Below are 72,089 nucleotides of genomic sequence, written 5' to 3' on the forward strand. Positions count from 1 at the left end.
AACAAATAATCCGTTTTAGTATATGATTTATTAGAAAAAAAAATTGTTATAAGGTTGTCAATCAAAGAGCAAATGAAAAAGAAAAAATAAGTAAAAGTGAGTTACATTATAACAGAATTCGAAACAGTTACCACAATAATTGTGCATTACAACTCAAAAAAATAACCCTGTTATCAAAGATTAGAATCCAATAAAACTTGACGTGAAGGTTAGAATACACTAGGATTGTCACAAATAAATAACATCTTTTGCTTATATATATAATGTAATATTATGCACAGGCTGCTAATATAAGTAAAATGTACAAACAGGTCAATTTGCTATTTTTAGATACAAATTTTGAAAAAATAGAACAAAATGTCGTACTTTTTATACAATATCGACGAATGTAAAATTATATGAACAAAACAGCACAATTGAAAAGAATTCAAGTATCAGTCCTTTTTTTTTTAAATGTACGTTTTAAAAAATCAAGACGTACATAAGATGATAGCAAAATCTTGAAACACATTAATGTTGATCGAAAAACCTCGTTTCTGTGCCGAGTGCCCTTATAAGAATCAAAAACTGTTAGCCCTCTTGCTTCTGGAGGGCCACTTGTATCTATTCTGTATTTTCATTTATACCAAGATTTTCACAAATAATATATTTTGCTTATATATAATATAATATTATACACAAGCTGCTAAAATTAAGAAAATGAACAAGCTTGTCAATTTTTTATTTGTAGATACAAATTTTGAAAGACAACAATATCCATAAATGCTAAATTATTAGAACAATACAACAGACTTTACAAGAATTCAACTACATGTATCAGTCTTATTTTTTTTCATGTACTTTTTAAAAACATCAAGAAGTACAAATGAGATGAAATCAAAACCTTGTAGTACATTAATGTCAGGAGGATACATGTATGTCTTGTTTTAACATCGACAGACATCGTTTCTACGTCGAGTGCCCTTATAACATTCAAAAACTGTTAGCCCTTTTGCTGCTTGAGGGCCACATTTGTCCATATTTTGATTTTAACCAAGCGCATGTGTATTAATGTATTATATATTTCCAATATAACACCGATTGCTTGATTGATGGTTGCTCAATGTCTAGTGGCAAATATTTCAGGTATGTTCAAGACGATATAACACCAATGATTCTGAAATGTTTCCTTTTTGTCAAAAGTTCTCCTGTGTAACTTCTTCAAGACGTCAAACTTCATTACTTACTGGTTGTAAAAACGTAGAGTAAGCAGATCCGGGTTAATCAAATTGATAGGACAATTGCAAGCAAGTGGTTTTTATTTAATATCCAAAGTGTTTTACATTTTAGAAAAAGTTATTACTATTATATGTTTCATATTAAAGAAAAAAGAGGTAACTTTTTTAATTGTCAGTGATGGAAAAATTGAAAATGACAAAATGATTGGTTATCAGCTCACTGATCATCACTGGCTTACTATAACGGAACTTATGCATACCGTAGAAGTGAGTTATGCAAGGCCCGAATATTACAAATTTTTAAACAAACGGTATACCAAATCTTATGAATAAACCATGTTTAACTTATCAAAGACATAAATGTTAGTCATTAAAAGGTTATTATACGTATATCTTGTGTCCACAGTCCAAATTACAGCATTTTCACAAATAACATATATTCTAATAATATGCACCAATACACCAGCTGCTAAAATTATAAATATACAAACAGGTCAGTTTCCTGGGGTAAATGTACAAGGTTCTGCCTTTTTTATTCTCTCTGTCGTAGTATTTGCCTAAATTTATTTTAAAATGTTTTCACCCTTCACTGAGACGCTTGGTGTTTAGTTAAGTATACACTATGTACCTTGTAAACGTTTTGTCGGTTCTCTGTATGTCTGCAGTGAAGGATCGATGCAATTGAATGGGGACATATGGTTGGAACCCCTCCCCTTTTTATCCTAAGTTGGGAACTCCCTTTTAAAACGGCTGGATCCGCCCTTGTCTGTAGGTCAAATAACTTGACCTTGTTAAAACGGGACACTGAGTGGAAATGTAAATAGTTTTTTTTTCTGCTTTTTGTTTTGATAAACAACAATATTAATAACAACGCATTATGTTTATTATTGAATATAACAATAAAAACATAGGTTTACATACAAAATAACTATGATCTCTTGCTTTCAGTTCTCTAGCAACCAACGTCATTCCAAAAGTTTCCTGAAATTATAAGAAAAAATGCGTTCGACTGATATTTTTTTCTACTGAAAATATAAATTTATGTTTAGTAATCATAAGCGTTCTTTATACAGAATCAGAATTATAAAAATATTGTTTTACTTATGTATAATATGTGTATTTGTATTCTTTTGTTAATTTAAGTTGACTGATGTTCGCCATGCGTGTTTTTCCTTTCACAATTCGTAATATTAAAAATCTTAATTCTTTTATTAGTCTATTGAATTTAACTTTCAGTTGGACCTCGGGATTGTATATAGCGGTCAAATGTATAAAAAAAAGATGTGGTATGATTGCCAATGAGACAACTGACCACAAAAGACCAAAATGACATAGACATTATAACAACTATAGGTTACCGTACGGCCTTCAACAATGAGCAAAGCCCATACCGCACAGTCAGTTATAAAAGGCACCGATATGATACTGTAAAAGAATTCAAACGAGAAAACTAACGGCCTTATTTATATAAAATAAACTGTTATAAACAGAGATATGTCTCGCTTTTTTGTAATTTCGATAATGCAAATGTTGAAATAAAAAACAGCAACACTTTAACATATAATTAGTTTAGCAAATATTCAAATGGTAATGAGATGTGCCAATGTTAATACAACTGCCTACCAAGTATCATTGACCTACCACTACGGGCTCCCCATAAACTGACCTAATCACAAACTAATACATGAAAACTAAGCAAAAGTTTCAAAGTCAATAGACCATGACTGAGGGGGCGGGGCCAAATAATTTCCATGGAAATGAGGTATGCAAATGTTTATACAACTGCATACCAATTATCATTAACCTTCGACTAGTGGTTCCCTGTAAAATGACCTAATCACAAACTAATACATTAAAACTAAGCAAAAATTTCAAAGTCAATAGACCATGAATGAGGGGGCGGGGCCAAATAATCTCCATGGAAATGAGATATGCTGATGCTTATACAACTGCAGACCAGTTATCATTACTTTACCGCTAGTGGTTCCCCATACACTGACCTTTTCACAAACTAATACATGAAAACTAAGCAAAAGTTTCAAAGTCAATAGACCATAACTGAGGGGGCGGGGTCAAATAATCTCCATGGTAATGAGATGTGCCAATACTTATACAACTGTATACAATATATCTTTGACTTACCACTAGTGGTTCACCATAAACTAGACATAGTCACAAACTAATTCATTGTTGATGCCGCCGTCGCCGCCGACGCCGGAAAGAACATACCTATGTCTCGCTTTTTGACTCCGTCAAGCGAGACAAAAATGAAGTTTAGATTTGATTAGAACAGTAATGGATGTGCAATGAATCATACATATATAAATATTCTTGTTGTATTTAATGTTAGTTTATACATGTTCATGTGTTGTCCGATTAACCAACTAACTAAATAGGCAGGGTGACAAGTTCCTGATTCAGCGGCCTAATTTATATGTCAGTAAATTCTAAAAAATGTGTCTAATCCTTAAAATTCTCTACCCAAATATTCTTATTCACATGTCTCGCGAATGAATAAATACAAAATGTATCACAAATAATTCGACATATTTTTTTTACATAGGTTGCCAAATTAGTTTCGCGAATATTGTCAAACGAAGAGTAAACCAAGGAAAACAATTCTAATGAACCAATCACATTCAAGTACCCATTTATATGGAAATTGTTTAAAAGAATTATAAAGATGGGATGGATAATATCTAGAAAATAAAATTACTCAAATATACTAAAATATAATTCTTATATGATTTGCATATTAGGGAATACGTTGATATGATTGGTCGAGAGGACTTCCGGTCGTTGATCTTGACGTTGGTTATTTTTCGATAGACGACGTTGACAGAACTTCTTTTCGTAACCAATGTTAACAAGCATGGTGGATAATGTGAGACCATTTTTTAACCTGAAATGTTGCTGTTTTTTTTTTATTCCAGTATGTTTTTCAACAAATGATTTGAGGGTTGATAGTGATATAGTTTTATTGAATGTATTAAATGTTAGAGATTTGCCAAAGGCTTGGATATAAAGACTTGTTCTTTTATTATTTCTATTATGAAGTCTGTGATTAGTTGGAATTATCTTTCTCTTTTCATGAGGAATTTCTCCAGGTTCATACATTTCATCATCATTACACTTTTCTTTCTTGTCAGTCTTAGAGATGGATAGTAAATCAAAGGAATTTTTTGTAGAAACTGTGTAAAACTCAGACACACTAGTGCAATTATTCTGGTTGGCTTTGGGAACATATTTAAAGCTGCTACCAATATTAGAAACTGCACACAACTTGACAGTAGTACAATGTTTAGCCTTTGGTCTCAAAATTTGTTTGGACTTTCTGTAAGGTTCTGTTTTAGCAATTGGATTATTTACTGCTTCAGTTAGTTTAGTATCAATAATTTTGTTTGTTGACTTATTGGATGAGAATTTAAAATTACTAAGAGATTCCTGGATGCCCATTTTGTCAACTGGGTTTATGAGGGGTGGAAAATCCTCCACGTTGAACTGAAATTGCATTTTAAATAGAGTCAATAGGTATTTTTTTGTATTTTTTTTAAATTAAAAAAAATACTATTTCAGAAGTATTAAATTTTACATTTAATATAAAATAGAATTATATCATTATATCATAACAGAAACATATCAGAGCCAAAACAAAATTAAAATATTAAACCACACACATAATGATGTTGAAAAACAGTATCAAAACTGTTCTTCTTTACTTGAGTTAAAGGAACTTTCTTTAAAACCACCAATACTACATTATATATACGATAAGATTTTCGTAAATGAAGTATTTCAAAACTGAATTACATTTGTAAGTGTAAACGTGTTCAATTATTAAAAAAAGAACAAAGTTAAAGAGAAAATTTTACAAGTCTAAGAGCAACCAACACTCGGCAGCAGATTATGCCAGATAAAATGTACGTCAGAAAAGAACGCTGATGACAAATTACGTGTAGCGTTCTGTTTACTGAGGAAGTTCAGGTGTTAGTGCGATCGATTGGGTTTTATGAGGAGGTTCAGGATAGTACTATCGATTAATGATAATCAATGATTTGATTATAAAAACATCGAGCCACCAACTTTTATTTACCGGAAACGAAGTATATAAATATAAAATATAATGCAGTTCTCTTGCGGTACGAATACCAAATAATTCCGGTTTATTTAAAGCAGTACGATTTATTATGGTTTGGAAACTTCAAAAGGAAAGCTAATTTAATATTTTTGAACATTTGTAACAGAAGAAAAATAGATGCAGCTGGAATGTAATAGCAGTGTGCGTCTTCTATCAGGTCCGACCGCCGCCCCTTTTTTACGTTACGTGTGTGACTGCTCGGAATCCTAATTTCATGTTGTCATTACATTTTTTCTACTCAGTAGAATTAGACAAATTTTAAACCAGATAATCTTTCTATATTCAGAAACATGAAAATAAAATTTGGAAAAATTGAGGCAAAGAATTTAATTTAAAGGGAAATTCCGCGATTTTTTACTTATCATCTAATTATGTTCATCTTAATATAAAAAACACATTTGCAAAGTTTTAAATTTATATTCCTTCTAATAACGGAGAAAATCAAGTATTTGAAACTTTTTTGGTTGAATTCTCGAGTGGGTCGTGACGTATTAGCCCGATTTAATGAATTCTGGGAAAAAATAAAATCTGTTTAACTCTTATAGCTTATCGACAATATACGTAATTAAAAGCGCACAGCTGACGAATGGTCGTAGTCATTAACCACAATACAAGAATGAACGAAAATGAATATGCATATACCGTTTTGTTTTGATGAATTAAACTCCTATTAAATTATCTAGTAAATGTTTTCGAATAAATTTCATTAATTATTGTTGAGAATTTTTTCATAAAATATTTATTGAACATTTTTACTGATATTGAACTGAAATTATTTCAGTTCTATTTACCGTTATTGTTTTGATAATCATTTCAATGCAACTAAAGTGTGAGCAGAGTGTGTATATTATTTTGTAAAGGTCACTGTATATTTCTCGGCTTGAGGTCAATTTGTTTACCTTGTAGCTATTTAGCCGCAGGTGTGAGTTCAACCGTACACAGGTATAAATGTTGTTATTTGGAAAGGATAAACAGAAAGGGTTAGAAAGAGTATGCTGTCACGATTTTAATACACGATGAGAATAAAGATACAATAATTAAATTGTGTAAATTAATTGAAAATAAAATTTCAGATTCGTAATTCCGAAAGTGTATAAAAATAAAAGGAAACAATTTTTGATTACTTTCTTGGCGGTAATTGGCGTAAATGAAGTAAAAAATGGTAGTTTTAATCTTTAATAAAAACTAAATGCAATATTACCCAATTTGTTATACCATTGCCAATCTGTTTGATATCATTGACTACCGGAATTTTTTAACTTGTATTCAAATCTGGCTGTGTTTAAATTCTTATAAAACTATAGCAATTTTAAAGTTTTTAATTGAAAAAAAAATACAACATACAAAATGCATGATTTTTTTGTTTTAGTTTCTTTTTAACATTTTATTCTTGCATAATTAAATTCATTTGACAATCATTTACACGAACTTTTTATGAAAAGAATACCAATTATCTAAGCTAAGGCATTATTTTTTTTGACAATTTTTTTTTTTAAATTCTATGATAATATTTTGTGCAATGTTGAACATGATAGCCGTCATTAATCCAAATAAGTAATACAGTAGTTGTAATAAAACTTATATCTTAGTCATGCATAACTGATATTGACGAATTTAGAATAGTTTGTCCATACATCGTTGTTCTTGCAACAATCATTATTAGTATACATACATGTAAGTTTCCTGACGTATAAGCGCCACTGAGGATGAGCTCCAGAGAAAGCAAAATAGTAGCGTTTCGTTCGTTTGTTTGTTGGGAAAGGAGAGGAAATGCAACCACTTGTACAGATAAACGACAGAATTACCATACAAGCATTTATAGTCAATACAAACAGAAAGAGTTCCCATCGTTGGACAGGGAATATGAAGGCTTCCAAGAATGAACTAGTGACATGTCTAACTCTGAACAGTTAGAAAACGGACTATCGACATCGACCGCTTGTTCTTGATATTTGAAACTGCATGCATATATACGTATACGTTTATGATTGTGATGAGTTCTTGCGACTGACAAAAACTAAATTCCTTCATGGTTATATCTTGCCATACTTTTATATTGGTTTGTAAGGTGATTACTCAAAATCATTATTTGAAAATCCTGTTTGTGAGATGTAGATTCATTTCAATACAGAAATTTCGTCTATGAATTAAGTTCCACAAGTGTATAACACGGAGAAGCTCTGAGGGTCCATTACTCCCATTTTGTTTGGGTGTGAACCATCGATGTTTACAGCAATATCAAAGAATAAGATGATGATGGTAGAAAGATCTATGGGCGTTATGTGGCAAATAGTACATGCATATCGGACCATGAGTTGTCAATTTGTATGAAAAGATTTCCGATACAACCATATTATTGAGAAGCAAGGTTTAAATGCTATACTCTCGTACTAGTATTACAGGGTTCTTGTCTTGTGGCGTTCACCTTAGACACACATCTTTTTAACGATGTTTAAAAAAACGACAGAACCAATTTAATGTCATATTTCCATATTTTTTTTAAATGTAACTAAAAGTCTTTTATCTGACAAGAATACCCCTATTTAGCGGACAAGTAATTTATTCTTTTTTCTGTTATTGAATACCAAGAGAGAAAATAAATCCCGAAATTAATTTGAAACTTTGATACTCAAAAGTTTGCCAGCAAAATATTCACATCCCTTGGGGATAATTAGTGTTCGTCCAGTGGCATATATTACAATTGTGATGACGAATTCCTTCCTTTGTTCGAGAACAATCTTATTGAAATATAAATCTGTGATTTTACTATTTCCCGTGACAACTTCAATGAACCAAAGCAAAAGTTATACATCGACCTGTATTTAAATCAAATTGGTTCTCTTCTTCTTCTGGTATACAATAGTCTATCGACATTCGATGATTACCTACTGTTGGCATACGTGGACTAGTCTATTTACAAACTTTTACCCCAATTTATTCAAAATATATGTTTTTTTTTTCTTATGTTAATGTATACATGTATATATTTTAAATTGCGCTTTAGTTCCATAACTTTCAACCCAGTCGTATAAACGAATCATCGGCAAGTGCGTACATTTTATAAATCAATATTTCTGGTATGTTCCAATCTGTCCTTCACCATTGACAATGAGTATATATTACATTTTCCCAAATTCACCCTTGGAAAAAATATTTAAATAGATTTTAATTCCATCAAATCTTATTTTTTGGGTATTATTTATATTTTTATGAATAATATTCTTTACACCAGAAATGTTATTTATAAACAAGCGTATGAGTTTAGTAATGACAAGTAAGACAGAGTTGTATATTATACATCTTATAGTTCAAAATGGAAAGTTATAAGTTATCAGCCGTGTACACTGATCAATACATGCAGAAGTGAAACGATGCATGAACTTGCAAGCCCGACAGGAAATCGCTTGAATACCTGGACGTGTCACCTCACACCCCTCCCAATACCTTTGAAAGTAATACCTGTAGCCATGTTGGTGATCAGATGAGGGAAGATTAAAAGTTATTTGAAAAAAGTTTATTACTTTAAAGAATTATGAACAAATTAGATTTTCGAAAACAATTTTCACGGATCACTTATTTATGATTTCAACTTTGACTTTTTACCTAATTCCAATATCAACAGTTTAAAAACAAAAGACCGTGGTAATTTAAAAAAAATAAGAATATTTTCCGTATCAACTTGAAGTTAGTAAGTCGGATAAAACAACCGTACGATTGCCAAGATATCGACATGCAATTACGACTACATCGGTTACTGTAGTTTTGTTCCTTTTGGGTTTATAGACATATCGATTTTATTAACCGGGAACGAAGACAAAATGGCTGAACGGATGGAAATGATTCTCTAAATTTAAAATCGATGGTGATCGCTTATCTAGCGGAATAAAACTATAATATCTATGAATTTGAGCATTTTTATGCCTAATGAACATAATATCAATTTTTGATTTTTTTGCGAAGTTTCCCTTTAAAGGGAAATTCCGCGATTTTTTACTTATCATCTAATTATGTTCATCTTAATATAAAAAACACATTTGCAAAGTTTTAAATTTATATTCCTTCTAATAACGGAGAAAATCAAGTATTTGAAACTTTTTTGGTTGAATTCTCGAGTGGGTCGTGACGTATTAGCCCGATTTAATGAATTCTGGGAAAAAATAAAATCTGTTTAACTCTTATAGCTTATCGACAATATACGTAATTAAAAGCGCACAGCTGACGAATGGTCGTAGTCATTAACCACAATACAAGAATGAACGAAAATGAATATGCATATACCGTTTTGTTTTGATGAATTAAACTCCTATTAAATTATCTAGTAAATGTTTTCGAATAAATTTCATTAATTATTGTTGAGAATTTTTTCATAAAATATTTATTGAACATTTTTACTGATATTGAACTGAAATTATTTCAGTTCTATTTACCGTTATAGTTTTGATAATCATTTCAATGCAACTAAAGTGTGAGCAGAGTGTGTATATTATTTTGTAAAGGTCACTGTATATTTCTCGGCTTGAGGTCAATTTGTTTACCTTGTAGCTATTTAGCCGCAGGTGTGAGTTCAACCGTACACAGGTATAAATGTTGTTATTTGGAAAGGATAAACAGAAAGGGTTAGAAAGAGTATGCTGTCACGATTTTAATACACGATGAGAATAAAGATACAATAATTAAATTGTGTAAATTAATTGAAAATAAAATTTCAGATTCGTAATTCCGAAAGTGTATAAAAATAAAAGGAAACAATTTTTGATTACTTTCTTGGCGGTAATTGGCGTAAATGAAGTAAAAAATGGTAGTTTTAATCTTTAATAAAAACAAGGATTTGTATAGTAAGAAGGATTGGAATCTCGTGGGCTTTTGCATAGACTGTAGTATAATATCTTCTGCGGCGAGAGATTTTGTGAGATTACCCGTGATGCATCTGGAAAATGCTAAACAAGCTCTGATTAATGGCTGACATTTGCATCACCTAAACAAACAGACATCGATATGTAAGTATCTACAATCTATATTTATCAAATATTATGCTTGAAATAAGAAGTTTAAAATGGTTCTGGTGTTATGAATAACTTTTACGATCGCAGTAAGAATACACGGCTCCATAGAATGAATTTGCATATTGACCGAAGTGACCTCACCCTATTACGCCTATTGGGCGGTCCTAACATCATTTTCTATTTTTATACTCCTTCCTCAAAAACCGGAGATGAGTGAAAATATTTATATTTTCTGATAGATATATGATTTCTTCGTGTATTGCATAAATTTCGTAGTGATTGGTGCAGTAGTTTTCGTAATTTTTCCCTTTTTTTGAGTTGATTACAACAAAAATGGCGTTCTGGAGCAAAAATGGGGGTGGCTTCGGAAAAATGATTAAAGTTTTTCAATTGGCCTAGAGTAACGTTCAAACATGTTTACAAACGTAAAACATTGGTGATAAAATGTATTGATGAAAGCTCAAACCGCTAAATAAGGGAATTGTGATACTTTTCTGTCTTGAAAAATCAATGTGGTTCTCAGATGAATCGCAATTTTTAACAGGCCGAAATTGGGAGGGGATCCAGTTGTCATTATCATCTGTTACTTCCTTCCTGTTTCTTCCGAAATGAAACAGTTAAACCATGTGTTTTGAGGTAGTTTAACATCAATTTTAACAAGCCATGGCCATGTTCCATAGAAAACACCATAGATTTGTCTTTGTCGATGTGGAAATGGACAATGCATTGATGGTAATCTTTTCAAATGTTTAGCCAGTTCAGCCCGTATGATCAAACGTTCAGCCCAATGTCAAGTTTATTTGTGAAAGTACTCACAGGCACTTTTTTCTATCCATATGAAGGTCGACTATATCCATCTTCTACTTTATAGTCGACCTTCATAGGGATAGATACATGTAGAAAGAAGTGGCACCACCTCAACACAACTCATCACAATACATTCTCTATTACTCTAATGAAAGCTTGAAGGTACTTCATTATATAAAATATAAAGCATTGCCTCCCGTTATGTACTCCCATCTGCATGTATATCTGACATCTGTTTAAACACATACATGTATCACATATTAAAAAAGAAGATGTGGTATGATTGCCAATGAGACAACTATCCACAAAAGACCAAAATGACACAATGCATGATATGAGCAGTTTTGATTCTTCCCTCGGCCCAACTTCTAGTCATTACATTGCCATGTTTACTTTGTATATATACATTTGTACATCTAAATAAAAAATAAGAAGATGCATAATATGAGCAGTCTTGAGACTTCTCACAACCCAACTGCTAGTAATTACATTGCCATGTTTACTATGTATATATATATATATATATATATTCATCTCATAAATAAAAAAAAACAAGATGCGGTATGATTTCAATTGAGACTTTTATTTCCCCAAAAAGAGACTAAATAACATCCAAGTTAACAATGTACAGAAGGAGATGATTGTTCAATTAGGACGTCATTTACAACAGCTTAATAACCCACATTTGTATGGTCAACAGACGTAACTAATTCATAGATAAGAAATTTAGATTGGTCTATATATATATATATATATGTATATATGCTTTGGTAGATTGTTATTAGGTTGTTAAGGTAAGCTTCTTCATTTAAATTTACATATATAAGAAAGAAGATGTGGTATATATGATTGCCAACGAGAGTTTACATGTTATGGAAATGAACAAAGTACATGTACATGTGAACAGACAGACAAGCATTGTTCGAAGATACACATGTGACATAATAACCAATTAATCTTTCTTAGTGCTATTCAAAAGCAAAATATATCTGATGTTCAAATGTGAATTAAAAAGAAAAATCTTACCATTGCACACCGATTATAATTTGGCAGAATTGAAAGTGCCCCTTTTTTAAGTCTAGATAAAACACTATAGATGTATAAGAAAAGGAAGATGTGGTATGATTGCCAATGAGACAACTCTCCACAAGAGACCAAAATGACAACTATATGTCACTGTAAGCCCTTTAACAATGAGCAAAGCCCATACCGCATAATCAGCTATAAAAGGCCCTAAAATGACCATGTAAAACAATTTACACTGGAAAACTAACAGCCTTATTTATATACAAAAAATGAATGAATGAATAACAAATATATATGTAACACATAAACACACGACAACCACTGAATTACAGGCTCCTGACTTGGGACAGGCATATACACACATAATATATCAATGTTATTACATTTAGGTTCTGGATTACCTTTTTTTATATGTACATATATATGTACACAGTTTACACAGTTAAGAGTAGTCCCACGATAACATGTTTAACCCTGTCACATTCTGTATGTATGTGCTTGCCCCAAGTCTGGAGAATGTTATTCAGTGGTTGCAGTCGTTTGTTGATGTGTTACTTATTTGTTTGTTCATACTTTGTACATAAATTAGGCCGTTAGTTTTCTCATATGAATTATTTTTGAATTTCATACCACATCTTTTTTTATATTGACTATGTAACATCCAGCAGGAAATTTATTTGCATATTTAGGATGAGAACATGTATATTAACCATGCATTGCACTAATCTTACACTCTGAGCTGGACTTTTAAAGTGCTAAATGAAACATAAATTGACAACTACATGTATATGTCCCTGTATAGCTTTCAACAATGATCAAAGCTCATACCACATGGTCAGCTATAAAAGACCCTGAAATGACAAATGTTAAACAATTTAAACAAGAAAACTAACAGCATAATTTATGTCGTCTATTCACAAAAAATAAACGAATAACTAATTTATATGTGACACATCAACAAACGACAACTACTGAATTACAGGCTCCTTACTTGGGACAGACACAGGCATCCAGGATGTGTTGTGATACATGATCATTGTGTTGAAAAAGCCATATTATAACATCTTTTTATTGCGAATATAAAAAAGAAGATGTGGTATGATTGCCAATGAGACAACTGTCCACAAGAGACCAGAATGACACATACATTAACAACTATACAATGTAGGTCACTGTACCGCCTTCAACAATGAGCAAATTATATACCGCATAGTCAGCTATAAAAAGGCCACAATGTAAAGCAATTCAAACGAGAAAAGTAACGGCCTTATTTATAAAAAAAACAACTTAATATTACATTTTTTTTTTTTTGCAGTATTCACCAAAATGCCAAAACTTAAGAAAAGAAGAAATGTCCCATCACAAAGAAAGGTCCCAAAAAAACCTAAGCAGTCGTCTGCCAACAGCAGTTTCAATCTTGACCATTCATACACCAGTCATGATCATGTAGACTTAACGACAGCATGCCTTGAAGAAGAAATAGAAATAGGATTGATAAATTCTGCGGAAATTGAAGACATCGAACCTAAGCAGTCGTCTGTCAACAGCAGTTTCAATCTTGACCATTCATACACCAGTCATGATCATGTAGACTTAACAACAGCATGCTTTGAAGAAGAAATGGAAATAGGATTGGTAAATCCTGCAGAAATTGAAGACATTGAACCTATACAGACACAGCTAGATCATGTAGATGTTGAAGATATACAACTAGAAGAGAGCCTTTATTCTGACCCTGTTAGTTCAACAATGCCTTATGAAGATTTGAAAAGTAATCTACAGAAATACCTAAGTACTTCATATACACTTGATCAAAACAGTGACTACATTCAAATTATGCAGTTGTACCCACCTACAGGCACTGCATCAGTAAAACTAAATGTTACCATTGACCAGAAGTTTGCAGCCAAAGTATTTGTTCACCGGATAGAACTTTGCTCTGATCACCAATTATGGAAAGATTTGCCAACAACATTTGATTCAATTATTAACATTCAGTCTTTACTATCTAAACTTGAGAGCTTCTCTGTGTGTGTTGGGAACTATGAAAATGACCTTATCGATGTAATACCAATTGGCAGCGCAGTGCAACATGCTAAACCTGCTTCAACAAACTGTCATGGTTATAGAGAAGGTGATTTCGGTGCAGTCAAGGGAACTATATCATATTCATCAACAGTCCGCAATGTTCAATGTGCACTCCTTGTGCAAGGTCACAGATGTTACCAGTGCAGTCAACTGAGACGTATTTTAGTAGGCAGGAAGTACAGACAAGAAGAAAAGCAACGCAAAACTCAGGAAACCTCAGGCCCAACTGACTATCTTCACAGTAAGATGCAGCACAGCAATATGTCAAAGCTACAGCTGATAGAAAAAATTCACCAACAGAAAGACAAAATTACAGATCTGCAGAATGAGATTCTACGCACTAAAAACCAGTTTCAACGAGAGATGGCAAGCAAAGGAGTTACACTAGACTTTAGCCAATCACTTGAAATTAAAGATACCATGGCAACATGCAATGCTGAGATGGAAAAAGCATGTCCTGATGAAAATTCATATCAAAGGTTGTTCTGGACTGAACAAATGAAGTGTATGAATCTACAGTCAACAAAGGGTATGCGATGGCATCCTATGATTTTGAGATGGTGTCTCTATCTCCGTCAAAAGTCGTCGTCAGCATATGATGCCCTGAGAGATTCCGGATTCATCACACTACCAAGTTCCAGAACCCTGTTTGATTACTCTCATTATACCCGGAGTGACAACGGATTTTTACCTGATGTCATTAAAGTCCTGAAGGAAGAAGCTACCAAAAGAGATATGTATAGCACAGAGGATGTTTGGAAAAATTATGTAGGAATTCTCTTTAATGAGATAAAAATCAAGTCTGACCTAGTTTATGACAAGCATACAGGGGAACTAATCGGTTATTGCAATCTCGACAAAGTTGGCAACCAAATTATGGACATGGAAAGGAGTTTTAAAGACAGTCCATCTAATGACATTGCAAAATACATGCTGGTCTTAATGGTAAGAGGTGTGGCTACAGATCTGAAGTTTCCTTTGGCTGGGTTTGCAACACTAAGCATTACAGCAGACTTTCTGTATCCCATAATCTGGAAAGCGATACGCATATTAGAGACAAGTGCTGCTCAACTTAAAGTTTTATTCCTAACCTGTGATGGTGCATCAGCAAACCGTAAATTTTTCAATCTTCACGGACAAGTTAATGACTTTGTTTACTTCACAGACAATCCGTTTTCAGAAGATGGCAGGAAAATTTACTTTGTGTCAGATGTTCCCCATTTAATTAAGACTACACGTAACTGCTACAGCAATTCATTTTCACACCTGAACACTCGCAAATTGTGGAATAATGGAAAAGACATATCCTGGATTCATTTGTTGACCATGTTTGAGCAACATTGTGAGATGTCACTTTACACTCCATGTCCAAAACTGACAAGAAGCCACCTTGACCTAACACCATTTGGACGCATGAAAGTGAATTTAGCTGCACAGGTAAGAATTATAATCATGTATGGATTAAGTTTACAAATTTATACATGTATATGAGCCTTAGTTTATATGGTACGAAATCAAAATAATTTAGTCTTTCTGATTTTATAATGCATTTTGAATATTGATATTTTAGCCCAACATTAATCATGTAAATGTGTGTTACATGCATATACATTTGTACACAAATATTTGTTTCTAAAATAGCAGGGGTCATATATCATATTGTACGATCCTTTCATTCAGATATACACATTATAAACAAGGCTCATACATTGTATGTTAGACACTTAACCAGCCATCTTTTGTTGGTGGGTCCCACTGCAGGCTTTAGAAACAATTTCTGGGGATTTCAAAATCAATCTCCCACATGATGACTGGTTTGTGTCTTGCGATTTTCATCTGATATGTTCATAAAAAAAGACTATTGGGCAGCAAAAACATCATATACATGTATCTCAAACTTTGATAGCATATTATATACTGTCGTACAGCATGTACAGAGTAAATTATTATTTGCACTATTGACATCTTGTTTCATTGTTGCAAAATAAATGTACAGTATAACTTGTACAATGTATAATAAATGAACATGTACCATATATATGCATTTGTACATGCTTGTATTAACTATACATGTAAATTCACAAATAGTACTTTTTGAAGAAGGAACAGGAATGTCCGTTTGATAATCATGAAAATTGCTACTTTAGGGAAACCGTCTTATATCATAAATCATAACTGCATAATAATGCGAGTTCTGGTTATTGTTATTCAATAGGAGTCCAATTAAAAAAAGTTGCATTAATCATGTTAATTTCTGAATTTACAGTTATTTATCATCATTATCATGTATATGTATGATTTGTTACAATTCTTTTAAAATGGATAATCAATTTCAGGTGCTGAGTTCTACTGTGGCAAATGCTTTGGAGATGATGTACGGTGATAATGTTAGTGAAACAGTTAATTTTCTCCGGATAATTGACAAATTTTTTGACTGTCTAAATGTCAGAAACCTCTATGAGGGACGAAATAAGCGGAATCCGAATTTGAATCCATACACCAATATAAATGACGAAAGGCTTCAGTGGCTTACTGGTGACTTTTTAAGTTATTTTGATTTGTGGGAGCAATCTGTTATGCAGAGACCAGGTGAATTTACAAACAAGCAGAGGAAAGGTATGCTTTTAAGTAGACAAACATTAACTGGTTTGAAGATAAGTGTGCTTTCCATTGTGGCATGTGTCAAATTTCTTCTTGAGATTGGAGCTAAGTTTGTTTTAACCCACAACTTCAACCAAGACCCACTCGAACAACATTTTGGGCATTATAGACATAGAGCTGGTGACAACTCAAATCCAACTGTGTATGATGTACGACACATGATGACGACAATGCGAGCCGTAGGAGCCCAGGCCTTGGCACCACGACACTCTAACATTAACAACAAGGAAAACAGAAATATGGTCATTGACAACAGCAAGTTACCAAAACGTGGAAATTACTTTTGATTAAATGTATAAATGTATGTTATATTTCTGTTCTTTTCCCTAACCATGCATTGCATTTGTGTATACATGTATGGTGTGTGATTAACATGTACAATCAACAATGATGTTAAGATAAATGTATTAAAAAAGCAGATATACAAAAAAGGTATGCAGTATCTTAATTTAAATGTATCGCAAATTTTTTGGTTCAATGAATTATATTACAGTTATATTTCTTCATGCAAAATAACTCGAGCTGTACTCGTTTTAGTTTATATGAATCTTCCACTTTAAGAATTGTCCCTTCGTCCTGAAATATCTGCCACTGGACATAAAACAAACTTTGTTAATGTGTAGGGGATCTTGCTTGTATTAATGATGTTTTCTGTCACATGGTTATTGTGATGTCAAATAGATTAAATTGTCTTTCTGGTCCTGAAATAGTTGCCACTGGACATAAAACAAACTTTCTGTTAATAATTTGTAAATAATTAGGTACTAGTTACTAGTAGTTTTGTTTGTTAATTTGTTGTGTACAATGTATTATATAATTAATTTAACATTTTGTAATATAAAATATATTTGTGTTATTTAAGGATGTACTTAGGTGAGGTTTTGGAATTTGTGTCAACTGTTGGGACTCCTTGGTGTTTTTCCATACAATACAATGTAAAATATTATGCCCCATAACACTCATGTATTTTTTCATATCAGACTTAATAGCTCATGAAAGGTCATTTACCAAAATTTTAGAAGATTCTTGATTTTCTTTCTTATGTTTTGAGACCCAAATAATACCCATGCAAATTAGATATAAGGTAAAAGTATGCCATATTTTAAATCTCAATTATCTGGAAAGAGAGGTCCATGACCTATCAATATTTTAGCTAATCTTTACTCTTAATTATATATATTAATGCTCTATAAGCTTATAATATCAATTTTAATTTCTTAATTTTTACCTATCCTCACCAAATTACATCCTTAACATAATCCGTTAAATGTCAGTTGTTGATGATTTTTTTTTTAACATTGTCTCACTTGTTTGAACATGTATATATATCTGACCCTAATTTATTTGTTAAATTGGATGTCTTTATTTTGATGTAAAAATAAATTATTGAACATCATCTATCAATTTCCTTTACATGCCAGATTTTTTATGTAAATATGTACGAGTAATGTCTTTGAGTAGTGAAATAAGGAGATGTGGTATAAGGTCGCCAATGAGACAACTATCCACCCAATAACAAATGAACATCTTATTAGTAACTGTATGTATGTTTCTTTACAGCCTTCATCAATGAGCAAACCTATCCGACATGTACAGAGATCAATTATAAAGACAAACTCAAAATAAAATATTTTTATTTCATACATTTTTTTGCACATCACAAAAGTCATTATGCTTTACAAGTACATATACATATGCTATAAAGTCAATACAAGCAAAGAATATTTAATGTGTACTATTTCTAGACTTTTCGACAGTAAACATATACTGGTAATGGTTATTCTCGCTCATTATTGTTCCTTACATCTACATTAAGCATTATGAAAGTTACAACACACAGAAAAGTCAGATTAATTAGAAACTATTTCCTTTAATGCTTTGCGTAAACCAGATGAAGCTTTGCTGCTGTTACTTATCTTATTTCTTTCAATACGGGTGAAAGCATACCCACGGACAGTCAGAAAGAGATGAATAATGTCTTCTGTCATGGATGACATGGTATCACAAGTCTCACCTTTGAACATAATGTCTGTATAGTACTTTACCATGAAGGATTCCATAAATGATTCTTTGAGGGGTTGTAATGACAGAGAGCTTGCACTATAAGGTGGACTTATAGATTTACGAACAATCGTTTCAAGTTCTCTTACTAGAAAGAAAAATGTATCACATGGTTTCTGAAGACCACCTCTGTATGTTTGGTAAACCACTTCCCATATGTAGTAACAAATGTAGTGTTATTAGTACTGTTCAACAATTTGCTTACTATGGACGATTTATTAGTGGAAACACAAGAGTAGCGTTTCTTCAATGCCTTTATGATGAAACCGGCTATATAATATAGGATAGACTGGTCATTTGTACTAAGATTGGACTGTTGTGTGTCGGATGCTTGCTTGACGACCTTAATTTGCTGCACAAAAAGCTCACCAATAATGTCCTCAATAAATAGTTGGATAAACAAATTCACAACAGTTGGGGTGATTGTTAGACACAATTCAGTTAGCTCTTCTTGAAGTGTGTGGTCACTTCTCAAACAATGTAACTGCCTAAACAGTTGCTCACGATCACTACATGTGGTCAGATTAGTAGAACTTGTTACAAATATGGTTTTAAATCTATTTCCCAATATTGAACGAATAGTTTCAGAAGAAGAAGCAAATTTGCACATAACACTAATGTCATCATTCAGAAGAAACGGATCATTTTCTATGTTGCTTAGGGTTGAAGAAAAGGCTGTTGGAAAGATTGTGTCAAAATCATTTCCACTAAACTGAAGATGTTTCTTCTCACTCTTAGGGTCAGATGTTTTAAATGTTTTGTTCTCACTAGCTTTAGCATCAATGTTGTGTTGTTTTTTTACATGGCCACGAAATCCGGCAATAGTTTTTAATTGTTTTTTACACTCAGGACATGTGTAATAAGTCTGGTCACCTGGACCTGAAGATGTCTTTGGTTTTTTAGGCTTAGAGCAGGTGTCATCACCACTTCCATCGCTGTTACTATTGTCGGTGTCATACTCTGTGTATTCACCTAATAAAAAATCAAGATCAATATCGTGATCCCAGGATAAAAAATCTGACATTTTCGATTAACTGATTCATTAATAATAATTATTGTAAGGATGTGTTAACTATTTATCATAAATCATTTTACTCAAAATAAGGACTAGCTTTCGAATTGATCTTTGATCTTGATTAAAAATAGATTTTTATGTAAACAAGTATTATCTTTTATTATTGACTAATTTGTTTATTTAGTTAATCGGGACAATTGATTGAAATGAAACTTAACAGAACAAAGCTTGTAAAAACACTGCCTCTTACACATTTCAATAATTAGTTAAACACTTTAATTACGCTTGTCAACAAAAGAAAGTGGGAATAAAAAAGAATTAATTAACGTTTGATTTAAAAACTGAACAATTTATTTCATTTGAAACAAAAGAAAAATATCCTTACCACCGCAACACTGTTTAGAAGGAACAAAAACATGAAAACAATTGAATACGTTTTCACAAAATTTACCGGAAAAAAATTGTTCCGATATCGTAAGTGACGAGTAGTAGTAGTGGGCTAGTGGCGAGTAGCGAAGTCTCGCCGAAGTATCGCCGCGGAAGAGATTACGATAAACCGCGAGATTCCAATCCTTCTTACTATACAAATCCTTGATAAAAACTAAATGCAATATTACCCAATTTGTTATACCATTGCCAATCTGTTTGATATCATTGACTACCGGAATTTTTTAACTTGTATTCAAATCTGGCTGTGTTTAAATTCTTATAAAACTATAGCAATTTTAAAGTTTTTAATTGAAAAAAAAATACAACATACAAAATGCATGATTTTTTTGTTTTAGTTTCTTTTTAACATTTTATTCTTGCATAATTAAATTCATTTGACAATCATTTACACGAACTTTTTATGAAAAGAATACCAATTATCTAAGCTAAGGCATTATTTTTTTTGACAATTTTTTTTTTTAAATTCTATGATAATATTTTGTGCAATGTTGAACATGATAGCCGTCATTAATCCAAATAAGTAATACAGTAGTTGTAATAAAACTTATATCTTAGTCATGCATAACTGATATTGACGAATTTAGAATAGTTTGTCCATACATCGTTGTTCTTGCAACAATCATTATTAGTATACATACATGTAAGTTTCCTGACGTATAAGCGCCACTGAGGATGAGCTCCAGAGAAAGCAAAATAGTAGCGTTTCGTTCGTTTGTTTGTTGGGAAAGGAGAGGAAATGCAACCACTTGTACAGATAAACGACAGAATTACCATACAAGCATTTATAGTCAATACAAACAGAAAGAGTTCCCATCGTTGGACAGGGAATATGAAGGCTTCCAAGAATGAACTAGTGACATGTCTAACTCTGAACAGTTAGAAAACGGACTATCGACATCGACCGCTTGTTCTTGATATTTGAAACTGCATGCATATATACGTATACGTTTATGATTGTGATGAGTTCTTGCGACTGACAAAAACTAAATTCCTTCATGGTTATATCTTGCCATACTTTTATATTGGTTTGTAAGGTGATTACTCAAAATCATTATTTGAAAATCCTGTTTGTGAGATGTAGATTCATTTCAATACAGAAATTTCGTCTATGAATTAAGTTCCACAAGTGTATAACACGGAGAAGCTCTGAGGGTCCATTACTCCCATTTTGTTTGGGTGTGAACCATCGATGTTTACAGCAATATCAAAGAATAAGATGATGATGGTAGAAAGATCTATGGGCGTTATGTGGCAAATAGTACATGCATATCGGACCATGAGTTGTCAATTTGTATGAAAAGATTTCCGATACAACCATATTATTGAGAAGCAAGGTTTAAATGCTATACTCTCGTACTAGTATTACAGGGTTCTTGTCTTGTGGCGTTCACCTTAGACACACATCTTTTTAACGATGTTTAAAAAAACGACAGAACCAATTTAATGTCATATTTCCATATTTTTTTTAAATGTAACTAAAAGTCTTTTATCTGACAAGAATACCCCTATTTAGCGGACAAGTAATTTATTCTTTTTTCTGTTATTGAATACCAAGAGAGAAAATAAATCCCGAAATTAATTTGAAACTTTGATACTCAAAAGTTTGCCAGCAAAATATTCACATCCCTTGGGGATAATTAGTGTTCGTCCAGTGGCATATATTACAATTGTGATGACGAATTCCTTCCTTTGTTCGAGAACAATCTTATTGAAATATAAATCTGTGATTTTACTATTTCCCGTGACAACTTCAATGAACCAAAGCAAAAGTTATACATCGACCTGTATTTAAATCAAATTGGTTCTCTTCTTCTTCTGGTATACAATAGTCTATCGACATTCGATGATTACCTACTGTTGGCATACGTGGACTAGTCTATTTACAAACTTTTACCCCAATTTATTCAAAATATATGTTTTTTTTTTCTTATGTTAATGTATACATGTATATATTTTAAATTGCGCTTTAGTTTCATAACTTTCAACCCAGTCGTATAAACGAATCATCGGCAAGTGCGTACATTTTATAAATCAATATTTCTGGTATGTTCCAATCTGTCCTTCACCATTGACAATGAGTATATATTACATTTTCCCAAATTCACCCTTGGAAAAAATATTTAAATAGATTTTAATTCCATCAAATCTTATTTTTTGGGTATTATTTATATTTTTATGAATAATATTCTTTACACCAGAAATGTTATTTATAAACAAGCGTATGAGTTTAGTAATGACAAGTAAGACAGAGTTGTATATTATACATCTGATAGTTCAAAATGGAAAGTTATAAGTTATCAGCCGTGTACACTGATCAATACATGCAGAAGTGAAACGATGCATGAACTTGCAAGCCCGACAGGAAATCGCTTGAATACCTGGACGTGTCACCTCACACCCCTCCCAATACCTTTGAAAGTAATACCTGTAGCCATGTTGGTGATCAGATGAGGGAAGATTAAAAGTTATTTGAAAAAAGTTTATTACTTTAAAGAATTATGAACAAATTAGATTTTCGAAAACAATTTTCACGGATCACTTATTTATGATTTCAACTTTGACTTTTTACCTAATTCCAATATCAACAGTTTAAAAACAAAAGACCGTGGTAATTTAAAAAAAATAAGAATATTTTCCGTATCAACTTGAAGTTAGTAAGTCGGATAAAACAACCGTACGATTGCCAAGATATCGACATGCAATTACGACTACATCGGTTACTGTAGTTTTGTTCCTTTTGGGTTTATAGACATATCGATTTTATTAACCGGGAACGAAGACAAAATGGCTGAACGGATGGAAATGATTCTCTAAATTTAAAATCGATGGTGATCGCTTATCTAGCGGAATAAAACTATAATATCTATGAATTTGAGCATTTTTATGCCTAATGAACATAATATCAATTTTTGATTTTTTTGCGAAGTTTCCCTTTAATTTTTTTTTATTTTAAATGAAAAGATGAAAAACAGTGTCATCCCTCCGTGAACTTTACACTATAAATCAATCTTGTTTTTCTCTATATCTAATCGATAGAATTGTCTTAAATTTTAAAAAAGCATACAATATATACTCAAGATAATTACCGAAATGTATGAAAAAATTTGAGGCGACCATTTTTTTGAATTTGCTAATTAATGAGGCCGAGCCGAAACTCTAGCGAAAAAAGTGGGGGAAAAATTTCGAAAACTATTTCCAGAAATATTTTTTTTTAATTTTTTTTTTTAATACATATGGTTTTTTTCAAGGACACTAGTTACTAAGGATTCCTCATTTCACTTCCGTGCAGCAAATAACTCATATTTACACTAAAACGCTAACAATTTCTAAAATATACCGCTCTTGCTATGAAAAACATTGAAAAATGAGACCCCGGCATTAAAATGGGAACAAATTTTTGCCCTGGCTTGAACACCCGTGTTCTTTACAAATTTCGATGCCAAAAACTCACAAGAATAGGATGTAAAAAAAATTAGCAAATCAAAGGATAGGTATTTTTTTGTTCCCATTTTTGATTTAGCCATTTAATCCTACATGGCCGAAAATCAAAATCCGAAATTCTATGTTCAGATAGGAAAAAATAATATTTCCTTATATTTCAATGTTCAAAAATGAAAATAATATGTAAACTCATATATTTTTCTCATACAAATATGCTTATAAACGACAGTATGTATCGTCGGTACTTTGCCGCAAACGTATAAAAAAAATATACAAAAGCGCGCCATTTTACAGTTGACGTCGGCCGACGCAAAATAGTCCAATTTTCGGCGTAGGACTACTGAGCGCCGCCGAATCACATTTAGGCCAAAAAGGCACATCCGGTTGTCCTACTGCAAAGATGGCGGCGATGATAACAACGACGTAAACAAAATTTGTTTTCATTGCGCGTTAATCGTTAACAAAATTATTACATTGGTTGCAATAAATTACATTGATTTTCCAGTTAGATAAAAACCGATAATTTCACATGTGAAATAAATAGAGATTAATACATGGCCTTTTTCATATCAGCCTGGGTATCATCCCGAGACCCCCATATCAGCCCGAGACGGAGTCGAGGTGCTGATATGGGTCGAGGGATGACACCCAGGCTGATATGGAAAAGGCCATGTATTAATCGCTTTATCATATACTTCCGACAATAGTTTTATGTAAGGCAAATAAACTAATGCAATAACTAAAACAGTCAAACATTTTATAAAGAAAATTAAAATTATGAATCAAATATACTATAGTTGTCCAACAACAGCATCATTAACTCCTTATATATTTATGGTAACATTTCCTATAGAGGCATTTTGAAACATTGAAAATTTGGAAGAGTTTTACGATCATTACTACTCCATGTTTGTTGTACTATAAAATGATTCATAATTGTCAATGGCATTTGTTAGCAAGTATTAAACTATCCCCACAAAAGTTCCCGTAAATTTTGACGTTGTCATAAAAAAACATCTGACGTCACAATGGAAAAGTAAACAACCGATACCGGAAACACCGGAAGTAACTTGCACGAGAGGCACTATTATGGGTTTTGTGCACGAGATGCACCTGATATGGGTTATCAGCCCGGGTTGGAAATTATGGCTTGTGTACTTCCGCTCATTACACATATGCAAAAGCTATCATATCATTGCTAAGTATATGATAAACGTGGTTATTTCACTCTCTGACGTCATACAACAATAGGCGTTGTCAAGACGTCGATAACGTCGGATCAAAACAAATTGTAAATGCGTAGGAAAAACATATAGTCTGTTAGTCCCTTACATTTTCTACATTAATTTCATAAAAAAAAGCCATTTGACAATGTAATAAAAAGTATATACTTTTTAAAAAGTATATGCTGCGCACTCGTTTAATCCATGCGTCGTTCGGTCACGCGTTGTCTTATTTTTTGATATTCAAATATGGCGATTAGTTATACTAGATAAATAATAAACACAAAAACATTCGTTTGAATGATAATAGGAGTTTTTGAAGTTTATTTTTTTATCAGATATATAATTTCATTGAGTACATATTTCTGTGTTAACTAAAAATATATTCATGCGCAAGGCCCATTCAATGACATAAATATACAATTGACGTGTGATAGAGGTAACGAGTGTGGAGAAATATATTCCCTATCTCCTATTTTAATGAATACTGTAGGATAAAACGATCCTATTTTATTCATCAGAAGTTACGAATCTCATCAGTTGTTATTTTTTTGTCGTTGGATTTCTGTCTCAAAGACGTTTATAATAAGTTTTTATTCATATTACAACCAATTTTTAATTATTATTTTATTCTTTTCCTGGAGTATTGACCCTTTATTCGAATTCGAAATTCTTTTTACACCAAACCCGCGTATTTTGGCAGTACTCAGTCAATTGCCGAGCATCAATTTAGGCCTATACAAAACAGTTACATTTTCTTTCTTCCATGTAACATTAGCATGGCGCTTTTTCAATAAAATTAATAACAAATTGAAATATTCCGAAATAGGACGTGTGGTTGTAGAAAATAAAAGACAACCCTCACCATTATTTTGACTCTCTTGGGCATTTACATCTTTCTTCTGGTGGAACATCCTTCAAAGCCTGTTCAATATGTTTTCCACAACCTGAAAAAATATCCCATTTGATTAAAAACAAAAACAAAAAACAAACCAGGGAAAAATGTCATAAAACTTGGGTATCACATGGGTATCACATGCAGTAATACATAAAACTTGGGTATCACATGGGTATCACATGCATTAATACATAAAACTTGGGTATCACATGGGTATCACATGCAGTAATACATAAAACTTGGGTATCACATGCAGTAATACATAAAACTTGGGTATCACATGCAGTAATACATAAATCTTGGGTATCACATGCAGTAAAACATTGTAACCAAACTTTGGTATCACATGCAGTAATACATTGTAACCATGATGAATGTTGATTGATATTAAGAAAAATAAAAATAAATTTTAAAATGCCTTCTGATTGTTGTCAGCTCATCAAAAGTACGGTTTCTACAGAAAAATACATATAATATAATGAGTAAGGCCTTTCAACTGATTTTTTATAGTTCAACTTTGTTCTTATATTGTGGTATTGTTACACCACTACATGTATCCTAGGTTATGCTGAGTTTTCGCGTACCCGCAAAATGGTTTAACCCTGTATCTATCCCAAATCATGAGCCTGTATTTTAATGATTTTCGTTTACCGATGTAAATCATATTTGTTTTGCGTTTATTGATGCGTACATAAACTAGGCCGTGACTTTTCTTGTCTTAAATGTCGTACATTTGACATTTTGGACCTCTTATAGCTGACTATACAGTTTGGGTTTTGAACTATAAAATACGTTTGTCTTTTAAAAACATGGATTTTTGCAAAATGTAGAAAATCGGAATAAAATGCATACTCAATACAGGCCAATGTATTTGGAAATAAGAGTCATATAAAAAATTCTAAATAATATCTAGAAAATAAAATTACTCCGATATACTAAAAGTATTCATCAGAAGTTATGAACCTCATCAGTTGTTATTTTTTTTTTTTTTTTTGTCGTTGGATTTCTGTCTCAGAGACGTCGTTAAAAAAAAATAACGAAGATTGCATACGACATTGTTTCAAATTCCTCTAGAACAGAACCCAAGTGTAAAGTCTTCAATCAGTATTGGTAGTTTATTACATTACTTACCTGACCAGGTTGGCTTGTTGCATTTTTCACAGGTTACTTTGGAACACATTTTTTCCTTCGCGCTCAGCAATAACTATTGACGTTGTCAATGGTTGTAATTGTGGATAGGTGTTGATAACGTCCGGTTGTCAAGGATGCGCTGTGCAACTTCCATCTAAACAAAAGCAGCCGTCATGCATGACATAGGCACTTGCATGTATGGCTGCTTGTACTGGTCGAAATTTTAATATTTGAAAAAAAATACACAAAACAGAACTAAATATTAATATATTGCTGATTATGAACAGTTAAGGGACGACATCAAAAGATCAATGTAAGATAAAAAACTTAATTCAAATAGTTTGGGGGTGGGGGGTTGAACTGCTGCAAGATTTGGTTATCCGACATTGATTTTTACATATATCCATATGGGTCAATCAATTTTTCCCAAATTAAGTTAATAGGGGGGTAGGGGGGGGGTCAGTGAAAAAACTATTTGAATTAAGTTTTTTATCCTTCATTGAACTTTTGATGTCGTCCCTAAGATAACTCATTAACCTTTACATCCTTTCGATCCTATTTACTTATATTTTTTGTAATTCAAAACGTTCTCAGAAAGTTTGTGACGGATTTACACTAATCAGTTAAGAGTGATATGTGTACTGATTGATACTTTCTTTTGTCGCTTGATCGGGGAGAATATTAGTCATCTTGCCTTTAATCAGTGGTGAACTAAATTTAACGCAGATATTTTCTAAACCGGTGTTTAATTTTGCGTAGGCATTTTCTAAACCGATATAAAATTCCGTACACCCCTGATCGTACCAAAATAACGAATTTATTTCGTATGAAGCGTTACTCTGTTTATGTCATTAATAGTTATCCCATAAGGACGCGGTGTGTCAGTGTAAGATCATCCCGATGGCCGGAGGCCAGAGGGTGATCTTACACTGACACACCAAGTCCGAATGGGATAACTATTTTACATCCCAGCTGTTTTAGATTAGACGAAAAACCATTTATAATTCATAAAATCTAGTTTAGAACGCCACACAACCATTATTATATACTTTATATATTACTTTATGATGTATACCCTATATGACCCCCTAACACGATGAGTAGATATCAAACAATGTCAACTCGCCCCACTGGCCATTCGACCCACACTATATCGCCACTTTATGAAAAAATCGCCCCACTCTTGTAACCGACTCGCCCAACTTTAAAAAAGTGTAAAATCGAATTGAACAATCAGTCTGACATCTCATTCATTTAACGAAAAGGGTTTAAACCCCACTGAGTAAAGGTCTGCCAACTCGCCCCAGTTATAAAAGTATCTTGCTTCCTTTAAGTACGTAAATTTCTGATAGTTCGTATCCAGTCGTCCTGGTGAAGTGGTATGTGTCGTGGCTTGATATGCTAAAGGTCTTGAGTTCGAATCCCAGCATATACACTGGATTTTTTCTGCGTGAATTTTGATAGATAGTCTTCTCCGTATAATTAATTATAAGTTTTATACTGGATTTGACATTCCCGCCAAAATGTTACAGAACAAAGGAAAGCATGCATAACAAAGAAACTTAAACTGGGGTGATCTGGTAGGGGTGATCCGGCTCAGATCACCCCTGTTAGAACAAAGCAGCTGGGATGTAACATCTGAGAATACAATTAAGAAATAATTATAAAGTACTTCCACTATAAAAAATGTACGATGTTTATATTCAAATGTTGCTATTTTAATTGGGGGTGCGAAAGTTTATTATTTTTGTAATTTTGCATTTGTTTCTCTCGATTTTTACAAGAAGCAATATTAAAAATTGGGTTGATTTATTTTGACATTTTTTGTTTGTTTGGGGTATTTTGGCCATATTTTATCCAAGGGTGAAGTATGTAGGATCTTATTTACTCAAGGAAATTAACCAATCTGTTTGCAAGATTCTTGATCAATCATAGGAAATAATCAGCCTATAACTGCTTACATCCACTTCATTTGAACTCAGGTGGAATTTAACTCATTGTCAATTTTTTTTTTAAAGCCGTAAATTGTGTTATATATTAGATATGTATTATTAAGGTAACTACCCCCCCCCCCCCCAAAAAAAAATAGAAAAAAACCAACAGCTTACAAAATACATTTAATTGTTTTGTTGTAAACTATATTTCATTTTGAATAAAAACATCTTATACAATTTAAATTAAAATTTTCAGAGACAAGAATAAAGGGCATAGGATACAGCTATGATCCCAAGATGATTTTTTAAAGACAATTTGCATGCAAGCTATGTTTTACATAGTAAATACAAGTATGTTATAAAAAAAAATACGTTGATGTGCTGTACATGTACATGAGGTCGAAATTTAGGACATTTACTCAAAAGTTCGGTGTTTTGGACATAATTATTCTTGGGATAGACATCCCAAACTTTTTTATGACGTTGTCAAACAGATAACGTTTGTTTATTTGTTTTTCTCTGCGAATAACAACATTATAACCTTTTATTTACCGACTGAAGCACAGACGAACCCTTCTCCTTAGCGCTTCGTTATCTCGCGTTATTTGTTCCCTTCTAGCGAGAGTCAGTGGAGCTAATTTATGTAAATAACGAGTCTGTCCTTATGACATTATGTTTCTATTTTCTTAAAAGCCTTTTAATGAACAAGATATTCAAAGCATGACAAATGTAGTTATATTAATTTCAAGCTTCATGCAAAACGTGATGGTCACTTGTTTTTAGTACGTAGCATAAAGTCCTTTATAGACTTTAGATAACACAAACATATTTGTTGTTCTCATTTTGATCCTGAAACTAAAACGTCTGCATAAGTCTATTTAAAAAAATGAGTGTTTCTTTTTGTAACTTAATTGCAGTGTACAAGTGTTGACAGAATCAAATGTTGTATGAAGCGCGGAAGCGCTGAAGCGGTCCACTCTAAAATTGTGTGCATGATAATTTATAAATAATTATAGTTAATTTTTGGAGATTTTCACTAAGTTGATAAATACAAAATTAGATTTTCCTTTTGTCCGTTATTTCATCTCAAAGTTACAAGAAGTCGTCTTTTCAGATAAGACAAAATTAACCTTCTATTCGATAGAAACTTATAAATAGCAATCGTACTTGTTGACCAATGTTAAAGATTACAAAAATATAGTGCCGAACTATAATAATATAATCATAATAGATAAGAGGAATAAATGGTGATTGGGACTGCGATGTCGGCATATTTATTCACAGCTTTTTATTTATGCACAGCAATTATTTTATTGGGTAAGATTTTAGATCTACATGCAAACACTACAAATAAACATTATTCACTCAATATTGAAAGATAATAAAAACAATAAGGAGGTAAAAACAAATAAGAGTGTCAATGCATACTTATTTGGCAATAGTAGTTTAACTTTTAATGTTACAATTGATTGATTGATTTTTGGTGTTTTAAAGCCCCTTTTAACGATGTTTTAATGTTAACGAAGTACATTTTGTATGAAGTGCGTACGAAAATGTTGCAACTGTACATTATAGTCGAAATATTTATTTGAAATTGATTCGCATTTGTTTAATTACGAGACATTATTTTAGGAAATGTATATGCTGAATGTCCGTATGGATGGCACCATTATGACATATCCTGTTATTTCTTTAGCACTGACAATTATAGTTGGCTAAATGCGCAAGTAAGTAGTCCTATTCTATTTGCAATCATTTACACTAACTTTTATCTCTACTCAATCAATATCAATTATATGTTATACATTCAGTCAATACTTTGATTTATAACACTTTTCTTAAAATGTCCGTATATTGAATTAGAAATGAGTTAGACATTTAAACGTTTTTATACTCCCTCTTAGATGGACATGACTTTCATTTTTAGTGGGGTTTTTTTCAGGTTATATACATACAGATATAGCTCTTCAATTGGTCCTGTTCTTTTACATCGTTGGCTTTCAAATATTCGACTTTGAGACTTTTTGATGAAGTAAACAGAATAGTGTTGTTTCATGTATTTTTAATATTATTTTTTTAACATGGAAGTAAATAACGACACGTTCATAATTTGGAAACCGAGTGATGTCAAGTGTGGCTGTGCTCGCAACCACAGGAAGCTAGCTCCTCCTTAGCAACAACACATTACTGCTGGTTTGAATACGACAGCTTAAAAATAACACATATTAACGAATTTCCTGGAGTCTCTTAATAAATTAAACCTAATCGACATTATAATAGAAAAACAAAGGCTGTAGAATATCTATCCAGCAGTACATACACAGCAAAAACACACAAAAAGCAAACGAACGGCGCTTGTATTGCTGATTTTAATCTCAAACTAACAGTGAGGCCTTCAACACTGAGACAAACATGCATCTACTTCAAGTTTAATAGAGTCCTTAGCACCGGCTTCAGCGGAATTCTTTCAAAAATATTTCGAATACTCTTTATAAGATGTACCTCAATGAATTGTTTACCCGAAGAGTAAGCGACAGTCTGGTTTTATTTAATGTCCTGTAAGACGATTCTAATTCATTAATGATCGTTACATTAATTTGCAATATACATTTTTATAAGAAATGGTTTTTTTTTCGCAGAACAGCTGTCGCGGACATGATGCGAGACTTGCTGAAGTTGATAATAAAGCACAGTCGGACTATCTAATGCTGATGGCCAGAACATTAGGAAAAGGTAGATATTCCCAATCGAGTATTGACCCTTATTGGTTAATTTGTAAAATAAAAAGATTTGTATTGCCAAAAAAGTCATACATCTCATTAAAGGTCGTATTTATTTGAGAGTTATCGAATCAAATTAACTGTGATGAAGTATACACTGAACGATTGGTTGTTCTCACGTGCTTACCGTTTAGTAGCAAATAGTTCATGTATAATTAAAAAAGAAAGAGAAGAAATGCAAGTTAACAAAAAAAAAAAATAAAGGAAGATTGTTTGGTGGACACGGATAAAGAGCGGGACTTAAGACTGGTATCGGAAAATTTGTTCTCGTTGGATAGCGACAGTTTTGCCTTGCAACTACGAACCCATTCAAAAATTGTTGCAATGAGTCTCTTGCAGAGAACCTTGCACTCTCTCTACAAGAGGCATTGAATTAAATGTTTTTCTTCTGATCGGACGTGTTGTGTAATTGGCAGAATGGAGAAGTCCAGTGATGAATTCAGTAAACCATTGGTGTTAAGGGATTATGAAATATAGAGAAAGAAAGAAACTAAGAACGAATACTCTTAACTACTGTCTTAGCGATGGTTTTTGGTCTTTCACATTAGCGATTTTGTTGAGTATTTTTTTCTGGTACAATCCTTTGGTTTGAGGTATCATAAATTATACTAACAGTATAATAACATGAAACCACTTTTGATAGGCATCCCCAAAAGCGAAAAAAGCAACCTCAACGTGAATTTATTTATGTATGTTTTTTTTTTTTTTTTTTTTCCAACAAACATGTCGACAATTCGTTAAAACTATTCAACAGCTGATAAAAAAAGGTCGAAAGAAAGTATGGTTGTCCTATTGGCAATCTTTAGATAGAAATTTATGAATGATAAATTCAGCAATCCTTCCTTCTAAAATATATGTTTAAATGCTTCAATGTTAATCAGAACACATTCACCCAACCAACAGGACAACATTATTTTAGATTTTGGATTGCAAAAACACCTGCTGGCACTCTGAAGAATAATTCATTCCTGCATAAGTCTATGTGAAAATTCGCCATTTGAAAAGTCTGAGTCCACACTTCCATTAAAAATATTTGTTTATTCCAGATCATAATTATTGGTTAGGTGGCAGAGACGATGTGGTTGAAGGAACATGGATGTGGTCATCAACAGATGAGTTTTTCACATATACAGACTGGTACCCAGAACAACCAAATAATTACTTGGGTAACCAGGATTGTTTACACATGCACGCTTCTTTCAATATGAAATGGCAGGATGAATCGTGTACCACTCTAGGCAGATACATATGTGAAAAAATGTAAGTTAATGCGCAGATTGTGTTGAGGTATAGAATACCATAAATCATAATCTATGACGAAATGTTAGCTACATCTTGTCCTTTTAACAAAAATACTGTGGATTCATTTATTTTCGTTAGTACCAATTTTCGTGGATAAAGGAAGACTTGTATGGTCGTGGATATTTAATTTCGTGGTTTTGCAACGGTATGCATACAAGCCTATAGAAAACCTGTCATTCGTTGAAAATTTAATTTCTTGGTTTACCTGTACCCACGAAATCCACGAAAATGAGTTACCAACGAATAATAATGAATCCACAGTAATCATTTAATCTCTATTCAATTTAAGGAATCACATTTGAATATTACGATTTTTATTCGTCACAAGTTGTTTCCACGACATGGATCCTGTATGTTGACCTCTTAATGTCGTGTGTAAGTATTGTCTCTAGGTTGCTGTCTCATTGACTTATACACAATGCTTTCAAATTCATTACGGAGTTAACTTTTAAAACAGACCAGTGTGGATCACTTTAAAAGGTGCAAGATTTCCAGAAATGTCAATAAATATGTCGTAATAAATTCGCATATTTACATTTATACTGCAATCAGCTATTTTACTATACAGATAAAGCTATACGTATAAACGTTAGCTTTACAAGTACACACCCGTGATATCGCGGGTCCGTGACTGAATTAAAGTATATAGCTATGCCTAAGCCTTATTTTAGTAATTAGTATTGTCATCTGATAAAGTCATGTCGATTATAAGATACAAAGTTTTCTCTGCTTTCAAATCTTTCTGTTTGAACCCGTCGACCTGGAACTTATCAATTATTGGTAATATTAATTATTTGGAAAACAAAAGGTCCTGACTATCCAGGAATGGAGTATTTTTTAATCAACAGCATTGTCCTATATTAGTTATCTTAGAAAGTCTTGCTGATTGCTGAATAAAACTACAATAGGGAACAATTTGACAATGATTGAATTTAGTAGTGTCAGCCCTTTGATTATAACCCGTGTATATATAGCAAAATCCTAAATACACCGTTTGGTGGTGCGCCTGTCAAATGCGGAACGTATAGATAAGGTAATAGCTAACAGGTGAATATACTATTGGTATCGATATCGGATTCGACCCGGAACTTGTTAATTATTGGCAATATTAATTATGTGGAAAACAAAAGGGTCTGGAGTGGTGTAATTTTTAATCTAAACAATTGTCCTATATTAGTTATATATAGAGTTGAATTCTTTGATTTGTCGTTTTTACCCGATGACGGCTGACAAATTGGACCTCGTAATTTTAGTATTATAGATACGTCAATGACTTCAACTCACCTATAAGCTCCGCCTACCTCCAACGTCACGTCACAACCATGACAACGTGTAGTAACAATGGTCAAACTTTTATGAATTTAAACCTGTTAAGTCTTCAAATTGGTAATTTATATACCATGTTTATCAAATGTTATTAATTAAATTCATTTTCCCTTTCTAATTCCTTAAATTGTCAATGCTTACCGCCTAGACTACGCTCATAGGGAAATACCCCAAAATGGTACTCCAAGGGGGAAATTCCAAACACTTTTTTTAATGATATTTGTCTCATATTTTTATTATTTTTTTTATTTTCAGTATAAAAACAATATACGTATAGTGTCTTGAAATATGAAATTTATTTGTATTCGGCACGAAACGGGAAAATGCTCGGTAGAACCTCGCATTTTCCCGTTTCTAAGCCTCATACAAATAAATTTCATATTTCAAGACACTATACGTATATTGTCTAATTACCTGATATGCTAACTCTTTTTTTTTATTTATTTTTTAGATATCCTGAAAGTACAGCTAGTTTGCCTCCAATAATAGGATAATGACATCTAATTACAATGCAAATGAGTTAATAAAATAGAGAACCAATTGGTTGCACTCTGTGTGCTTTGGAGAGCGCGATATGATGATGCTTTATATACTTTACTGATATGACTAACTTAAAGTATAACAAATCTATCTAAAAATGTCCGTTTGGGGTTTTGAAATTATAAAGTAATTAAGTCTTTAAATAAGATCTCGTGAACGTTTGCGTTTGATGAATTAGGCTATTACCTGTTGTTTGTCTGTTTGTCTGTTGGTATTTTTCTTTTTAAGCCATGTTATTCGAATGTCCCTTTGGTATCAATCATCTTTCTTTTACCCATTACGGTTTTCAGTTCTTTGAAAGTTTTATCGAATAATTCAATGCTTCTTTTTATAATTTTATTGGGTTGTCCAAGCGTTGACCGAAACACATTTTGTATGAAGCAATTGAAGTTATAACTGTTGTTTTTAGACGGGAATACGCATTGCATTTGTGTGCTAGGAGTTATATCGCCACTGCTGAAAGTATTGTACTTTGATGGTAGTAGCCCTCAGTCGGTCACATCAAGTACAGTTTGAAAAACGTGAAGTTTAATCTATATACTTATATTCGCAATGAACAAGTCCCTATCAGTAATCGTCTACTAGGTGAACAAAACATTACATTTCCGTGTATGAAACACATTTTTTAAATAACTTCATAAGAAAATACAATTAAGATGAATCTTATTCGTATTAAGTTTTTGTGTGAAACCGACTCCAGGGATATACATGTACTAACATAAAAACAATCTGTTTGAGCTATATGACCAGAAAGGACATACTAAAGGAGTTTTGTTAAAAGTCTAAAAGGTTTGACATGTGCATACCGGTTTACCTTATTATCACAATAGGACGAAATTATTGAACTCATCGTACACGTTCGAGGTTAGAAAGAGGTATCAGTTAACAACTACTTGGAGTTTGTTGGTGTAAGAAGTTACTTACGGAGCAAAACAAAACAATGAATAGGAGATACATGTACGATACTGCAACTCATTTGAAAGAAATTATTACGTTAAAAAAGTCATGAATATTTCAGTATAACTTATAATCAATTTGTGTCAAAATATTTTTTGTGAAAAGGAACCCAGACATTGTCAAACATTAAAAAGATGTTCCAGTCCTCATTTCTTTTTTGCTTTCTAACACTGCGATTGTTATGAGTTGCTCTAGAAACACAGTTGGAACATGAAAAAAATAGACAATACCATAGCATTTTTTTTGCATTCAGAAATAATTAAAACAAAATGAACAACTTGGCGTCTGTTGGTATAACTATGCAAAGTTAACCTTTAAACATTGATATACTAAGTACTCGTAACAATATCTTTATGTTTGTATCAAGCTAACACAATATGAATTGTATAGCACAAGCTTTTTCATATTTTCCAATTTCACTATGGCTAAATTTTGAAAGCTAATAAAAAAAAATAATAATTAAACTGCGTATTGCAAACATACAGTTATGTTTTGAATAATTCATGGAGGTCGGGATTGTACATTGTTGACTGTTGTATCCCAATTTTTGACATTTGTATTTAGTTAGTCTGTCTGATTTGCTCACACGTTGTTGTTTATACAAATGGAATTATATGCGACTGTCATTCAAGCGAGAGGTTTAGATAGGTATAAAACCAGGTTTAATCCATCATTTTATACATAAGAAATAGCATGTACCATGTCAGTAATACCCAATATGACAGTTGCTTTCCATTCGTTTGATGTGTTTTTAAAAGCTCTTAACTTTCTTATTTGATAATTTTCAGAGGAGTTTATTTTTTTTTTGTAATTTACTTTTTACACGCAGCTGCTACAAAAGGAACATATTATAAGAACATTTGAAACATATAAGAAGAACATGTGTGAATAAAATTCTACGATTATTCACCTCTCATTTGTCGAGTTATATGTGGAAACTGTTACAAACCAATTGTAGAAGCTGTGAATCGCCCCCTTTATCTAAAAATGAAAGTTCAAAATCAACATGTTAAAGTCCCTGTTTATAAAGATATATCTTTTCAAAAGGTCATTTTTTATCATGATTAGAGCTTTTTTCCTAGTGTTGTAGTTTAAAAGTTTGGTTGGGTTGCTGGCTTTGTTAATATCAATGTGTTTTTTTTTCTCGAGTATTGTAATTAAGATTGATATCTGCAATCGAAAAATGCGTGAGACTAAAACTTGTATACATTGAATATACTCTGCATTATATTTAACATCCAATTAAGTATCATAATTAATGCAGATCTTAATCTTAAGTACATTGTTTGAGCAGACATTTATAAGCAAGGAACTAAACCAACCAAACATTACAACTACAAGCAAAAGGTAAGTAGCAATTTGAATCTTGAATTTTAGTTCATTGACTCTCAGATATGTTAAGGAATTGTCTTATTGATGTAAACCCCACCTCTTCTCTAATTGGATCGAATCAGTTAAGCTCTAAACAGACAGACAAACACACAGATAGAAGAATAGATATATCAAATAATCTGGGTCATTGGTTGAACGCACTGAAGGACAAAAGTAAATATGCTAAAAGCCCGATCCCTTCTACTCTACTATCAGCGGCTGTACTTCCATGTCAAATAGCAACGTAACGGATAGTGTAGAAAACTCCAATCATGTCAAATAACTACGCTAAATATGTGTACATAAGTGTTCAGCAAATCAAATAAATTGAAATATTTTTTAACTGGTAACAAGTGAAATGATTGTAATTCTGAAACAAACTTTTTTAAAAAATCATATGTGTAGCTGCTACATGTTTAGTACAATTAAGGACATTAAGGTTGTAGAAAACTATTTAAAGGACATTTATCGTAGTAAATTATAGTATAAATAGTACTTTTTTTTACTACAGGCTTGTTTCGAAACTCATCTTGGCTTTTAAAGTTTTGGTTTTTATAATGAAGGTAAAACAAGAAAAAAAACTTCCGACACACGAAAGGATGAAGTCACATAAATGAAGTTTTTGATTACGACCTCACATTTAATCATATTATAAATATATATATATACTCGAGGAATATAAATTAACTAAACAGTATTTACAATTATGATTATGAAGTTGATATTACGTCATACCGTGTTTATTTACATATGTGTTTATTTACATATATTGAAATATGAAGATGTGGTATGATTGCCAATGAGACAACACTCTACCAGACACCAAATGACACAACTATCCATCCAAGTTACAATTTGTAAAAGTAATTCAATAAAGGTCAAAGTACGGTATTCAACACTGAGTCTTGGCTCACACCGAACAATAAGCTATGAAGGGACCCAAAAATGACTCGAAGTGTGAAACCATTCAAACGGGAAAACAGTTTTATCTATGCACCTGGAAAAAAGCATTGCAACACTTCCATTGAAAACAAGAGCCTGTGTCGCTCACCTTGGTCTATGTGCATATTAAATAATGGACACAGATAAATTCATGACATAATTGTGTTTTGGTGATGGTGATGTGTTTGTAGATCTTACTTTACTGAACATTCTTGTTGCTACAATTATCTCTATCTTTATTGAACTTGGCCCAGTATTTACAGTGGAAAATACTTTTTAAACATTTACAAAAAATTATGAAACATGTTAAAAATTAACTATAAAGGGCAATAACTCCTTAAGGGGTCAATTGACTATTTTGGTCAGGTTGACTTATTTGTAGATCTTATTTTGCTGAACATTATTGCTTTTTACAGTTTATCTCTATCTATAATAATAATATTCAAGATAATAACAAAAAACGGCAAAATTTCCAATTCAGGACAGTAACCTAACAATGGGTTGTCCGATCCATCTGAAAATGTCAGGGCAGATAGATGTTGACCTGATAAACAATTGAAATCGGTCAGATTTGCTCTAAATGCTTCGGTTTTTGAGTTATAAGCCAAAAACTGCATTTTACCCCTATGTTCTATTTTAGCCGTGGCAGCCATCTCGGTTGGATGGCCGGGTTGTTACGGCCAGAAATCGCCTTTAAATTGTAGCCAACAAAAGACACAAATCAAGTATAAAATTTAACAAGATTTATTATACAAATGTTTACAAGAAGTATTACACAAATATTACTGTTAACTTAACTGTCAAAATATGAGTCCAATCTTTTATCTTTATCTGTATCCGGAAATCTTCTCGGAATCCAATCTGAATATTACGTTCACTACTAAGGTCAAAATCCAGTATGATGTTGTTTGTAGAATTAAAGTGTCAATCCAAATGCTGTGAATGCTAATGTTTATCGATGTCTAAGTCTAAGTCCAAGAGTGAGCGTTTAACTTTAGTGTCTGCATATTTATAATTGTCAAGGAAAATTCTAGAACAATCTATACTGGAACATCCTAGAAAGTTACAATGGAAGTTTCTAGTAAAATGTAGAAGTTTATATAACGCATCTTTTATTAGGATCATTCTGGAAAGTTCCAATCATTCTGTAATTTTTCCAGTGATTTCTAAACTGCACAGTTCTAAGATTATTCTGTAAACCACTATCAGGCCATAAAACACAAATTAGGCCAACATATATAAATACAATAATTACAATATCATAACAGGGTCACCGGACATGTTTTTTAAATTAAATACCCCAAAGATGATTGTGGCCAAGTTTGGATTAATTTGGCTTAGTAGTTTCAGAGGAGAAGATTTTTGTAAAAGATTACTAAAATTTACGAAAAATGGTTAAACATTGACTATAAAGGGCAATAACTCCCAAAGGGGTCCACTGACCATTTCGGTCATGTTGACTTATTCGTAAATCTTACTTTGCTGAACATTATTGCTGTTTACAGTTTATCTCTATCCATAATAATATTCAAGATAATAACCAAAAACAGCAAAATTTCCTTAAAATTACCAATTCAGGGGCAGCAACCCAACAACGGGTTGTCTTATTCATCTGAAAATTTCAGGGCAGATAGATCTTAACCTGATAAACAATTTTACGCATGTCAGATTTGCTCTAAATGCTTTGGTTTTTTAGTTATAAGCCAAAAACTGCATTTTACCCCTATGTTCTATGTTTAGCCATGGCGGCCATCTTGGTTGGTTGGCCAGGTCACCGGACACATTTTTTGAACTAGAAACCCCAATGATGATTGTGGCCAAGTTTAGTTTAATTTGGCCAAGTAGTTTCAGAGAAGAAGATTTTTGTAAAAGTTAACGACGATGACGGACGACGACGGATGCCGGACGCAAAGTGATGAGAAAAGCTCACTTGGCCTTTTGGGCCAGGTGAGCTAAAAACGAGAAACGAAAAGTTTAGAGGATGCATGAAATCAACCATTATTTGGTTCCTCAAATTGCAAAAGTAGTAAAAGTTCTCACTAATACTAAGTAAAAAGTACAAATTAATTGTATTACTAAATTTAGGGAAAGACTGCTATAAATTAATTCTTCACACTTTTATATAGAAAGGTCATAATGTAATATCGCTATGATAAAGACGCTCATTTCAAAATTACCTTACTTGACCTAATATTGTCATTTTCACGGTGGGTATGGTTGTCCTGCGAGAGAACGTTCTGTGCTGGTGATTCGGTCCTGACGGGTGCTGGTGATCAATTAAAAAATGTAAACAAAGACGAAAATGATGATTTTTGACGTTTTCACTCATAAAAAATTGAAGAAAACAGTTGAGATTTTTCTATTTTGTTTCTTATTGGTTCATATGTAAACCATTAAAAAGTTGACCCTCTAAACTGTTTCAGTAAGCGTAACACAAAAATGCTCATTTTCAGAAAATCAAGAACTGAAAAAATAAAACAAAAATGCTCATAGAGTCCGCTTTCTATACCGCAATCCACACGACAAAACTATTTTGTGAAAAAATATTGCAATTTATTAAAATTTAGCATTTTCTCAATTTATTCATGTCCTGATACTGTGCTGGTGGGTCCTGTCATTGTGCTGGTGGGTCCTGATACGGTGCTGGTGATTTTGGATAAGAAGTTGGTCACATTTGAAACAAATGTTAAAAAATCAATAAAATTGGGCAGATAATTGTTGTCAATAGGATCTATGACTCCTATTTTAGCTCTTGTGCATTTGGCTGTTTAATATGTGTTTTCAAATGATCGTAACTTGTATTACATAATTACATAAAAGGGCAACATCTTTCGTCCAATATCAGATAACAAGATATAGTATCTAAAATAAGAATAGTTTTATTAAGATATTAAATGCCCCTTACATTGATGCTTCAACAATGATCAAAGCCCATGCCGCATAGACATGTTTGTTAGCGCTCAGCATACCCCTCCCCACTTCCACCCAATCAACCCTCCTCATTTCCTCCTTCATTGTTACAGTGGTGTACCAACACAACAATTTATCACATAAAATAATAACACAAAGACACACATTATTGAACAACGAATGCTCGCAGGTACTGAAAGCTAGTTCAAAGCCGCATTTTCAACTAATAGATAAACCGTGTTCTCATATACAAAAATCTCAATCGTGTCGATTAAAAAAGTCTCAAACCTTAAATTCACATTTTAATGTTTGATGAAGCAGAACTTTAAAAGTGTGCAGTGAATCTTGTGCTCACAGCAGTTATTGTCATTATTATGTTTACATAAGACTTATAAAGGAATTAAGAAGGTACCAAGAAATATTTTACAGTTCAATTTATTGATCATGAATGGAAGGAAATGGTACGGAAGTTTACATAGGACAAAAAGAAATTGATACTATTTTTTGGCGAAAGACTTAAATGCTTCTTTGTATTATATAGTACAGCTCTTCTATAAAAGCTAGCAAAAAAAAAAAAACTTTGATTGAGTTTAAAGGTGTAACCAATGAATTTAACAGAAGTTAAAAATTCCACAATACTATATAATTCATTTTATGTGTCAATTTGTTTGAAAAAAGTCGAAAAGAAGAGAGTTTTTTAAATGTCATGATTATCTGTCGCTTTCTAGATCTATGCTTACTAGCATTTATTTCAGATGACATGGACTCCTCACTCTGGTGACCCTGTTGCCTTTCATAGCTTTATCCCTGTACATATATTAATGGATAAACAAAAGGCTGCAACTGGTATTTTTGTATTTAAAATGATTCGTTGTAACGAGAATATTTGTGGTGAATGGAAACTGTGAGGGTCAAAATTTTAAATTGCTTATAAATGTTGCTGGACCCAGTTTCGTTATCTGATCTGAATTTTCTGAAATGTGCAAGGTAGATAGACATTGGCCTTTTGATTTTTTTTTACTCGGTAAGTTTTGCCCTAATTGGTTGAACTTTTTCAATATTAAAGCCGATTTCAATGAGTGTGTAGACAAAGGGAATATCCTTGGTTATCTTGCTTGCAGAACAGAAAAGACATTGTTAGGTTATGTAAACTACCCTACTTTAAGAGTAGACTAGTCCGACAAATGACACATCTTTCTGTCTGTAGGACCAGGCTACTTCGAAAGGAGGGTAGTATACCTTACCTAACAATGACTTCACGGTTTAGCTAACAAGCAAGCTAACCAAAGATATAACCCCTGCCTACATACTCAATGGAATCGGCTGTAACTAAAAACTCGAATACATTTTAACAGACAGTGGTCATGTTTGTTAATTAATATTGTTTTTCCTAGATTCACTCTGGAAAAATCATTTGGTAACATTTGGTCAAGTAATTTCTGATTATATCTTTTTGTAATTGCGGACGCCAAGACAATACATGAACCTCACACGACCCCTCGACACAGGTGAGCTTATATATGATCTTATAGCGATTCGGGTTGATAACCAGTTGAAATTAAGCCAGTATTGTGTGTGTGTAGATTTGTATTGTTTTAAACTGTTATGACCTTTTAAAGTTAAATGTAGGTGTTTAATCTAAGAATTTCTTTTTTAAACTTATATACTTGTTTTATACTCAATTGGTAGTATGAAGCTACGAGGTATTTTAATTTTTGAAATTGACATATTCTAGTCTGCCCTTTCATTGAATAGTGATTTTTTTTAGTGTTCTATCGAACTTTCGAAAAAAAATACCTGATAACCGTTCAGACAAAAAAATTATGATGAAAAAATCTTACAGATACAGCAAGTGGTTCTTAATAGCTATAAGATACATTTTTCTTTTAAAATACAACTTTTAAATCTTACGGGAAACTATTCCAAGCTTAAAACTTTCACTGTAACCTCGCTCTAACTTATCCCCCATCCCCTAAAAAAACCCAACAAACAAACCCGCAATACTATTGTCATTCTTATAGTCATCCCTAAATTGTTCACAAACAAATGTGTTTTTAGCTGCTAAAGACATATGATTCAAACGCTCAGAAAGTCTTTTGTTCTATATTTTTGCTCTCCATTTTTATGCAAAACCTTTTACATTTTTATTTTATGGGTTATTGTTGAAGGTCGTACGATGACGTATGGTTGTTAACACATACTTCCTTTGGTTTCTTATGGAAAGTCCATTGACAACAAACATACCACATCATCTACTTTATATAAGTATTGTATAAATTACAACGTATTTTGGTGATCTTGCAAAATGATCGTAATCCCGAAAATCGTAAACATATTTTCTTATCTTAAAAGGGGGCAAGAAGGGTTCCATTAACAGGCCAATAAATAAGATTACAGTTAATTTTAAAAAAAAAATAAAAAAATAGGGGTATTTTTCTCTCATAATAACAGTAAACAGATTCACAACAATGTCAATTTCAAGAAAGCAGACACCAGTTAATAGTCAATAACAGTACAGCATCAATGATCTTGAATATATGTCACTTTTAACAAAAATATAAAGGCACAGAACCAGGACATAGGAGCACAGAACCAGGACCGTTTTTCTTATCACCAGCACAGCGTCAGGACAATTCCGTTTAACGAACTTTTGCAATATAATATTGTTGTAATATACTTTGCATGGTACTTATGATGCATCAGAGAAAAATTAAGCAACAAAACTGTCGTTTTATTGCCGTTCTGATACAATGTAAACAAACCCACCAGCACAGAATCAGGACCCACCAGCACCTGACAGGACCAAATCACCAGCACAGAACGTTCTCTCGCAGGACAACCATACCCACCGTGATTTTACTCAAAATATATTCAGTCAGTTTAGCAGTAAGTGCAAGAGTTTTGTATCTAAAATGCAATATAAAGATGAGTTTAAACCGTTTGAGATAATGACGATTTAAAGTTAAATATCTAATAAATTTAGTATCTAAGGTCTGTTTGGAACATTTATAATGAAAAAATATTTTCGAATTTACGGGAGAGGGTTAAAAAAAATAACATTCTCATACTTTTTCTTTGCACTAAATTTAAGGATCAAATATTTAATTTATTTTTATCGCACCTCCATTTCCTTATAATGAAATAATGGAATTTGTGAATTATTCGTTCATACAAAACAAATCTCTACTTCATGCAAAAAAAACCATGTTTTGTTTCAGTTCATTTCCTGGTTTATACACTTGTTTAATTTGCTCTATAGTTTATAATTCAAGTGCTATACTATTGCTCTTATTAATGACTATAGTTTTAAAACCTATTCACCTTAAAAAAAAATCAAGGCACTTTTTGTTAATTATTCATATGCACCATCGTTCTTGAAGTCGCTTTTAGCAATTCGAAATAATCTCTTGTTCGATGCAATGTCTACACTTATAATTCGCGACATAATCAATTGGCTTATCTATTTAGTATTCCTTTGTAGAATATTGCACATACATGTTCTATGACTCATAATTTAAAGATAAGAAATTTGATCTACAATACGAGACATGTTAACATTGTTTTTGTCTTCCGTAGTTCTATTTCTGACGTATTCAGGTAAGGATTCTTACTTAAACTTGCCTTTTTTGTGTTTCATTCATACATGTGTTGATATGACGTGGCTCTGTACTTATACATCCCGTCATTATGTTATTGTACGATTATTTTGTGTTCTTGTCCTTCATGTTTCAAATTGCTAATGTGCTTTGTCTATATGCCTTTATGAACTTGTTTGTTACATATTTGTTTGTTTATATTATTGTGATTAAGATTATAACACAATGTTGACTGCTGAAACCCTAGTTTTGACATTTAACCTATTATGTCTGTTTGTTTTGTTCACATATCGTTGTCAATATAATGGAGTTTGATGCGACTGTCATACAAGTCAGAGGTTTAGCTAGCTATACAACCAGGTTTAATCCACCTTTGTCTACATAAGACAATGCCTGTACCAAGTCAGGAATATGACAGTTATTACCCATTCGTTTGATGTGTTTTAGCTCTTGATTTTTCAATTTGATTAAGAGATTTCCGTTTCGAATTTTCCTCAGAGTTCGTTTTTTTTTTTTTGTGATTTTTTTTTTTTGTTTTTTTTTTTTTTTGTATCATGCAATATTCCAGTTTTGTTTTAAATAATGATAAAATAAGTAATCAAATCCTGCATAAAGAAAGGCAATGACAGCGACAACAAACAAATAACCAATTGCAGACCTACACTGTAAAAACAGTGTTTAGATCCTAAACACTTATCTAAACACTTTTTCTGTGTACGTTTTGAAACGCGTTTAGCATCTAAACATGTTTAGATTTTAACAAGTGTTTAGATTTCAACAAGTGTTTAGATGTTATATGTTTAGAAATTTATGGTGTTTAGACCTTCCAACGGTTAGCCTACTAGTACTATGATTTCACAGGAACTACTTGTGGTACAGCACTACAGGTTGAATAGTCCACACGGTATTGTAGAATATACAATGCACGTGTACATTTCTGCTTAATGTTCTTGCAATGATTTTTACCATAATAAAATTATTTGACTTGTCTATATAGTATATTAAAGCTGGAAAACTTCAGTAATGATAATAATAATATTAACAATAATAGGTTTACACATTTTATTCTTCCTGGAGACCAAAGAAAAGTTTGTAAACAATAGGATCAAGTTAAGAAAAGTCTGTAAACAATAAGACCAAGTTTTGAAAAGTCTGTAAACAATTAGACAAAGTTTAACCCTCCATTTTTTTTGTAAGGAAAAGCCTGTACCAAGTCTGGAATAATACTTTTTTTTTTCGTTCCTTTTGATTGTTTATGTAGTCAAGCCTTTGATTTTTTTTTACGTTTTATGGACGGACCTTCCACCTTTTTATACAACTTGGAGTCTGGTTCTTTTGTTTTTGTTTTTTCTGATCTAGTCTTAAACATAACATACAATCTATTCAAATTATTTCAATAATTTATTTTTAAGTCTCACTAAATGTAAACAAAAAATAAAATTATAAAATTTGATGATTTTTATCCTCAACAAAACAGAAATTGTCAGTTCAGTCCATCTCCTATCATACAGGAATTTTTCATTGCGGAACAATCTTCTTTTGAATGATAAAGGCTCTAGGTGTGCAGTTCCTTTTGGTTGTCAGGTGAACTTTTGTATCCTGAAATGAAAAAATGAAACCTTCATGTACATTTGTATGCAACAGTCACTTATTCTAAGATCATGTTTATTAAAATACATTAAACAAGCTTCTTGAAAAAAGATTCTTCCAAAAGAAAAATACAAATTGTAGTTAAAAAGACAATACTTTACACCTTCTACAAATGTACACATCAAAAGACAAACAAATCAAAGGGAACAATATATAGAGCAAACAAGCATGCAAGTTTTTTTTATATTATAAAACAAAATCCTTGATTTCTAAGAACTACAGCCTGTTTATCCTATTTTATCCTAATATTATGAATATATATTTTTTTAAATTGCCTGTTTTTTACCTATTCAACAGGATAAATATTAGAGGATGATTTAACCTCCATTTTTTCAATCATATAGTATAGTACGTTCTATTGGCAACTTAATAATATACTTATATATTTTTACTTACATCTGCTCTTGAAATTAAGTCATCCTTTTCTTTCTTCGTTGCTTTCTTTCTGATCTGTTCTTCAATTTGATCTATGATATGGATTTATTCTAGCTCTTTTCATTCCCACTACATGTACAGTGTCACAGTCCTATAAATGCATACATACAAATAATTATTATAGGTTTATATGAAAAAGAACAACTTGACAGTTTATTTTTGACATAGGAGTTTGAATGTCACTTTATTTTCAACTTTTTAGTCATGGCGTAGTCAATTTATTTTCAACTTTTTAGCTATGACGTGGTCAGTTTATTTTCAAGTAATGAGTTTGAATGTCCTTTTGGATGTTTGGTATTCTTTGTTTCTCTTTGACAAATGAAGTGAAACTATAATTTCAGTGTTTGTGTGAAGGATGTTGTTCTATGGACCATTGGGATCAGATCATCTTATTCCCTGCAAAGTTAAAATACTTGAAACTATGATTTTATGACATTATGTACAGTGACAGTTTAGACTATTCAATCTCATTTTAAATTTCCGAACTAGCTCATTCTTATTTTATGCTTGGTCCCTGAGACTGATTATGTGTGTATATTATATGATTCGTACCACAATAGTGAACTTGAAATAGCATAGGTTAACAGTTTAACGCACATATTCCTTTTATTACTGTTAAATTATGGTTTGTGCCCCTCCCCCTTTTTACGAAATCTGGATCTGCTTACCTTCCGCTGCTGTAATAACTGTTAAGATGGCTTTTGATTCCGTCAATATTCTAATATGAAGTTCTGTATCTGTTGCATCGTCAATAGATATATATACTTGATAGATGGGATCCATTGTTTTAAATGTTGTTTGTCTTTGGCGGGTCCGAAGGCGTCCGTATCAAATTACCACGATAGATAACTCTGTTCGTTAATTAGTATAAGATCATATTCGGACAACGACTCCGGAAATTAGAGAAAATATTCACTCACATCTTCCTTATAAATACTATAAAAGATTATTTTATATGTCCCTGATATAAACAACTAATTGCTTAACTTATAAAAAAAAATAATTGAAAGTAATTTAATAATCTTACAACACAAAAAAGGGAAACTCAGTTGGGGAAGATGATATGATTTGTTCTTATAAATAAAGAAGCTCCGCATACTGGGTTGGGACTGAAGTTTGAAAATGATTTTAATTTAAAGACAGCCACGATATCATAGTTTCACAGAATATGCTGGAATATGTAGGAACATCGGGTAAAAAGGTGGAACCAGTACTGAAATATTATAAAGTGTTTAGGTGTTTAGGAAAGTGTTTCAGAAGTGTTTAGATGCCATTGAATGTTTAGCTTAATGATAACATTCACTGATAATAACCCTGCAACACGTTTAAATTCTAAACACGTTTAGGGTTTTATGTGTTTAGATAAATATCTGTTTAGATCCTAAACGCTTTCCTAAACACGTTTAGACCTAAACATGTTGTAAATCCGTTTCAAATCTAAACGCTGTTTTTACAGTGTATTTTTGGACTTTGGACTTTTAACGTTTCCCTCAGTTTTCATGTTGTCAAACCTTTGCAAAAGAGGCAAAATCTACAATCATACGAAAAGAACTTATAAACAGTTTCTTGAAAACTTCAGTCGAAAAGTTGATTTAGGAGACAGATTAATATAAGCACTTTGTGTATGTTTCTGAATCCTTATTGTGAATGTGTTCATAAAATATACTAACTCGTATTATTCATAATAAAAAAATGTTTACATCAAAAATTGATTTAACACCTTCTCTAACTCACATAAACATAATGCCTAAAATTACAAGTTTAAGTGTTGTCTTTACTTTTAATATTTGTATATCAAAACAGAAAACTCAATGTTACTTGCACACAATTTGTTTTCTCTCTTTTTATTTTTAGATATAGTCAACACCGAATGCCCATTAGGCTGGCATCATTATGGATCCTCTTGTTTTTTCTTTAGTACTGAAGCTTTTAATTGGTTAGATGCTGAGGTAGATATTTTTGTTAACTTTAATGGGTACAGAACAACTTGAGTTGAACTCTTTTAAAAACAGCTTAACGTTTTAATCTTAAATTGTACTATTAGTAAAGAAATCAATGTTAGTCAAATTAAACTCCTATAATTAAAAAAAGAAAAATCCTATGAATTGTTTTGCAAATTTTTATAGTTTTCTCAAGAGGTCAAACAAAATATTAAGTCATTCAAAATAACATTATTATAAAATTAAACGAGCTAAATCTCATGAATTCAAAGTGGTACTTCCCCCTTAAATGTACTGGATCCTAAGTTTTTCGTTACTGCTAGTCTTTGTTTGAACGCCCTTCTAACCGTTGGAGTTGGGGATAGATGATTGATGTGGTATTTTTTACTGTCACATTAATAAGGTTAATTCTTGTAATCATTTTAAAAATTCTTTTAAAAAAGAAGGAAAAAAAGTGAACTAAATTAGATATGATGCAAACATTCATGTCTTTTCTTTGATAGTTGGTCCTTTGATTGTCCGTTGTCTTACAGATATACTTCATTGTCCATAACTTGCGTTTTTTCCATTTACCTCTAAATTTATTTCTCTTATGTTTTATTCATAAACATTAAGCAGGGACATGACTTCAGACGAAGATTTAGGAAAAGAAGTGATTTTGTCAAGTTGTCAAAAGTTAGTATGTCCTAAGCTGTCATAACGATTTAAAGACCCCCTTAATAAAATGTGTGAATTGTTTTGAATTACAGATGATAAACTTTTATATAGTTTCGATATAATTTGTCCTACATTGTAATAATCTTATTATTATTATTTGAAAGAGCAGGTGCAATTTGCAATTTATTGTCTAAAAGAAAGGCACTACGAAATCACTATGTGGCCAGTTGTCTCATTTACAATCATATCACATCTCCATTTTGTATTTAAATCTCTGTTCAAAGATTGCATTCGTATAATAGACAATAAAAAACTGGTCATTATCGTGATATAAAGACTGCCCATAGGACAGTGGTAGTGACTTAAACAGCGATAATGACAGAGGCGTAGGCGAGGTCATGATCACTGTCAAGGGCAATGCCACTGTTCTCTCCTTTTTATTTAGCTGTTATGTATTTCTCAAACGGTGTGCTATTTTTTTCTTCATTTCTATCTCCTATCCTATTGTCAACATAATTGTGTGAATTCGTTATTTCACTCGTTATTGAATTTCGTAGTTCTTTCCATTTTCCTCCTGAAATTCCGACCACTATGAATATTTTTTTCCGTTTCCATTTCCATTCCGTTTTCCGTTTCCGCCGTTTAGTAACACCCCATTGTCCTACAGGCAGTCCATGTATCATAATAATGACCAGTTTTTCCATAACTATTATGTTTATTCTATTGAGGAACTATGTATTTAAAAATTCTCATAAATTCAAATTGTTCAAAGCAAACTCGAGTTGTTGTACGATTTCTATCAGAAAGAGTGAAGATCAGTCACAGTGATAACTATAAGTCACTGCCGTTCATTTAAGTGCAATTTGTCTGTATATGAATAAAAAAAAAAACTTGTCGATAATTTAATTATTAACGAAAACATATAGTAAACAATTTAACAACTTCAATATAAAATTGACATCACTCTAAACAGAGAAACTTACGGGAGTTCGCTTCTCAGTTTCAAAATAATTAACTTTTCAAAATACTAGTTTATATTGATAGGGGATAAATAAAGGAATCCAAAGAGTAAAAAAATATATAGGTCACCGTGCTTGTTTTCGAGATATTAGCCATTGCAATTTTGGCGGGAAACTATTCTCTCTTGACTTTTCATAGCTTTATCATTGACAAGTGAAAGTTCTAAAAAATTGTTAAAACATAATTAAAATTTTATAAGACTTTAACAGATGGCTTATCATTATACATGTAAAAGATTTACAAAAAGAAAAATGGGGGTCACCGGGCAATTTTTTTCAAAGCATTCAAATAGATAAAACCAGAGGATTCCGAAAATCTGACAAAAAATCCAAAGCATGACAAGCCAGCTTCCTTAAACGACCGTTTTCTGGTCCGTTTATTTCTGTAGACTGATGGGATTTTTTACTAGAATAAAGCATATCATGTGGCCCCTTGTTATCAAATAAGAGAAGCTAATTCTTACCCGAAATTAAAGAATGAAACTTAATATGTACATAAATTGGCTTTACAATTAACTGACTTTCACTGCGAATGAAATGTATTAAATTTTTTATAATTAATCACAGTATAGTCTCTTACTTCACAGAGCAGTTGTCGTGCACATAATGCTCGTCTGGCTGAAGTCCAAAGCAAAGCACAGTCTGACTATCTGATAAATATGTCAATATCTGTAGGACCAGGTATGTCAATTGTATAGTAACCATTTGAATATGCATGACATTGAGAATGGAAATGGGGAATGGCAAAAGGACAACAACTCTAACAAAGAACAGATAACAGCCGAAGGCCACAAATGTATATATTTTTTTTATTATATATACTACTATAAGTGTACTATAGGATTGTATAATAGAAACTACAGCACAAGTTACAGCATTCTTCATAATTTGGAATCAAATTGCCTGGAATGCTAAGTTATCTTATTGGTATTCACAGAACATCTTCCTTTTTATATGACGAAACCATACTTACAGAATAACTAATCGAAGAATTACACATTTACCATTAACTTTGATGCCACAATTTTTAGACACCTTTTATGTGGATTAAAATCCATATTGAAACAGTTCATAAATGAATATGGCATTTGCGGTTGAGTCCTGCAAATAAATAATTCGTAAATATAACTCAACATGCAGACATCTTATACGTTCAGGTATTTCACATCCAATCTTTTATGGTAATATTCTTTAACAAGCACAAAAATGTCAGTATTCACCTCAAAAACTTACAAAACTTACAAAACCTTTAAACAGACTTTTTATAAGAAGGGATATAGTTACGATACTGTTGTCAGATCATTAAAGATTGCATATTTTGGTTTTAATATTGATTCACTTATAGGGTCTTTGCATCGAAACAAAACACATTTATTTAAAACAAACAGTTGTTGGCATGGCACGGGTTATGTTCTTCTCATATCTTTTATGATAGTACGATACTAAACCCCTAACGGGAGGGATTGTGCCTGATATTCATATGATGAAGACATAATCTTTTAATTGAGGTCTGCAGCTGGCATGTCAGTTAACTGCTAGTAGTCTGTTGTTATTTATGTAATATTGTCATTTTGTTTATTTTCTTTTGTTACATCTTCTGACATCGGACTCGGACTTTTAATGTTCGTATTGTTATGCGTTAAATTTTCTACATTGGCTAGAGGTATAGGGGGAGGGTTGAGATCTCATGAACATGTTTAACCCCGCCGCAATTTTGCGCCTCTCCCAAGTCAGGAGCCTCTGGCCTTTATTAGTCTTGTATGATTTTTAATTTTAGTTTCTTGTGTATAATTCGGAGTTTAGTATGACGTCCATTATCACTGAACTAGTATACGTATTTTTAAGGGGCCAGCTGAAGGACGCTTCCGGGTGCGGGAGTTTCTCGCTACATTGAAGACCCTTTGGAGGCCTTCGGCTGTTGTCTGCTCTATGGTCGGGTTGTTGTCGTTTTGACACTTTTCCCATTTCCTTTCTCAACTTAAATACTCTTATAGATATGAAACGATTTACAGACATACTGCCTGATATTTTTGTGGTAGGTGACAACGGACATGCGACTGCACAAACAGGAATTTTAATAGCGTACCAGTCAGGATTTTACTTAGTCAAAATTATCACGTCCCCATTACGCTATCTAAATTATGGAAGCCAATGATTGTGGTAATGACGCGCTACCAATCAATCTCGTCAAAATCGATAGATTCTGGAGCCAGATGAAATGAATCAATTATATTTGCTTTATATGTTTTCAAGACAGAATAGTTACATCAAACACGCCCAAATATACAAATGTGCACTCGACTTTCTGTTTTCGATGAAATTATTGCCCATTTTTGGTATTTCCCCACAAAAACTGTCACCGACGGCAGAGATGCAAATGAATGCTTTAAACAGATTAATCAATCTATTATCTATCTGTTGATTTATTTTCGATCGAATTGATGCTTATGCACACAAAAAATCCACTTGTATTTGCACTTACCACAATCGACGGTTTTATGAAAATTTGTCTATAATTTAAAAAATTACAAATACAAAATGTATGTAGAAGCTCCATACTGTTATTTGAGTTAAAAAAAAACGTAAATGAAAGAAATACATTCCTGAATTATCCACCTTTATAAAACTTTTAACTCCCATAGAAACAGGTGTAAACAGCTCAAATATAGCAATTTTGTTTATTTTCATTAACAAAGAGTTCCATTTCTTTTGTTTAATATCCACTGGGTATTCGCCTGGTACTGGATATGAGCCGACATTGTTATTCCTGTTACCCTCTGTCTGTCACGCAATCGTATAAACATGAAAAATCAACAACTTCATTAGATTTTGGCTTATTAAAAAAAGACAAGTAATGAAATGAAAAACTGATATTTGTTAGAACAAACTGATTTTAAAATAAAGCTGGGGTTTCAAACTGTTTGAACTCTTAACGTTTGATTTGAGATCAAGCATGTCTACAATAGGCAATGGGCAAACCATATAAACCAGTGTACCAAAACCAAAACGGTTTGAGTTAGAATTCAACTTAGGGTTTTGAACTATTTTCAAACTGGCAACAAACTAATTATCAGGAATCAATCGTATGTCTTTATCAAAACATAGACATGTCAATTTTATCCAAGAAACTACCTCTATTTCCCCCAAAAGTACCTCAAAATGAAAAATACGTTAGTTTGTTTTTTTGGCAAATTGTATTGTTCTCATCTTCTTTAACAATCAAATTATGCCCAACATGAACAGCAGTTTTATTAAGAATCCACAGGACAGTTTTTCTACATCTTATATATTATACAAAAAATAAGGTAAAATAATGCATCTTTATATAACAATTATCTGATCTTATTATTATTCTAGGACAAAGCTATTGGTTGGGTGCACGAGATGATATAATTGAAGGGACTTGGATCTGGGCATCGACAGATGAGGTCGTAACATATACAAACTGGTTCCCTGGAGAACCGAATGGGGTTCGCGGAGAGAACTGCTTACACATGTATACTGGAGAAGGTCTGAAATGGAATGATGTCAGATGTACTTATACGAACAGATTTATTTGTGAAAAAGAGTCAGTATTATATATATAGTCATTCACTGATAGCCATATTTCATTCTTGTTTGTTGATTTTTCCTATATTCATATAAACTATGATTGATAAGATAAGTCGACCACCTCACGATTTGAGTTCATATGAATAGGGAATGTTTTAAAGTATTTTAATAACCCTCTTGCTGCCAGTTGTTTTTCAAGGTTGTATTTCGATTGCCAGAAAATACGACGGCTCGACGTCTGTAACGTTAGATGTCCATCAATGACGTCATTCGATATATGACGTGAAGCAAACATTACTGTAACATTTGGGACCCATTGAAGAAAAATGTTAAGGGAGTTCGCTAGGTGATTAATAAAGGAATTAAAAGAGCAAAAAAAATATGTAGGTCAATATGCTTGTTTTCAAGATATTAGCCATTGAAATGTTGGCGGGAAAATGTTCTCTCTTGACTTTTCATAGTTTTATCATTGACAAGTTTAATTTCTCAAAAACTATTTAAAAAATAATTAAAATTCTATGATGGCTTCATATACATGTAAAAAAGATTTATAAAAAGAAAAATGGGGTTCAATGGGCAAAAAATTATAAGGCATTTAAATGGATAAAACAAGAGGATTCCGAATTTTGACAAAAATTCAAAAAAATGACAAGCGAACATCCTTAAATATTTAGTTTTTTTATGTGAAAAAGATACAGCAATGAGGAGAAACTTGCATTAATTAAAACATGGACATATGTGCCCCTCCGGCACAGTCGGTGTGGACATATGTGTCCCTCCGGCAGCAAGAGGGATAAGTATGATGCAATATATTTAAGATTTTATGAAGTCCGTATATAATTGATCAACTAAGCATATAAGTAAACTTTGATTAGTGGTATGATATACTAGGTTCAATTCGTCGTTCAGAATCTAATGCATCCTGAGTAATATTTTCAAAAGTGTACACCAAAACATCCTGATTGGTTAAAAGTGTTATAAACAATGGAAATAAAACCAGTGACGTGACGTTATTTTCATTTTGGGGTACAAATAATGAAGTTATTTACATGTTTTTTTAGAATAAAAAACGACGAATTTAGGATACATAGCTATTAAAGGTACCAGGATTATAGTTTGATATGTCAGGCGCTCGTTTTGTCTGCATAAGACTCATCAGTGACGGTCATATAAAAAAACCCACATTAAGCCAAACAAGTACAAAGAGCATTTAGGACCCAAAATTACAAAAAAATATGCCAAATACATCTTATAATCAATTTGAAGTATTTGGTTGCTTTTAAAAACTAGATCCGATTATAGGATATAGTGCAAACATGTTACTTGTTATATATCATATTTATTCAACAATTGTTGTTGACTGCGAAACTTTCATCACTAGTTGACGAACTGGAGCTTATGCAATACAGAAAGTACAAAATATAAAACAAATCTTGGAAAAGATGGAACCTGTAGCTTACTTTTATACCTTTACTTCATATATGTTGGGATCCTAGAGTTACTTAAGTATAGAAATTTGGTCGCTTAGATCTTCTACCGACCGGCAGTACAACCCTTGGTAAAGTACGTGTAAAATAGGCAGCCTTTCTCAGAATGTCGGAGTAAAATATGATTCCTCATGTAAAGAGATTGCCATGCTATTTGCAAGTTCATAATCATTGAAACAACTCATATAGTGGTTTGTAGGTGGCCTGTTGCTAGGCAAAATAATTACCCAATCCAATGTACCATATTTCCAAGATTTATTTCATATTTCCAAGAACTTCATCCCAGACACTCTTTACAGGACATACCTGTATTTAAAACTAATTCGTTCTCTCCAATAAATATTCGCAACTAACAATCAATCAATCATATATTTTAGTTTAATGTTATACTTTTCTTTTGTAGATATCCTGGAGATAGTTCTGAAATAATAGGATAAGCACATATCAATGTTAACACAAAGTCATTTTGATATTAAATTCTGTTAGAAAAATAGTTTATCAAACTTGTATTTCGGATTAACAAAAAACATATATCAGCTCATACAACGAGTGGCATTCTATGGAACGCCGGAACTGTCTTATAGTGTAAATATTTAATGTGTTTTTTGCTTTGCCTTTACCTCCTGTCATTTCTTCTCTATGTTATGTGCAGGTGCCTTTATTTCCGGACACTAAATCTCTGTGTTATGTCAAATTTATTATTTGTTTGGTCAAACAATTGTATGATACGTCATTGCTAAACTTTATTGTGTGCAATAGGCATTACATTATGCTGTAACTACTATAATTTATGTGAATACCTGCACTCTTTATGATCAACCACCTTTACATTCTTTCATATTTTCTCTATGTTGTGTCTATTCTTCTTTTACGGAAGTCAGTTAATAATTGCGTTCTGTCTCAAATGTGATTGTAATGCTGAATGTTATAAACATTTTGTTTTGATGCATCTTTTTTCTATAAAATAAAAACCTCATGATAGTATAGCCTAACAGCTTTCTGGTGTGTTTATACATATGTATCCCCAGTGAAAAACCTAATACATCATGGTATAGTTCATATACGGTTAGCATCCATTACGTCATGTGCACATGCCGTTTACATTATGTTCAAACACCTAATACATTATGTGCAAACACTTTTAACGTTATGTGCAAACAGTTTATGAGACAATATCTGAAAAAGTCTTATTTCCATGTCCCGCCTTTCACCAGCAATTATTTTTTTATTCAGGCATCTTTTTGGAAAATTTTAAGTTTCAGTATTAACTCTAGTATATAATGCACCAACTGCAACCAATTAAACATCTAATGAAATATTATAATTTAAATGGTCAACTCCCCAAAAATCATGTTGTCCCCTGTTATTTTCGGAAAATTAAATCATTCAAAGAATATCTAAATTAAGTAAACAGCCTTCCGATTTTCACAAATCTGATAGATTATATAATATACTTCTCCATGACTGGTATTATGTTGTTATAACTAAAGCATGTAAGAAAATTTTGCATTTTTAAGGGTCTTTTGAATGTTGTCCCCAGGGGTAGTTTCCCTCCTGTTACCGCTGTTTTTTTACCACCTGTGGACACGTTTGAAAGACCAAAAAAATATTTCTTGTAATGTAATGTGAAGAGCATCATTTCCTGAATGTATGAATCCATTTGTTAAGGTGAAAAACAGCCAGTTTAAAAAAACTGAACTCCCCAAAGATCAGAATTTGGAGAAAAATAATTTTGTTGTTCTCTCCTGTTACAGCCTTTTTGTGTACCTTCTGAGAATATTTCATTGTCAGCACTATAACAGTACATGTGTTTTTATAGTATCTTGTCAAATTGATATGTAGATGAAAGTAAACTTCTACACAATTCGAGTAAATGAACAAAAAGTACTGCGTAATTCCTTTCTGTTACGTTCTGTCATGTTACCTGATAAAAAGTAACAGCATTACCGTAATCAGTAACAGAAAGGATGTTCAAGACAATTTCACTGATGAATCAAAAAGTTAATCTACTATATGTCAACCAATTCATTTAATATAAGTTATCATCACCATATTAAATAAATTTCAAAGTAATATACAGTATATTGAATGAAAAAATAGTTTTTTTGCTTTTGATAACAACAGAGAACATTGTGCAATTCTAGTGTAGTAGATAGTAACAGAAAGGAATTTTTTCTTATTGCCAATAATTAGACTTTTTCAGATATTGTCTCATATACGTTTTGTGCAAACATGGTTTACGTTATGTGCAAACACCTATTACGTCATGTGCAAATGCCTATTACATTTTGTGCAAACACCAATAACGTTAAGTGCAAACACCTATTACGTTATGTTATAACACCTTTTTCATTATGTGCAAACGCCAATAACGTTAAGTGCAAACACCTATTACGTTATGTATAACACCTATTTCATTATGTGCAAACCCTATTGCAAACACCTATTACGTTCTGGTAAACGCCTGTTTGACACAGATCAAACGAAAAACGCATCAATGATATACACTTTGAAAATTAAGAAAATTACAAGTTTGAGCTTTCTAAAAAGCTGTTTACTGCTTCGCTGTGTGCATCAGGCTGTTGATTTAGTATTGGAAATGTGGTATTTTTAGATATTGATTGATATAAAACTGCTATATAAATATGTTGTTCTTCTTTAAGAGTGTGCGTTATACACCCATGCAAATTTTTCACTTCACTTGTTGCAAATTAAAACATTTACAAATATACATACATGATTCTAGTTTCCAAAAAAATGCAAACGAAAGGAACAATACAATATAAAAAAAGAAGATGTAGCATGAATGCCAATGTGACAACTCACAAGAGACCACATGACGCAGAAATTAGAAACGATAGGTTGCCGTACGGTCTTTATTAATGAGCAAAGCCCGTACCGCACAGTCAGCATTAAAAGACCCTGAAATGAAATATTCAAAACAATTCAATCCAAAAAACTAGCGACCTAATTTATGTACCAAAAAATGAACTAAATACAAATAAGTAACACAACAACAAACAAAAACCACTAATTTACGGGCACCTGACTTGGGACAGGTACATACAGTTTGTGGCGGGGTTAAACCTTTTAATGGGAGCCTGCCCTTGAACATTGGACTGTAGTGTAACAGTACATAATAAGAAGAAACTATAAAAACTAGTTGAAAAAGGTTTAACTCATGAGTTGGATACACACAGAAAAACATCTAATAAAAAACATAGAGTGGAACTGGCCCAGTACTTGTACGTCTTAACGAGAGAAAAAAACACGAAATATACAGATCGGAGCGTACCCACAGTTACTAAAAGCCGTTAGTTCAAAGTTCCCATTGTCTTCCCGACTGAAACCTCGAACTAAAAATATAACGGGTTTCAGGATGATTTTTTTATTACCCTTCCAGTAGCCTTTTCTAGCGAGCAACGTGTACCAGGTTAATGCTGTAAATGCAATGACGTCGATTTATGTAGCAGCTAAGGAATCCTACAATTCTAAGACTTATTATTTCCTCCGTCCCTGACAAGGCGTGTTGCGACGGGTAGGTATGATGAGGAAGGTAAAAAAAAGGGGGGGTCAGGTAGCCCGACCCTCTTATCTTAACCTTTTTATAAACTAACTTGGATTATAGGTACCATAAGCTATTGCAACTGGCCGCCTATTTTCGTTGAATTTAGAAAGAATGGAAACCAAGACAAATGATTGTTTCTAAAAAGTGTAGTGTCTCGTGCATCTTAAAAAAATCAATATTTCTTTTCTTTCTAAGTGTGTGAAAATTATAGAATATCTCTCTCTTTTTCTTGAAAAACGTAGATTTTATGAAAATCAGAAGTGTTCGATACCACTACCGGTTGACGTTGCCGGCATCCCCGAGGGTATCACCAGCCAAGTAGTCAGCACTTCGGTGTTGACATGAATTTCAATTATATTGTCATTTTTATAAATTTCCTGTTTACAAAATTTTGAACTAAAGGATTTTCTTATCCCAGAAATAAATTACCTTAGCCGTATTTGGCAAAACTTTTGGAATTGTAAGTCATCAATGCTCTTCAACTTTGTACTTGTTTGGCTTTTATAACTTTTTTGATCTGAGCGTCACTGATGAATCTTATGTAGACAAAACGCGCGTCTGGCGTATTACATTATAATCCTGGTACTTTTGATAACTATTTGCATCAGTTTGAGCAATTTTTAACTATGAGCGGACGCGAGTAACACGATATTTTAATGTGTTGTTTGTTGAAAGCAAATAATTTACTTTTTTCAATATATTCGTGGTTCTAGTACTCGCGTCTGCTCATGTTAAAAATTCAACCATGCTTCATAACAAAATCCTCGTTCTACGGATAAGTCGATAACATGTGAACCAAGGACCGGAACAAAGTTGCATTTCCGAATCTGCATGAGTATTTCATTTTTAGCTCAGGTGCTATTGATTGAGTTACAAAACTGGAGAAAAAAGCATGTTTGTTCTTTATGTTATTTTTGCAGTCTGGGAAAGTAAAGGAACATGTGATTTTGCAACAATTTTTAAGTGTCACTGACACTGTCAGTGTTGGCAACGAACAACCAGCATACTCTACATTTAACAAAATATATGAATGTAGACCCTGTCAAATTATAACCTTTTTTATCCATGTAAATACGGTAAAGAGGGGTTTAACTGTTATGCTGTTATGGGGTAATTTAATTCTTTGTTATCTGTTACTCTGAAAATGTATTTGCTGTTAGCTGTTATTGTCTTATTCCTTGTTAGCTGTTATAGGACTATTATTTTTTTTGTAATCTGTTATTGTGATAATGTATTTCCTGTTAACTGGTATTGACAATTGGAATGTTAGCAATTTTTGACAGCCAAACTTCAGTAGAAATTAAAGATAATTTAAGATTGTGACTGGGATCTAAATAAAATATTGATCTCTGATTACGTTATACTACATATGAGATCTAACAACTACTCATATATTACACCACGGTCTCAGGTTAGGTGAGGGTTGGACGCCTACTAACATGTTTAACCCCGCCACATTCTGTATGTGCCTGTCCCTAGTCCGGAGCCTTGTACTCACTGGTTGTCGTTTGTGGCTGTTATTCAGTATTGTTTTGTAGCTAAATTAGGTCGTTAGTTTTCTCGTTTGATTCTTGTTTTTCATCTGTCATTTCAGTGCTTTTTTTATAGCTGACTATGCAGTATGTGTTGAAGGCCATATAATGAGCTATAGTTATTAATTTCTTTGTTATTTTGTCTCTTTTTGAGATTTGTCTCTTTTGCAATCCGATGATACCACATCTCTTGAAAATACTTATTTACAAAATGCAAAAATAGTTGTGTATCATTAGTTTGAGCCATGTGAGTGAATAATGGCTTAAGAATTACATTATCTTTTGCTTTCTATTATATTATCAGAATTATTTGTACATGTAACTGGCCAGGAGCGGATCAAGCCATTTTAAAAAGGGGGTGGTTTAACCCACGACAAAAAAAAGGGGGGGTCCAACTACTTGTCCCGATTCAAATGCATTGATCGTCCAAAAAAAAGGGGGGTTCCAACCGCAGAACCGCCCCATCCACCTTGGATCCGCGCCTGCTGGCATGCATGTATCAATTCCATTTTCTATCTTCATCTGGGTATTTTTGTATCAATTATAACTAAGGTTTATTATATATGTGATCAAAATTCAATAGTGTGCATCTGTAAAACAAAATTATATCCGGGTGAAATTTGATCCGGAGGAAAAAATGTCACAGCAGTTGTTGTTATTTTTTTATCCGGAGGAAACTATTTCCCTGTGATATTTTATCCTTTGCCGTGAAATTCTGTCTGGGTAGTTAAAAGAGGGACGAAAGATACCAAAGGGACAGTCAAACTCATAAATCTAAAACAAACTGACAACGCCATGGCTAAAAATGAAAAAGACAAACAGAAAAACAATAGTACACATGACACAACATAGAAAACTAAAGAATAAACAACACGAACCCCACCAAAAACTAGGGGTGATCTCAGGTGCTCCGGAAGGGTAAGCAGATCCTGCTCCACATGCGGCACCCGTCGTGTTGCTTATGTGATTACAAATCCGGTAAATAGTCTAATTCGGTAGGTCAAATTCATGAAAGGGAAGGGGATTGTAGTTACGACGTGAGGAACATATCCGATATCATTTGTGAAATGGTTATTCCATAACGGTCAACCAACTCGTGATGGCGTCCGTAAAATTTACGAAGGGATGATTTCAACTTCACCATTTGGAACTCTTGATTTAATAGCTTCCTTGTGAGCAGTAACCCTCTATCAAGAAAATCATGATAGGAAATGCAAGCACGGGAATATCGTATCAATTGAGAGATATATACCCCGTATGCAGGTGCTGCTGGAATGTTGCTACTTAGAAATGGAAAGTTCACAATTGGAAAGCTGAAATCATCTCTTTTGTCGTAAAGTTTTGTCTTCAACCGACCCTCATTGTCAATTTCTAGATGTAAGTCAAGATATGAAGCTGACTTAACTGTATCTGTAGTATCCTTTATCTCCAATTCGATGGGATAGATGCGTTCCACATAGTCACCAAATTTTGAATTGTTTAGTGAAAGAACGTCAGTTAACTTATTGAATAGTTATTAGAAAAAAATTATCCTTTAAAAATACAATGAAATAATAATAGTGTATTTGAAATAAAGCGAAATTGTTAAAAAAAATATATATTATAATGGGAAATAATTTCACAAATTATCCTTGAAAAAATTTCCTGAAATATTCAAGTCAATATCATCCTTTTAAAAAGAAAATTATCATGAAACATGGGGAAGAAAATCAGAAGTAATTTCAAAGATCGTAATTGTGAAAAAATATCATGACTAAATAAGGTTAGTGAAATTCATGTAAAAGTGAGTTGTTTTCAGATCTCAGTACAAATATAAATTTAAAAGTAAGGTAGACATATAGTTGCATATTGCTACTGTTAACAGTAATAGAAGAATTTGATTATGATGATATTTTTAACTATATAAACAGTTTTGTCTGGGGACAGAGATGTAGTTGTTGATTATATGGAAATCAGTTAAATCATAGCATAACAATATATTGGAATAATTACATTAGATGTATGTTTCATTATAATATTTTATTCTGATTGGCTAACTGCATATCACGTGTTATTCCGTAAGCAGTTGCATTGCTCAATACAACTTTTCACTCATGAAAACACATGCTCCAACAATAAAGTGCACAGGTGAATTAAATAATAAAATATATAAAATTCGTGTTTTCATGATCATAGCTAAAAAAAATGTAATTATAAGTATTGAATACTTCTTTTTGTAACTTTATAGGGTTGTAAAAGCGTTGACCACGGCGTTCGTACATTTTTAGAATGAAGCGCTTCCGCGCTTCATACAAAATGTACTTCGGTCAACGCTTTTACACCCCAATAAATTTACAAAAAGAAGCATTCAATTCTTAAACAATAGCATGTTTAACAGCTGGATAGTTTTTACCTGTGAAATGTTATCTGTCTTATTAAATCAAGTTGTAAGTGATCTTTTTATATAAATGAATAGATAAAAAATAAGATTCAAATAAAAATTTCGCTATAAAATAGATTCAGAAATATATTATATTAATGTCTTTAAAATATAAATTGCTCATAATTACCTCCCTTTGATAAATTATGCAAATTTAGTCTACCTTTGTGAAATATTTTATAATTATAGTCAGGTATATATTGATTTTGAGTAACTTACATAGTAGTTAATGGGACTCTATTTCACACGGTTCTGTGAAATATAGTGTGAAATATAGTACGGCAAATATATACCGGTACATACTATCCGCATAACACAGATAGATTTTCACTCCTCTGGAAAAAATCAACCTGTGAAATACCATGCCTGGAAAAAAATTACCGTGACAAATTATCCTCAGGATAAAATATCACAGAGGAAGAAATAACCCGTTACACATCAATGTTCCTTATCCCCATGCGGACATATAGAATTCAAATCAATTATCATTTAAAAAAAGGAGGATTCCTGATGAGGATCATAATTAAAATGTATATACAATGTACATGTCTGATTCATGTGTCTGTTAAGGCCTAGCTAGGTCCACCAACCAGTTATATTATAAGATCTACTGGATTGGTCCTGGACCGTACTGATTTTAAAATTTCATTCACTGTTATCTGTTTTTATACCTTTTCAATTCCTTGTTATCTGTTTTAAGCCAAACCAATTCACTGTTTTGCTGTTATTGGAACCCCCTTGCCCCCCCCTTTCGGTAAATGTAACTTAAAATTTAGATCGATCTCACGTGGAAACAAAATTTGATCTGAGATTACCTCCCCTGTCAAGGAAATTATTTGGGATACTTATTTTTAGATAATTTTAGAGATAAACGAATTGGATTTATTAAATAAAATGATAAATGTTTCAGATATATAAGACGTCTAAAATAGAAATGCTGTTAGGATAAGGTAAAATTTTGCAAATTTCAAAAAGGGTATGCAAATGTTGTAAATCTATTGAAAAATAAAAATAAAAATATAAGATTATATATTAATCTCCATACCAATGGAAAGCCCGACTTTCAAGTTCCCACGAGGTAAAGCTTTCAAGCATGATTCATTCAATATCAAAAATGCGTTCTTTCATACGCGGATACAGGCTGATGAGCTTTTACCTGCAGAATATTGACAATACAATATCAGTGAATATGATGGAAATTTTTGTTATGAAAATAGAAATTTTAAATATTGTCTTGTGACTATTTTATTTCCTTTCACTTTTTTCTGTATCAGAATATTTCTTCTAATTAAAATGAAGAAGTGGCTATATGATAAATAAGGCACTTGTTAATCATAAAAAGGATAATATTACTAATTTTTGTAAGAGAAATAAATTCGATCTATCATTTGCAGGATTGCCTAAATATAATATGTTATTTTTTAATGATATTTATTGTTTATATATATTTATAGTTTGACATAGATCACATGGGATTCTCGGTCCCAGTTAAAAAAATATCAATGCGTAGATCAATTTAACCATCCCGCTGTACATTTTGCATCAATTTACTCAATGTTGAAAATAACATGGATGGTACTACTTTTGACTGCATAAGTTGACGATTTATATTACAATTTTAAATTGTTTCAAAGAGGATTAAATAAATGTACGTGTATGCAAAGTTTAAAAGTCAGCAGCCAAGTTAATACAGCAAGAATTTATATTCTTGTAATTAAGGTCTTTCCTTTTTCAAAAGGGAAAGACCTTACTGTATTTCTTCTGTTTATTATTATTATTCTTCCGCCAAACTTTGACAAATTTATCCGCGTTAACCGTAAGACGTGTCGCTTTCATGTTCACACTTTGTATCGGTGTCATGAATACCTATCCGGAACTCACCCTGTGAGTCGAAAAATTTTGTCGATTCGGAGTAATCCCTCCGAAACCCCAAAACCTTGTTATCGTTCCAACACCGTAACCGTAATAGGTAGAAAAAAAACGAAGGGTGAAATTTGTTCAGGACCCGACCTTGGTTCTTCATTACATTTGGATCGAAAAGATTCAACGACTCATTAGTAGGGTTATGCCCCTTTTAAAATTAACCGGTGTCGTTTGGCCACCAAAACTCAGAAACCGTAAGTCGTAGACACCTAGGATCTTCACCATTCATCACCAATTCATGTGACTTTGAAAAATATCTCAAGGTCAAATGTGTATGTTGACCTTGACCTTTGACCTAACACCTTGTTAGCGGATAATCTCAGCAACCTCAATACTTTCAGAAGTGTTGTATAGTGGAAAATGTTTGGGTCATTGATGCGCAACTTTGTTACATTTGACCGAAGAGATTTGACCTTTCTGTAAGGGGCATAACCCCTGTTTTAGGTTTCTGAAAAGAGAAAATCAGCTTTTACTATATAACCAAAGGTCCTAGACCCATGGGGTCTTCAGCAATGACATTGGGGACTAATGACCTTGACAAAGGTCAAAAGGTCAAAGGTCAAGGTCATGTCCCATATAGCGAATTATGTGTTTTTGACCTTATTTAAAGGATTTTCAGTGTGTTTTAAAGCTTTTCAATACATTCTACGTCTATTGGAACATGTATCTTACATTACAAAAGGAAAGACCTCTCAATTGTTCAAGAACAATTGACATTTTAATTCTCAACTATTATTTTTTTTTTTGGGGGCCCGGGTACATATTTAAGGGACATGCATGCATCCGTCCTCCCGTTAGTTAGTCTGCTTTATATCAGGTTACAATCTGTGATCAAGGTAATTTACCCATGAAGACTTGTCACATCAACTTGAAACTTATAATACAAGTTATTTACGATGAGATCTTTCAAGTTATAGAATTAAGACACCCCACCCAATTTAATTGTACACAGAACATAGAAATATGAAAGCGCAAAATTATTATTATCTACAGCAATACTAGTAGTCTTTTAAATTAGTTAAGTAATTTACTTTACCCCGAATTACGTTTTGGTCACATTAAGTTGAAACGCATGGCACATGGTAGTTTTATCGGGGCATGGTGATATGGATATAGAATTGATTACTTTCTTAGAAACTCTGGATTAATTTTATATGTAACCCCGTACATGCATAAACATATCAAAGTAAAATCGACTAAATGTTCACACATTTCAAATATAAGGCAACCAAAAACTCTGTAATGACAATTTAAGTGACATTTAAGCATTTGCAGATATGTAAACCATCTTAGAATTATTCATAAAAACAACTGCATGTATGAATTGTAACTAGTTACGTATATGCGAAAGACAGGAATCACTGATTTTTTACTTAAATTACTCAGTTTATTGGGCGAAAAGCTCAGATCACGCACAATTGAAACAAACATTTTTTGCAAATAACAAGAGAGAAAACAGGGATAGGGGGAGGGGGGAGGGCGTAGCTTATCGTACATAATCCCTGTTAGTTTTTAAATAGTTTCAGATAAGAGATGCGGGCTACCTGACAACTCCTCCCCCTCAGGACACCCACTCGTATCAACACGCCTTGTCAGGGACGGAGGGAGTAGTAAATAAAGGCAACACTTGTATACCGCTGTTCGAAATTCATAAATCTATAGAGAAAAACAAATCCGAGCTAAAGTTAGTAAGTCTTAGGAAGGTTATTCAGAAATGTGCCACATGTGGAGCAGGATCTGCTTTCCCTTCAGAAGCACCTGGGATCACCCCAGTTTTAGTGGGGTTCGTGTTGCTTAGTCTTTAGTTTTGGCTTATGTACTAATATTTGTCTGTTTTGTCTTTTTATTTTTAAGCCATGGCGATGTCAGTTTATTTTCGATCTAAGAGTTTGACTGTCCATCTGCTATCTTTCGCCCCTCTTTTATGGGAAATTAACGACACTAACATCTGAAAAAAATGCTAGATTCCTAAGCTGCTACATAAATTGTGGGAGACGTCATTGCATTGGTATCTTTAAACTGGTACACGTTTCTTGCTAGAATAGCCTACTGGGAGGGTCATAACAAATCATCCTGACACCCGTTATATTTCTAGTTCGAGGTTGCAGTCGGGAAAACAGTGGGAACTTTGAACTAATGGCTGTTAATACAGCCCCAGTCTCACTAGACCACGAACGCACTACGCTCACCGCGATCTAAAATAAATTCAGATCGTGGTGAGGTCGCGGTATGAGCGGCATGAAAATGTAAATTTTTTGTTGCTTTCACAATGCTACTACGTCCTCATTACGCTTCTACAAGGATCCCGCTACGATTATATCACGTTCTCATCGCGCTTAATCTGCGACCTCACTACGCTTATCAAGATCTTTCTACGCTCATCACGTTCTCACTACGACAATATATACCACGAGTTATCCGATTGCAACACGATTTTACTGCGATTATAGCACGTTCTTACCACGATTATACTACGTTCATACCGCGATCTTATTACATTATCAGTAATAACGTCAGTATCGTGTTCCATAGCAATACAACTCCTTCCTATTATTTCTGATTAATACATGATAGATTTCTCGGAAACACTACAGTCATGCCACCAAAATCTTCTAAAACACGTGGGCGTGGTGGTAGGGGTTGATGTAGAGGCAGGGGGAGCTCTGATAGTAACAAATCCTGATCAAGCAGAGATTTCGGACCGACCAATCCAACCTAAATTACAACCTTTTGCTAGTCCATAAAGCTCAAATGACGATATTTTAGTGAACGATAGCAGAGATGACACAGATGTGTCAATAGGTATAGGAAGATGTGGTATGAGTGCCAATGAGACAACTCTCCATCCAAGTAACAATTTATAAAAGTAAACCATTACAGGCCAAGGTACGGCCTTCAACATAGGACCTTGGCTCACACCGAACAGTAAGCTATAGTAGGCCCCAAAAATTACTAGTGTAAAACCATTCAAACGGGAAAACCAACGGTCTAATCTGTATAAACGAGAAGCATGGTTGAGCCGTTAGAGAAAATGGACAAGAACTACATACAGACAAACAAAACCTGGAGATATATAATATATTTTATGTGAAAATGACAACGAGAATGATGGTCGTAGTATGAACGTATTCAGGTCGTAAGAAGAGCGTGATGAGGACGACAAGGGCGTGCTAGAATCGTACTATGGTCTTGAACAACGTGGTGTAAACGTGGTATTGTCGTAGTGGAAGCGTAGTTGGGTCGCGGTGAGAACGTGATGGTCGTAGTGAGGTCGTAATACCATCGCTGTGAGATCGAAGTGCAGTCTCTCCGAAAAGAATCACGCTTTCGCTACGCTCTCGCTACGATGGTACTGCGATCTTACTACGACCCCAGTGCGCTCCCACTACGCTTCTACTACGACCTGATTCGCCACGACCGCACCACGATTGTTTTGAACATGTTCAAAGATGGCCACGCTCATCACGATCTTGAAGACCTCACCACGACCGTGATACGACCTTACTGCGATCTACACGATCGTACTACGATCATCAAAATTATCATTTTTTTCACAGATCGTAGTGCGATCGTGGCCTAATGGGACTGCGGTATTAGATGCATTTCTATGTGTATCCATCTAATGAGTTAAGCCTTTTTCAACTAGTTTCCATACTTTGTTTTTATGGTGTACTGTCCCATGGTCAGGGCAGGGTTCGGCTCCCACTAACCCCGCCACATTCTGTATGTTACTGTCTGGAGCCCGTAATTCAGTGGTTGTCGTTTGTTGTTGTGTTACTTATTTGTATTTAGTTCATTTTTTGGTACATAAGTTAGGCCGCTAGTTTTTGGTTTAAATTGTCATTTCGGGGTCTTTTAATAGAGAACTGTGCGGTACGGGCTTTGCTCATTGGTGAAGACCGTACGGTGACCTATCGTTTTGAATTTCTGCGTCATGTGGTCTCATGTGAAGAGCTGTCACATTTGCATTCATACCACATCTTCTTTTTTATATAGTATTGTTCCTTTCGATTGCATTTCTTGGAAACTAGAGTCATGTTTGTATATTTGTAAATGTTATAATTTTCAACAAGAGAAGTGAACAAAATTGCATCGGTGTATAACACACATTCTTAAAGTACAACAACATATTTATAAAGCAGTTTTATATCAATCAATATCTAAACATACCACATTTCCAATACTAAATCAACAACCCGATGCACACATATTTATAGCGAAGCAGTCAACAGCTTTTAAGAAGGCTCAAACTTGTAATTTTCTTAATTTTCAAAGTGTATATCATTGATGCGTTTTGTTTTGATCTGTGTCAAAAAAGCGTTAACCAGAACGTAATAGGTGTTTGCACATAACGTAATAGGTGTTGGCACATAGCGTAATAGATGTTTGGACATAATGTAAAAGGCATTTGCACATAAGGTAATAGGTGTTTGCACATAATGTAATAGGTTTTTGCACATAATGTAATAGGTGTATGCACCTAATGAAATAGGTGGTTTACATAACGTAATAGGTATTTGCGCTTAACGTTATTGGTGTTTGCACAAAATGTAATAGGCATTTGCACATGACTAATATGTGTTTGCGCATAACGTAATATGTGTTTGCACATGACGTAATAGGTGTTTGCACATAATGTAATAGGTATTTGCACAAAATGGAATAGGCATTTGCATATGACGTAATAGGTGTTTGCACATAACGTAAACGATGTATGCACAAAACGTATAAACTGTTTGCACATAACGTAACAAATGTTTGCACATCATGTATAAGGTGTTTGAACATAATGTAAAAGGCATGTGCACATGACGAAATAAATGCTAACAGAGAGTATCAATTGTTCTGCAAAACCTATATGAACTATACCATGATGTATTATGTTTTTTACTGGAGATATATATGTATAAACACAAAATAAAGCCGTTAGACTACAATATCATGAGTTTTTATAGAACAAAGATGTATCAAAACAAAACGTTTAGAACATTCAGCATAACAATCACATTTGAGGCAGGACGCATATTATTATTAACTGACTGACGTCAAGGAAGAATAGACATAACACAGTTTTATAGAGAAAATATGAAAGAATGTAAAGGTGTACGATTATAACGTTTGGAGGTATTCACAAAATATATAGTAGTTACAGCATAACGTAATTCCTATTGCACACCAGGGATGGGGTAATCGTAATCTGTAATCGTAATCGATTGTAATTGATTACATTTTTTCAAGTAATCGACAGTAATCTGTAATCGAAGACATTTTCGATTACATGTAATCGTAATTTAATCGATTACAGCAAAAATTTGGATGTAATCATCGATTACTTTTCGATTACATTTCGATTACTTTAGTAAAATAGTTTGATGAAAAATAACCTATTTCAGAGGAAAATATGTATGTTATCACTTTGTAGTACAGATAAAATATTATGCATTAACAATACTTGAGATTTAAGCAACTGCCTTATTTCTATCTATTGTCTCTAGCTGCATTATGAGTAACCAGATCCCTCCCCTACCTAAATTTACTTTATATCTAGCTTTTGAAACAAATGGATGTATGTGCTTGTCAATAATTCAAGAGCTTTAATATTTAAATAAGAAAATAGATTTGAAAAAATAAAATAGATCTTAAATAAGAAATGTGTCTGTCTTTCGTTAAGTTCTGTACTACATTTTTTAAAAGTAGTAAGCTTATTTGTATTAAATTTCCTGAAAACATCATTTTCAATCAGAGTTGAAATTAAAGCTTAGAATACATAAACAGTTGATTTCTTAAAAATGTTATGATATATATACATGTATATAAATTAAATTAAAAAAGAACACAAAATCCTTTTAACAATGAACCAATGGCAATGCATAGCAATTCTTTTTAGAAATAGATACATGTATCCCTTTGACACTATAAATATATTTTGTATATAATTTGATTGGAGAAGTTAACAACATTCTTGCCTTTACTAATGAGATGATCAAAGTCTTCTAATCAATAACAAACATACTTTGTTTTTATTTCAATTACCTTATGTCTAATAAAGAAGGAAATTTACAATATTTAGCCCCAGGTTATAAATTGTACTCCAGTGGCAGTTAAATAATCTGTAATTAGGGTGGTTATCCAAACAAAAGTTTTTAAACATGCAGTGTATAAACTGTATAATATGTAACTGATATTTCTGACGTTTGTTATTTATGTGTATGTTAATGCTATACAACTTGTAAACTGTATATTTATGCATATTATACCGATAAACTGTATTGTTTAAGGTAAATAAAGAATAGAAAAAATGTCATTATAAAAATAAATTTTGATCTTAAAAATTAGCTGAACTAATTAATTATTCTACTTTTTTTTATATTTCCTTAAACATTGCAATTAACTATTCTAAAATATTTTTTTTAAAGAGTAAAAACAAAAAAGCTAACGTGTCAGTAAGAAAGCTAATTTTTTGAAAAAACAATTAGTTATGAATAAGTGATTATTGCAATGCGATGACATCTTTCATATATATTGAAAGTCAAAATTATGAGATTTTTTAAATATTTCTACTTTTCATCAAGAGATTTGATCTAAAAAGCAGCTATTAACTTATAATTTAGAAACAATGCTTTGAATGATGCATTAGGTAAAGATCTTAATTTCCACTATATATACAAATGTTGAGCAATATAATTGTGTTTTACTCATGTTATTTTTTGTTGAAATGTTGAAGTATGTAATTGACAGTAATCGAAAAGTAATGTAATTACTTTTGATAAAGTAATCGATTGTAATCGATTACATACTAAAATTTGAGTAATCGATTATTAATCGATTGCACAAAAATCCTTCATGTAATCGATTATTAATCGATTACATTTGTCAGTAATCGTGCCCATCCCTGTTGCACACAACAAAGTTTAGCAATAATATATCATACAATTGTTTGATCAAACAAATAATAAATTTGACAAAACACAGATGTGCAGGAAATAAAGGCACCTGCACATAACATAAAGAAGAAATGACAGGACGTAAAGGCAAAGCGACAAAACACATTACATATTTACACTATAAGACAGTTCCGGCGTTCCATAGC

The 72,089-nt window shown here is 32.6% G+C and overlaps 3 protein-coding genes and 2 long non-coding RNA genes across 6 annotated transcripts; 3 read left to right on the plus strand and 2 right to left on the minus strand.

Moving 5' to 3' along the window:
• Positions 1–2,082: 2,082 nt before the first annotated feature.
• On the minus strand, positions 2,083–27,297 carry LOC143062144 (uncharacterized). The gene is made up of 3 exons (XR_012974574.1): positions 27,160–27,297; positions 25,996–26,077; positions 2,083–2,198 (listed from the first exon to the last, which is right to left on the minus strand). It is a non-coding gene; the product is annotated as an uncharacterized LOC143062144 (long non-coding RNA).
• Positions 10,177–18,336, plus strand: LOC143063058 (uncharacterized). Of its 2 annotated transcripts, none has more exons than XM_076234980.1 (3): positions 10,177–10,352; positions 13,507–15,716; positions 16,616–18,336. In XM_076234980.1, exons 2-3 carry the CDS (start codon positions 13,518–13,520, stop codon positions 17,225–17,227), a joined length of 2,811 nt encoding a protein of 936 aa, XP_076091095.1. In that variant the 5' UTR covers positions 10,177–10,352; positions 13,507–13,517; the 3' UTR covers positions 17,228–18,336. The 2 variants fall into 2 exon arrangements, with proteins under 2 accessions (XP_076091095.1, XP_076091097.1); XM_076234982.1 differs by lacking the exon at positions 10,177–10,352 and adding an exon at positions 10,372–11,090.
• Positions 27,298–30,285: 2,988 nt separating the features above from the next.
• Positions 30,286–35,041, plus strand: LOC143062145 (perlucin-like). The gene is made up of 5 exons (XM_076233945.1): positions 30,286–30,410; positions 30,726–30,820; positions 31,733–31,826; positions 32,920–33,133; positions 34,953–35,041. Exons 1-5 carry the CDS (start codon positions 30,338–30,340, stop codon positions 34,993–34,995), a joined length of 519 nt encoding a protein of 172 aa, XP_076090060.1. The 5' UTR covers positions 30,286–30,337; the 3' UTR covers positions 34,996–35,041.
• A 9,631-nt stretch (positions 35,042–44,672) lies between these two features.
• On the plus strand, positions 44,673–56,050 carry LOC143063071 (perlucin-like). The gene is made up of 5 exons (XM_076235002.1): positions 44,673–44,818; positions 48,757–48,851; positions 51,106–51,199; positions 53,876–54,086; positions 55,961–56,050. Exons 1-5 carry the CDS (start codon positions 44,770–44,772, stop codon positions 55,992–55,994), a joined length of 483 nt encoding a protein of 160 aa, XP_076091117.1. The 5' UTR covers positions 44,673–44,769; the 3' UTR covers positions 55,995–56,050.
• On the minus strand, positions 46,200–48,172 carry LOC143062146 (uncharacterized). The gene is made up of 3 exons (XR_012974575.1): positions 47,571–48,172; positions 46,864–46,993; positions 46,200–46,416 (listed from the first exon to the last, which is right to left on the minus strand). It is a non-coding gene; the product is annotated as an uncharacterized LOC143062146 (long non-coding RNA).
• Positions 56,051–72,089: the final 16,039 nt, after the last annotated feature.

The sequence above is a fragment of the Mytilus galloprovincialis genome, chromosome 2 (assembly GCF_965363235.1).
Source record: "Mytilus galloprovincialis chromosome 2, xbMytGall1.hap1.1, whole genome shotgun sequence".
Classification (NCBI taxonomy): Eukaryota; Metazoa; Mollusca; class Bivalvia; order Mytilida; family Mytilidae; genus Mytilus; species Mytilus galloprovincialis.

Excerpts from the sequence above, each read along its gene's own strand:
- LOC143063058 (XM_076234980.1), top strand. The coding sequence starts at position 13,518 with ATGCCAAAACTTAAGAAAAGAAGAAATGTCCCATCACAAAGAAAGGTC. Across the intron at positions 15,717-16,615 it reads AAGTGAATTTAGCTGCACAG|GTGCTGAGTTCTACTGTGGC; the intron begins GTAAGAATTATA and ends AATCAATTTCAG.
- LOC143062145 (XM_076233945.1), top strand. The coding sequence starts at position 30,338 with ATGGTGATTGGGACTGCGATGTCGGCATATTTATTCACAGCTTTTTAT. Across the intron at positions 31,827-32,919 it reads GGCCAGAACATTAGGAAAAG|ATCATAATTATTGGTTAGGT; the intron begins GTAGATATTCCC and ends TGTTTATTCCAG. Across the intron at positions 33,134-34,952 it reads AGATACATATGTGAAAAAAT|ATATCCTGAAAGTACAGCTA; the intron begins GTAAGTTAATGC and ends TTTATTTTTTAG.
- LOC143063071 (XM_076235002.1), top strand. The coding sequence starts at position 44,770 with ATGTTAACATTGTTTTTGTCTTCCGTAGTTCTATTTCTGACGTATTCA. Across the intron at positions 44,819-48,756 it reads TCTATTTCTGACGTATTCAG|ATATAGTCAACACCGAATGC; the intron begins GTAAGGATTCTT and ends TTTTATTTTTAG. Across the intron at positions 51,200-53,875 it reads GTCAATATCTGTAGGACCAG|GACAAAGCTATTGGTTGGGT; the intron begins GTATGTCAATTG and ends TTATTATTCTAG.